The sequence below is a fragment of the Paralichthys olivaceus genome, chromosome 18, assembly GCF_024713975.1.
Source record: "Paralichthys olivaceus isolate ysfri-2021 chromosome 18, ASM2471397v2, whole genome shotgun sequence".
NCBI lineage: Eukaryota > Metazoa > Chordata > Actinopteri > Pleuronectiformes > Paralichthyidae > Paralichthys > Paralichthys olivaceus.
In genome coordinates this window covers 2,402,896-2,462,619 of record NC_091110.1, presented here as the reverse complement: position 1 = coordinate 2,462,619, position 59,724 = coordinate 2,402,896, and the positions used below count along the sequence as shown (strand labels likewise).

The 59,724-nt window shown below is 40.0% G+C and overlaps 3 protein-coding genes across 15 annotated transcripts; 2 read left to right on the top strand and 1 right to left on the bottom strand.

Moving 5' to 3' along the window:
• Window positions 1-694: 694 nt before the first annotated feature.
• Window positions 695-2,113, bottom strand: cldn5b (claudin 5b). The gene has a single exon (XM_020082259.2). The coding sequence runs from the start codon at window positions 1,845-1,847 to the stop codon at window positions 1,200-1,202; it is 648 nt and encodes a 215-aa protein (XP_019937818.1). The 5' UTR covers window positions 1,848-2,113; the 3' UTR covers window positions 695-1,199.
• Window positions 2,114-14,504: 12,391 nt separating this feature from the next.
• septin5b (septin 5b) lies at window positions 14,505-26,705 on the top strand. 2 transcript variants are annotated; one of them, XM_020081554.2, is made up of 12 exons: window positions 14,505-14,797; window positions 14,967-15,001; window positions 17,718-17,808; window positions 18,816-18,902; window positions 19,023-19,146; window positions 21,564-21,698; window positions 21,790-21,907; window positions 23,485-23,586; window positions 23,827-23,923; window positions 24,042-24,177; window positions 24,704-24,806; window positions 24,994-26,705. In XM_020081554.2, the coding sequence occupies exons 1-12, from the start codon at window positions 14,755-14,757 to the stop codon at window positions 25,054-25,056; spliced, it is 1,134 nt and encodes a 377-aa protein (XP_019937113.2). In that variant the 5' UTR covers window positions 14,505-14,754; the 3' UTR covers window positions 25,057-26,705. The 2 variants fall into 2 exon arrangements, with proteins under 2 accessions (XP_019937113.2, XP_019937114.2); XM_020081555.2 differs by having other exon boundaries at window positions 14,506-14,797; window positions 14,967-14,977.
• Window positions 26,706-28,935: 2,230 nt separating this feature from the next.
• mctp1b (multiple C2 domains, transmembrane 1b) lies at window positions 28,936-58,800 on the top strand. 12 transcript variants are annotated; one of them, XM_069513114.1, is made up of 22 exons: window positions 28,936-29,612; window positions 42,172-42,292; window positions 42,377-42,519; window positions 42,628-42,707; window positions 43,313-43,436; window positions 43,982-44,026; window positions 45,726-45,764; window positions 46,424-46,588; window positions 46,692-46,822; window positions 47,227-47,413; window positions 47,498-47,591; window positions 47,714-47,816; window positions 48,411-48,513; window positions 49,026-49,127; window positions 53,212-53,286; window positions 53,876-53,995; window positions 54,357-54,467; window positions 54,943-54,996; window positions 55,080-55,189; window positions 55,855-55,964; window positions 56,046-56,143; window positions 56,800-58,800. In XM_069513114.1, exons 1-22 carry the CDS (start codon window positions 29,064-29,066, stop codon window positions 56,869-56,871), a joined length of 2,736 nt encoding a protein of 911 aa, XP_069369215.1. In that variant the 5' UTR covers window positions 28,936-29,063; the 3' UTR covers window positions 56,872-58,800. The 12 variants fall into 12 exon arrangements, with proteins under 12 accessions (XP_069369215.1, XP_069369214.1, XP_069369216.1 ...); XM_069513113.1 differs by having other exon boundaries at window positions 46,421-46,588; XM_069513117.1 differs by lacking the exon at window positions 28,936-29,612 and adding an exon at window positions 33,486-33,856 and having other exon boundaries at window positions 46,421-46,588.
• Window positions 58,801-59,724: the final 924 nt, after the last annotated feature.

Sequence of the window (59,724 nt, the reverse complement as noted above, 5' to 3'; positions counted from 1 at the left end):
GTCCAACCAGCTCTGCTCCCAGTAAAACTACATGCACCACCACTATGGACTGTCACTTTAACACTTCTCAACTGTGCAATATTCACTGTACTATTCATTTGTCTGTGCAATATAAGTGGTTAATGTGCAATCCATTTACTGTACATATTCTGACACATTATCTATTTCTCTACACTGTATATACCAGTTTAATTACATTTATATTGTTTCTATGTTTCTATAGACTTCTTTATATTCCTTCACCCAAGTACTGCATGCTACTTATTTGATATCTTCTTGCTGCTGTAACATTGCAAATTTCCCCATTGTGGGACTAATAAAGGACTTCTTATTCTTATAATTTCAAGTGTCAGACTAGAAGTTAATTAATTACCAAAAAGTTCAAACCCAATCGGTTGCAACACAGAATAATATAAATAACCTAAATGTTATCTGTTAATCTCCTGATGTTTGGCTCTAATATCTTTTTTTTTTGATAAAAGACATAATCTGTCAAAATAGTGTCTTATGATGCTAAAAATATCAAATTTCAAAATTACTCCAAAGACTTTTAATCCCAGGCTTTTTGTGGGCCCTCACCACAAGAGGGGGAGGGGGGTTAAGTTAATGCAAATTATGACTGCATAAATCACTTCTATCTTTAAAATTTTAAAAAAACACACCGGCCTACATCTGATAATGAATAACAAGGAAAGACAGTTAAATGTTTTTATTATAAAATGTGTCTATTGAAAGACTTGAAAAAAGACATGAAGTTCAAAACACTGTACATGTATTCAAATGCAAATGTTCTCCTTCGATCACGACATGAGTGCACATTGGTCTGACGGGCTCCACTGTCTGCTGCACGTTCACTGTGGGAACTGAGCAAAACCAGTCCAGAGGAGTAACAGTGAAGCTGTGCAGATATTCAGCTGAGGCTCGACCCTCGACCCAACCTGCACCATGACCTGATTACAACACTTGTAGCATCAAAACAGTATAGAAGCCATTAGGAGCATAAATAGACTTCTGCTGCATGAAAAAAGCCCAAAGAAATGACATTCAGTTCATGCATGGTAAAAGAGTTACAGTCACAATGTGCTCTAATGTCTTCGGGGTCACCTCAGTGTGACCCTGCACATCACTTCAGACTTTAACAGCAGAAATCTCTCGGCTCAGCCCTAAAACAAAGTGTCCCCCAATGAAAAACTCTGACTTTACACATAATGCTTCTTGTCAAAGTCGCCATTGACTGTGATGGTCTTGGTGGGGGCGTATTTGATGGGATACGCGCCCCTCACCACCTGAGAGAAGGAGCAGCACAGCAGGGTCCCGCCGAGCAGCAGCAGCGCGGTGGCCGCCCAGCCGATGTAGATCGCCGCCCCGATCTCCCGCTTCTTGGACGGAGGCACCTGCGGGTTGTGGAAGTCCACTATGATGTTGTTGGCCATCCAGCAGAGAGGCACCAGCACGAACAGGCCGCTGATGATGTACAGGACCCCGCCGACGTTCACCACTTTCGCCTTCACCGTCTCTTCCTTGATGCAGTTGGTGCACTGCGCCCCGGCCACGGTCACCGTGAGGGCGACGACCCCCAGCACGGCGGAGACGATGGTCAGGGCCCGCGCCGTCTGCAGGTCCTGCGTCAGGGCCAGCACCGAGTCGTGGACTTTGCATTGCATCTGCCCGGTGCTCTGGACCACGCAGGACATCCACAGGCCGTCCCAGATGGTCTGTGCCACCACGATGTTGGAGTCGATGAAAGCGGTCACCTTCCACATCGGCAGCCCGCAGGCGACCATCACCAGCAGGGAGCCCGTGAGGCACAGCGCCAGGCCGAGGAACTCCAAGCACGCAGCAAGCATGGCTGTGCCTTTAACAACTCCCTGACACTCCTGCTGAGAGAGGCGAGGTTACGGGGTCGTGTCGGAGGTCTCTCCTCTCAGCTGGCTGGTCTTGGTGCCTCTGGTCGCTGGCTTTGCGCGCAGACTCTGGACCTTTTCATTTATGGGACCAACAGACTGCCGCTGCTGCACCTCCAGCAAAACACCGCTCACAAACTTTGGGCCAATCAGCAGCAACAGCGTCTGTGTCTCAGCCAATGGGGGCTCCACGTGCTGCACGCGCGCACACGCACGCGAACGCACTGGTTTGTGTGAGAGTATTTGTTTTACCGTTGGAGCAGCAGATGTGTGGGGTCTTCCTGTGATTCAGTGTGCGGGAGGGGCGGAAAGCAACGCAGCTGAAATGGAAGCAGAAATGTGGAGTTTATCAGGATTTCCAAGTTATTATTCGGGTTTATAATAATAAACCATACTGCTTAAAATACCACTTTACAGACACCTTGAAGGACAATGCAAAGAATCAATATGTTGGGAAAGATATGGGCATATCCTCCCAAAGCACATCCTTGGAGCAGTGAAGTGCAGCTTCTATATAGCAGCTAAAGAGCCAGATGTTTCCGTCTGGATGTGGAAGCCAAACACAGATAAAAGAGGGAATTCAGGGACATCACTCCAGAGGAAACGTCATATTACTCTAACTGCTGGATGTGGAAATATCAGACTGATTACACTTCAACTTTATTTAGTTAATAAGTCAAAGTTATGTTGTATTTGTTTACAGCTTGTTTCTCCAAACAGTGAATGCAGCTTTAAAGGTCCAGTGTGTAAGATTTAGGTGAATGATTTTTGGCAGAAATTGAATATAAAATAATCCTAGTGATGTTTTCACTTGTGTGTTTCATCTAAATTGTATGAATTGTTGTTTTCTTTACCATAGAAAACCATTTAAATACTTTATATTTACATGGAGGGGGGTCCTCTCTGTGGAGGCCGCCATGTTTTTTGCTGTCGTCCTAACTGGACAAACTAAAACCTTTTGAGTTTCCATGACAACTGAAGTTCACCACAGGTTCTCCCTCATGTTGAGAAGTGGAGGGTGAGATGAGGAGTATTCAGCTGTAATATGACACTTCACCTCTGTCACTAAATTCTACACACTGAACCTTTAACACATTTATCTCAACTGTCCAACTCAAAATTTTAAATTTAAATTGTATTTTATGTTTAATAATCATAATAATTATTCTTATTCTTCACACTGTTGTAATTACTATGATTATTTATATTATTAGTTTCTCCCAAAATGCAACTGGATGGATCAGTTCAGAGATCAGTTTAAAGCCATGCAGTCATCCCTTCACTTTTTTGGAAACTTCACTCAACGCGTTAGTTGAAGATTGTTCTACATTTAGAGTTAAGACAATCCTCATGAAACGGAGCCACTGATCCTTCAACCCTGAGACCACACAAGCGTCAATTTCTGATATTTCTGACCCAATTCTTTGGCATGTGAGAGACAGAGAGGGGCACACAGGATGCACTGTGTGTGGAGGACAGGGCGACCATGTTGAAATGCTCCATTGTGCTCTGACTGTGTTGATGGAAAGTGCCCTCAGCTCCCCTTTTGTTTTTGCGATTTAAGTGGACTCACACACAGATGTATGGCTGCAGTCGACCTAACATACACATCCTATGCATAATGCAGAGTCAACAGAGTGATGAGAGACGCCGAGGTGCCAGAAGCAAAGCATGCTGGGCTGTAACAGTTCAAACGTTGAATACAATCAAACCAAAACGTGACTCCTGGTTATCAGCTTTGTAGGAAAGTAAATCACGCATGTCTGTACAAGATGCTGTGAAAGTCCAGCAGGTAGATGTTGAGGTGTTTCACTGGATTCATGAAAACTGTGGCCTCATAGTGGTGCCAGAGGAAAAGTCAGAGGACTGGAGAAATCAGTGGTCTAGCCACAGACTAGAATCTAAGTAATGTTGTATTGAATTGGATGATTAGAGAACTTCAGACTGTGAGGACTTAATAAAAAGACAGAATGGTATGGTCGGTACACGTCAATTCCTCATGTCTGATTCGCTGTATTTGATAAATTTCAGTTGTGACATTTCTTTTCTGTAGATTGAGTTTCTTGACAAATGTGTCGTGTTCACAGTTTCACGCCCAGAAGAAGAGCGGGCAACAGTTTTTTAACTTTTCTAAATTGTTCTAAATTTAAATTCGATCATGCCCAGACTTCCTCTGGATTCCTCTTCATCACATACTTGATGTGAAATCTGGTCAGTTTGAGAGCAGCATCCTGCGCAGAGCTTAGCGTTGTGTGTTTTTGTGTTTACTGCAGACAAACTGGTGCGTGTAGATAAAAAGCTGGACCACACCTGCTATAATTACTCTGCTAATGGAAGTGGAAGATGCCCAATCTCAGTCTCTCAGCTTTAGTCATGAAGCCGCTCTGTAAAGAGAGTGAGGGGGCTGAATCAGACCACTGGTATCAGGCCCTGGAGGTGGGGGTGGGGGCTGCCTGCTGACTGACCCATTCGGATGCCACAGCAGATAAACACAAACAGGGTGGAGGAAGAGCTGGCTGCCGAGATAAAGTCTCAAATAACCACAACGGGAGCAAACGGGTGCTCAATAATAAATATTTGTTCTTGCACTTTTAATGACTGCACACTTTAAAATAACTCTGCACAGTGTGTATGGATTTTGTTTGGGCTTGGCTGCATGTAGTTTACTGCTGAATCGATAATATGACACCAAACCAATGATGGCATTTTCAGATTAAGGACAGAGGTAGCAGGTGTCGCTGCAGCATGGACGTCAACATGCTGACAAACAACATTCCTGCAACCAAACACAATCAGCTCTGAGTCTGGAAAGATCATTATTTCACAAACACACACACACACACAGACACACGTGTACATGAAGGGGAATACGTCATTATGTCACGTAGTAGGTGAGTGGGTCAAAAAAACAGTTTTCCTGTTGGCTTGATAACACGAATCCAACAGTCTTAATTACAGCCAAGATTGGTGGCTGCCAGCGCTGTGTGTGTGTGTGTATGTGTGTGTATGTGTGTGTGTGTGTGTGTGTGTATGTGTGTGTGTGTTCATGCTTCAGTGTGTGTCCTCAGTTGGCCAGATGCTTCCTCCTCTGTTTCTATGGCTGACTGTTTACTTCCAGCTCATTGTGAGACTGTCAGTGCTGAAACAGAAACACTTAGATTTACAGTCGCCAGAGTGAACTATCACTTTGTAAAGATAATATATATATTTTGTATAACATAGTTTAACATAATCGACCAGTTGTTCACCAGTAGTGAAATTAACTTAAACTTAACCTAAATTAACTTATTCAACCAAACCCCAGTTCCAGCCTCACTCAGCTCAACTAAGCTCAACTTCACGTTACTAAAATCAGCTCAAAGCAAACATGGATAATCCTGGAAAAGCAGGATCAGGGGAACACTGATAAAAATGCAACCTATACATCCCATCCCCTCCCATCAGCCCTCTCGTCAAAGCTCAGGGAGAGCACGGGCAGGGTGCACGGGCGCAGCCTCGTCGGCTAGTGACAGACAGGTTCCCCGAGCAAATCATTTCATTGAGTCAGCAAGGAATTAATCTGCGAGGGCTTTTTCCTTTTTTCCAGACGACTATTTATTGATGCATATAAGGACATGAAGAGGATTTCAATACATTTAACTGTTGAATTTTACAGACCTCCATCTCTTTTCACTTTACATTTTACATTGTACACTTTGCACTTTACACTTTACACTTTTCATTTCACATTTCACATTTCACATTTCACATTTCACATTTTACATTTTACATTTTACATTTTACATTTCACTTTGAAACGGTTTTGAAAGTGATGGAAATACATTTGTGACATTTTTGCAGAAGCAGAAGAGGCGTGGCTTCATACTGTTCAGTACTGGTATTTATTTAGTACACAGGACTACATACACTCTTATACAACATATTGTTGGACTGAGAAACTAAATATTGCGCGTGGAACAGATGCTGGAAATATGAATTGAAAATAGTTTTATGACACTTTACTTTTTCTCAGCTAATCTCCAACTCACCTCAGTTTGAGGTTCAGCTGAAGCTGGACTTCACTTCACTTCACTTTAGCTCAGCTGATAACCTTTACATTGACTGTACAACACATGCAGAACACAAAATCAGCATCGTTCATCATATATACACAGAGTTTGTTCTATGTAGTTAAAGGTGTAAAAGGAGCTCTGAAGCTTATTCCACCTATGAGGAACAAAATAGGTGAATTTATCAAATTCAGCTCAAAACGGCATCATTGACACCATGTTTTAAGCCTAAATCTACCTCTACCAGAAGTAGTGATGCTACACCTGCACATTTAGGCTGAAGACAGGATGTAAATGATGCCTTTTCGAGTCAAATTTGATTTCATTTTTCTGTCAACTATCCCTTTAAAAGTACTTTTGGGAGGTTTTCTCGTCTTTGTTGTCAGCCGTGGTTGTACGCTGACTGACAGCTGCTGCATGGCTCTCTGGTGACGTGTGGGAGGTCTGAGATGCAGCAGTGTTAGGATGTCCTGTCTCTTATCACTTCCCTTCCACTCCATTGTTTCTGCGAGCCACTGGGAACATTCTCCTCCTCCTTTTCCACATCAACTGTTTTTATTATCCACAATGAAATGTCACTTGCGTGGATGTTTGGCACTTTGAGAGGTGTGCGGCCTTGGCATGATGTTGTGTTTTGCAATGTCTAGCACTTGGAACAGCAGCAACTTCAACACTAGTTGGTAATCGATCATGGAAGCTGTCTTGTCAGTGACCAACAGGAGTTTAACCACACACTCTGTGTTTAACACAAATGATGGTTTGTGAGTCAACAGTTAGAGTATTCAAAGTGACTCAGCCCTTCTGTTTATCCTTTCACGGGAGGTGACAACATTACTTCAGTATAAACTGGTGTGTGTTGTTGCACTGCTGTGACTCACTGAGAAGGCCCTGCTTGTGTAACAGTTGTGCATCAGGGATCAGCAAAACCATAAACGTTTGGAACAGCAGCACAGGGATCACTGATATCATTACAGATATCGATACTTGTTATTCTGTTTCGACACATAGATCATTTTCACACAAACCTAAAATGAATGTAGCCTACCTAAAATGAAAAGATTCACGATCACAGCTATGAATCTGGCCTCCTCCAAAAGAAAAGAGATCATTTTACCACCAAAACATCACAATGAGTAGATGAGATACTGAACCAAAAGAACAGAGATTGTGGAAATGAAAATTATGTATTTTTATTTGGTATAAAAACTGAAATATTATGTAATCTGATCTTTTGTTAGAAAACACTTTGGAGCCACAGCCACATGTCTCAACCAGTTCTTTTCTAAATCCTAAAAAGCTTAATCCTTTTGCCTACAGTCCACTTAATTGAATTAAGCCTCATATCTAAGGCCATATTACTTCTCCATCTCAGGCTTCCAGCTCTATTTGTTATGTACAGTGACTGAAAAAATCCAACAACCTATAAAACCATATTTAAAGGTCTAGATTTGTATTTAGATCTGCACACAATCATAGATTTCAGTTCCCCAAACCTGCTAAATATGCAGATTTTTTTTAATCAAGATTTGTGAATTATTTCCTGGAAAATTAGTTAAAGAAAGAGAATAATAAATTGGTGATCTAGCCCTTTGTCCAGCTTTACCCAAACAAATCTGGTGGATTCTTTCTTGGTTCACGTCCTTCCACGAGTTCTGGAAATCCATCATATTTGTATAATCCTGCTTACAAACCAAAAAATGGACAGAAGTGAAAACACAACCTCCTGAGCAAGGATAACAACACATGTCTGTCATGTGCCATCTCTGAACATAAGGTTGTCACTACCCTGTGCATTGAGGAACAGTAAACCGTATACACACTAATGTGTACTTTACACTGCAGTGAATGGAGTTGGCACAGAATAAGCATTTCATGTTGAATAAAATATGCTGTACTGTAGTGTCACACAATTTTAATTCATCCACCACATTATATATAGGCTACATATATATATATATATATAATTATTATATGATAAAGTAGGTTTGATGGCAGCGACCGGAGAATCAGCTCCACTAATGTTCACAGGGAGCTGCAGCCGTGGTAACAGGAAAGATGAAGGACAATGCAGCACCATGCAGCCCCGTCGATCATTAAAGAGCTCATTGAGAATTATGACTTGACCGAGCTGTTGACTCAAGAGTGGAGGAAATCTCAGCACTAGAAAGTCATCATCCAGCCATGATGAAAGAAAATGGGCTGTGTTACTGCGCGGTGATGTCCGCTGAGCCTCCTCTTCCTCTGGTGACTAATTCCACCTGTTCTAACAAACAACGGACGTGATGCAGTCACTCGGCCCTCACAGCGTCATCGCAGCACAGTCATCCTGTGTCAATTCAGCTCCACACTCGAAAAGATTCTCTTCATCTTTCTGTTCAGTCATTATTTCTCAGTTAAACCTTGAATGAGGAAACCTCAGGAAAAAGTGACGGCAAAGACTCCTTTTAAGAAGCTGAAACCAGAGAATTATTATTGAGTTATAACATTTTCTTTACACTAATGGTAATTCATGTTAAAAACAATTGGCTTTTTTCACATTGGAACACAGAGTTAAACTTTACCAGTTCTCATGTGTTTGTGGGCAAACTGCCTCATGCAGCCGACAAATAAAGTCAATCTTTGATGTGGCTAATTTCTGAGTCCCTAGCATGTGATATAAGCAGATATACTTTGTATTTTCTTATGATGCCACTTTATACTTAAACTCAGAAGGAACTGTTTGACTTTTTCCAAATTCATATATTTATTCATATAAAAAAATATGAAATTATTATTTTTGAAAGGTGTTGTTTTGTTACATGTGGAGATTTGATGCTTCAGGCGTATTTAAATAAACACTTTGTCGATTGAGAGAAATATTAGTTGGCAACTATTTTGTTTGCGATTTTTCATGTAAAAAGAAAAACATTTCATGTTTCCAGATTCTCAATGTAAAGATTTACTGATTTTCTTTTTAATAATTTAAATAATCAAATTCTTTAAAAATGTTTGACTGGACAATGCTACTGACAAAACAGGCACTGGGGCATTTTTCTGCATGGAGAAGTTTAGCTTTATTTACATACTTTAAATAAAATACCATTCTGAATACATGTCTTTTCACAGTAGTTATAATGGAGCATTTTAATAGTGCTTTGTGGAAAGTAAATGATGTGAGTACTTCTTCAACCATGTCTCTGTCCAGTCAGAGTTTCAGCTGCGTCTGCATCAGCGTTAATAAACCCACACCACAGAGTGGGTTTTCATGTAAAGCATCTTTCCGGCAGGATGAAGGATGGTTGTGTGTTGATCCGGACCTGCTGCTGCAGTGAGATGTGCTGTCTCTGAGACACACTTTACATACATGTCACTGAACATGGAGGTCAATGGGCTCTCAACATGACCCCTCCAGGCGATGGTTCATCGATGTCGCCCCAACACACGGCCCAGCAGTCCTGTTCATATATGTGACCTCGAAATGTTGAAAGAATAATCAGGGTAATGTTCTGTGCTTCATTCAGCCTTCTGTATTTTTGACCTAAATATTTGAAAGTGAACAGTCACATTTTCACACTTTTGATTTTCAATTATATGTTTTAACTGGATGAAGGATTTTAGTCGTTACACATCTGGATCTGAATTATCAGAGAAACATTAGCAGCAGCAGTAGCTCGGCTCACAGCCCCTCAGACACGACCTGTGTCGGTGGAACACTGTCAGAATCAAACTCTAATTTTGAATATAAAGCTGCTGTATTCAGTTTTTATCGGATTTAATCATTGGCTCTGTTTACTTTGGAGAAGAGTCGACCTCTGAGGAGAATCCAGCTCCTGAAACATGAGTACTGAAGGAATCCTGGCCAGGAGAAGCTGACTGCAATGAAGACAACAACTCCCATGATCCCACACTGCTTCACAATGTGGCCAGCTCCACCTTTTTTTAAACTTTATTTTATTTAAAGATGCCTAATGGCAGAAAATTGCATGTTTACTGTGTTGATTAAAACCAAGATTATTGTATCTATGACACTAGATATCATTATATCTGTGACACTATCTATCCTTAAACAAAACCTTGATCATGGTGATCAAGGCTGTGTAATGTCGTTCAGACATAACATAACAAAATCCGATAATATAAATATTCACTGTGCTCAGAAAAGGTTATCATCCCTGGTCCGAATATGGACTCTGACATACAGGAGAGTGTGAACAAACATAATGTGAGAGGTAAATGAGAGTCAGAAAAAACGAAACCAGCCAAAGGAATAAAACGACACACTTTTCAGAAGCAGCGTTCACGCCTGTACGGAACATTTTCAAGAGACTATTCCTTTAATCCGCGTCCCACCTCCTCAGCAGTCCCGTCTGATGTCCCCCAGCTACATCGGCATGGATGGACTTGATTTCCGGAGTTGATTTTCCCGCCTTATCTGCGCCATCAGCTCATTTCCTGTGTGTAACAGCCACCATTTCCCGTCTCTGTGGAGCAGAATCAGAGCGATAACACAACGGCCACACTAAATCTCCAACTTTTCTCCTTGTTTCTCTTTCTATTCCTGGCCTCTGCACGTCTCTGTCCTCACGGACTGTTTCTCTCTGTCTCTTTGCTCCCTTCATTCATTCATAATTTTGAAATTGGTCATTACTGTTTAAGTAAACAACTGGAAGTCACCAAATGTTAAAAAATCAGCTCTAATCTCATTCACTGTGTGTTTTCTTAGCATTTTTACCTATATATATATTTTTAGATGGACCAGGAAACAACACAATTGACTCACAGTGGACCAGCATCAACCATAATTCTCTGATCTAGTATTTTCCTGGAATTCCTGCATTTTTACAAAGTATTGTTTTTAATACAAGTAAAAACAAAGTTTCCCTCCTGCTTGTATATCTGCCCTCACCCCTCTCTGCTTCCATTGTTCCTCTGCAGTGAAAAAGAGAGAAGGCTTGCTCGGAACAATGAGCACTTCCTCCTGTGCGGTGGCGAGCTCAACAGCGACCAAGGGATCAACGTTGGGCACATGTGATGGGCTATTGTCCGGCACTGAGATCCAGGCCTTCCTGTGGTAGCCTGTTTCCCAGCTGAAGTCACTGTGTGACCTTGAGCTGCATCTCTGTCTGTGGGCAGGAAACGCTCACACTGACGTTCTCACATGGGCACAGCACACACATGCATGTTTCTCCCACACATGCCCACCTCCTAGAAATTACATATTGTAGGTCACTTTCTCTAACCTTAATCCAGAGCTGTGAGAGTCATAACAGAACCATAAAACATTAATGATGTAATAATGATGGAGTCAGTACAGGTGGAGATTTTACATCAGTGCACATTTAATTACTGATTCATTCAGAATAAAGCATTTGAATACCTGTCACATATTAAAGTTTTACATTATTTTTAACAGAAAACCTGAGGAGACGACGTCCATTGTCCAGCAACAAACACAACAACCATCACAAAAAGGACTGAGGACAACATTTCAAGGTGCTTTGCATCACAAGTATCATCATTGTAAGATTTGACGATATAAAAATGAGAAAAAAAAGAATGCTATTGCTAAGGAAAATCATCATTACTTTGTTTATTGTGTGGGTTTTTTTTGGGGGGGAAACTACTACAACTACTACACAACACTAATACCTTCATGTTGGAGTGTAACTGGCAAAGGAAATTGAGAAGTGCTCAATATTTTACACATTATGATCTCTGTTATTAACATGATGTTAATAATTCATTCAGTATTTGGCAGCAGCCCTGATATGTAAGACCCTGACAAAACAAAGCAGTTGAAAGTGTGCAGTGTCATTGTTGATATTTTGATGAGCGTTCCTGGTGTTTGCTGTCAGCTGCCAGAGATTAAAACATTCAAATCTGGGTTATTACGTTGCATCTTTGACCTCGAGGCCAAACGGCTCATGTTAATCCCAGTTTATTACATTCAGGCCTGATCTCCGGCTCACGCCGCTGAAACTGAGCTGTGCCAAAAGTGGTGCCACTGGAGAAGCATGCAGAAATGATCCTAAATAAACAAGGAGTGAGACCAGTGTTAATCTTGTTTGTGCACAGAGGTCACTGTGATCCTCTGGCCCCTGCTCCCCCCACACACACACCCACCCACACACGCCCACCCACCACCACCCATGTGAGCAGCACAGGAAGCAGTCAGTTATAGCACCCTGCTCCTGCCTCCACTCCCACGCTCTCAACATTGTTTCCCTGCTGTCTCCCCCTCCCTCAGGTAGCTGTCAGTGCTGTGGGACAAGTCTCACCAAACCTCATGTCTGCGTTGACTGAATCACTCACTGTCACTGACCACCGGAGCACGTCCTCTGACACGGAGCTGCGACTGATTCATGAAGCAGGGAGATGACGGGCATGTCTCACTGTGCAGCAGCTGTTGGCTGCGTGTTCACTCTTTCATTAAATAGTCTACTTTGGTTTTTTTAAGACAAAGAAAATGGTCAAATGATTTACAGTTGGTTGTTTGGGAATGGACGAACATGTCTACTGGTATTTAAATGCAGGTGAAGTGGCAGAAAAAAAGCCTTTGGGGAGTATCAGGTGAGATGCTGGACACCCTGGACTGGTCTCTAGTCTATCACAGGGCTGAGATATAGAGACTATCATCCAGGGTCTCCAGTTAACCTAAGCAGCATATCAGTGAACTATGAGAGGAAGCTGGAGTATAGTCACAGGGAGAACATTTAATAGAAAGGCCCTGGTCGGCTGTCAGGTCCAAACCAGAAACTTTCTGCTGTGAGACAGCTGACCACTGCACCACGATGCTGCCCTGAATTTGATACATCTACATGTAGTACTGCAGATTTGCACCTTGTGAAGATCTTTGTACTCAATTAACTCCATGGCCTCTGACATGAGGCTGAGCCCTTGTGAAGCTCAGCAGCTGAGTTCTGAACCAGCTCGTTTCACAAAGCAGCCTGACTAATGAGCAGAACATCATTTGTCTCACTTCACACCACATGCAGTGTCTTTTAGAATACATTTTAGAATACAATCAATGCTTCTCATGAAGGACAACTGAGACGATCCACCCTCATTTTCCTAGGAGGCCTCTCTGACTCTTCAGTTTGGGTCTTTTAACTGTTTCGAGTGGGAAAATAAAAGATTTAAAAGCCTCCTGCTGTAATAAGAGAAAATCTCTGGTACAGCCTCAGACTGAGCATCTGGTCAGCTAATGGGACAGGTTCAGAATTGTACTAGTCTGTTCCAAAACAGTAGTCAGGTGTCCATCATGGTGTCCATATGAACACTGCATTTACTCATGTTCACACTGATGTTTGACACATCTCACTCTAAATGAAGAAGGCAGGATTTGACTACTGAACAGGAAAGAGACCTGTCACTGCTCCTGTAGCCACCTATACCTTAAAATTCATATGGTATGGCTTTTCTTAACTTGCAGACGATGTTACTATAGCCTCTGGTGCATTGTTAGGACAGCTGCTCTGCTAGAAGTAGGATATTTATATTGTAATGGTGAGAAAATGTGATTATCTGTGACTTCCACAGACCATCAGGTGTAGATGTTTCATTTAGAAACTGCAGATGATGCCACAGTCACAGTGAGGGCTGCTGGAGCAAAGAGCTGCACAGTCTGCAGATGTCAACCTCATGGAGCTGTTTCGACATATCTCCAGTCACCAAGGAGGTTACTTTCACTTCTTTCTGTTGCTATGTTTGTATGTAAGCAAGATCACACAAAAACAACTGAACCAATTTCCATGAAACTTGGTGGAATGAGCCATGTGTGTGTGTGTGTGTGTCAGGGAAAACCCCATTACATTTCGGTGTTGCTCTAGATCAGGGGCCAGATTTTTTATTTTATTTCCTTTGATAATTAGATTAGACATTTTAAACATTGAGAGACAATTGTGAACATATGAATACAAACTAGAAAAAAAGAATAAAATATGCATATTGGGAAGTATAGTAGACAAAATAGACTGAAAACCAATACAATGTACTGTTGCTCCTCTCTGTTAGGAGGACAATACACCCAAAAATGAAAATTCACTCATTATCTACTCACCACTGTGCCGATGGAGGGGTGGGTGAAAGTGTTTGGGTCCACAAAGCACTTGGAGTCTCAGGGGTAAGCATTGTCACAGCCAAATTCAATACGATTGAAGTAAATAGTGACCGATTCTTCAAACGTAAAAGATAAACAACAGAAAAAACTGAAAATGCTTCCATTCTGCTCCTGTGGTGTCATCCAAGTGTCCGTAAGCCCCCAAATTCAAATTCTATTCGAAATAGGGCAATTTACACCTTTCCTAAAACCTTGTAAAAAAAACAACATGGTTAAAACAACATGGTTGTTTTTTTTTACGTTTGAAGAATCGGTCCCTAGTTACTTCAATTGTATATATAAATACGTATATATACCTCTGACTCAAACACTTCACCCACCCCTCCATCGGCAGAGTGGTGAGTAGACAATGAGTGAATTTTCATTTTTGGGTGAACTATCCCGTTAAGCTCTTCAATGCTCTACATTTTTCTTGTTGGAACAAAGTCATACTGCCACCCCCTGGAGATTCACATGAACTGCAACCACTTTGTACGCTCACGACCAAGTGGACCAGTGAACGCGCACGACAACGCACAGTGTCAAACGATGGACGCGGTGATTTTTGTGTGCGTGTGATTCAGATGAACTCCTGCAGGTCTCATCGCTGCTGTTGGACGCACGTCTTGCTGCTGCAGTGGTGAGACACAGAGCAGACGTCATTACCGGGACCAGACCTCAGCCGCCCCTCGTCCAGATTCATCCTCCACCGAGCGTGTCCAAGATGACGGCCAACAGCCGCTACAGGAGCCGTGCGCCCCGGTCAGGTGAGCACCTGCAGGTCACCACTCACTTCCAGCCATTCGCGTTCATCAAGCATCGATGCGTGAGTCTCCCGAAACCCACACTGTGCTTTTATTCTCTCCGGACATTCTCCTGCATGTGGCTGGCACCTGCTGCCCAAACGCACCGACGCCTCTTGGAAACTGTCCTCAGATGATGGAGAGGTAAGAGAAACAGTGGGGACAAAGGTGTGTGGGCGTTTGTGACACAGTGTGTGTGTGTGTGTGTGTGTGTGTGTGTGTGCGTGCGTGTGTGTGTGTGTGTGTGTGTGTGTGCGTGTGTGTGTGTGTGTGTGTCTGTGTGTGTGTGTGTCTGTGTGTGTGTGCGTGGCTCTGGGGATATTTAGTCTGGTCCTCACACCCACAAAGCACTGGTTTTCAATTAGCTTTAGGTCACGGTGAGGTTTGGATCTAGGTATTTAGTTGTGATGGTTGAGGTTAGAATGAGGGGATATAGAGAATGCATTGTATCCTCAGAACTATAGAAAGACAAACGTGTGAGAATGCGTGTAAGTGTGTGTGGTCCACATATTGCTCATGTTGTGGGGACCTACATCTGTTTACATGCATGGTCACATTATGGGGAATGGAGACACACTTTGTGTTTGTGTGTGTGTATTTGTTTGTTAGCTGTGTCGCACTTTGTGAACAAATCCAAATGTTGCCTTTGTTTTGGTTCTTGCTGTTAACTGTGACTTACATGATGTAGTACTGTTCAATTTCACTATTTCAGTTTTCCTGGGCCAAATCAGAAGTTGGTCATATCTTGTCCTCATGCTCACTTACCAACGCCCATTTCCATCAGTGCAAAACATCTGTACAACATCTGTAAACATGAATCTGCAGCTGAGACAATGAGCAGAGGGACAGTCATGGAGTCTGTTAATCAATTCATCCTCTTAGTCACTTTTCAAGCAATAATGTAAACCAGAATTCTCAAATATTAAGGTATACTGCTTTTATTTGTCATGTATAAGGTGGTTAGACGTGCAACCATCTAATTATTCATTATCACAAATCAAAGATTGTTTAGGTGATTAAATGTCAGAAAATATGACAAATTCCCCTTTTTCATGTTTCATTCAACCTCAGCTTGAAAATATATCATGTGAGACAGCATGGAATACAATGATTCCTTCCAGCTGTCTAGTGTTGAAATTACATGTTGCAGCGGAACACCCCTCACCTCACCCTCTCCTTCCAAACATGAAAAAGAACCTGTGGTAGCTTCAGTTGTTATAAAAAATCAAAAGGTATTTAGTTTGTCCAGTCTGGACTAATGTAAAAAACATGGTGGCCTCCGTAGAGAGGACCCCCTCAATGTAAATATAAAGTATTTAAATATAAAGGGCCTTTTCTGGGGTAAAGAAAACTACAATTCATACAATTTAGATGAAACAAACTAGTGAAAACATCATGAGGATTATTCTACATACATTTCTGCCAATAGTTCCCTTTCACCTGAATCTTACACGCTGGAGCTTTAAGGGGATCATATGATCTCCTAGAGCATCAAACATCTCCTTCTTTACAAGCTCCAGTGTGAACATCTTTATTTTGAGATTTGCTGCACAGCTCCCAAAATCCCTCGAGCGGTTTCCTCTCATTATTCCTTTTACCATTGTCCTGCTTCACAGTTCAGTGTTTTCATGTCGTCTTGGACGGCAGCTCTGAGGCTGAGTCAGAGCAGCGAGGTGTTATCCAGCAGTCTGGATATGTGTATTTTTGTGAAATGCGTGTAGGTGTGAAATGCATCCAGAGACAAAATGTCAATTTTCAGACACACACCTCCATCTACACAGCTCCTCAGTTGCTCCCTAGAAAGTCAAGCTAATGCTCTCTACATTAGATTTGGTTTTAAAAGCTGGTTGTATCCTCAAGTGGAGAAATCGAATGCATGATGGGGGAGCTGTTCTTCTATCTGACCAGTCTGCTTAGTTCACACCACACACCATCTGCCTCGTTCAACGCTGTTGGTTCCTGTTCCAGTCATTCTCTCACCATTTCTACAGCATTCTTCAAATTAAAATCTATTTGATTGATATCATAGAGAGCACATTATTTAACTTTATATCAACTGAGTGTGTTTACATTATCTGGATCACTGAACAGGCAGGACACGAATGGCGCAGCAGCCAGAGGCAGGACGTACTGTAACACATTAATTCCCCCCGCAGAGATCATGGCACTGCTTTTTAATCTCTGTTGTGTTGTGTGTGTTAGATATCTTCCTGAGGAGGATCTCCTGCTGCGTCCTTCAGAAATTCTGTGGTTTTTCCATTAGTGGGCCAGCTCTCACTCGGACATTTGCATTCACACATACGTTCATCCATGCAGAATGGCCTGAGGGATCTCCAGAGTTCAGTGCATGTCTGAAAGATTGTCAAATGACCACAAAATGCTCTCACAAAGAAACACAATACCAGAGACACAAACCATTTCAACTAGAAGGTCACTCAGTAGTTTGTACCTCTGCAAAGGCCCAACCACACAACACAGTTGTAAATATACTTTTTCATATAGAATCACTTTTAAGATCTGCACATGCTCTGTTTAACCCTGTTCTTCCATCTCTCTCTATGTATTCAGATGCACACATACTGTATGGCTCTGCTGTGCTGTTCACCAGCCCCTCCTCTAGTGCCAGTGGCTGCCTGCCACTCTACATTATGAATACTTGGTGAACCCCAGGGCATGCTCCCAGTCCCTTTGCTCTTTGCAACTTCAATAAAACATGAAGAGAATCATGGGGATGTCCTACTAACACAGTTGCTGTACCACAGATCTGACCCAGCAGCCTGTGTGTCGGCCATGATGATCTGCATACATTTACTTACTGCTGCTGAGCCAGAGTCACTGCCGCTGCTTTAAAACGGCATTTCTGTCTCCGTGTGACTGTTTCTAGGAAAAGGATTATGTTGGTTTTGCGACGCTGCCCAACCAGGTGCACAGGAAGTCTGTGAAAAAGGGATTTGACTTCACCCTCATGGTGGCAGGTGAGAAGTGACGTCACACCTCCTGGGTTATTATCAAATCTAAACTGTGTACAGCAGCGTCATTTTAAAGTACTTTACACAAGACAGAAGCATTTTCAGACATCATCAGATCATGTTTCTGTTTACGGGACATCAACATCAGCATTGGCTCTTATCACCAAAAGCTCTCTTGACATCTTCATCTTCGGAGATATTTGTATTGTAGTCATTACCTGTGTCCAGTAGGTGAAGCTATCGTGACTGAATATTGCCATGAATATTACATTTCTCAGAATGTGTCTCGAGGTTTGGCTGCAGATGAGATTTCAAACCATCCTGGATGTGTCTGTGTAATGGGGAGTACAGTGATTCATGTGTTAGACTAAATTATTTTGCTTCGGCAAGTTTGCATTCGTTGTGCTGCCACTTGGCTGTGAGACACAGAATGTCCATTACGCTATTTAATATTTTTATTTGTTTGATCATGCATAAAAACAGTTCTTTCACATTTATTTGAATCCATACATTTTGCCATCTCTTAGCTGCTATCTCATTCAGTACATTCAGTACTCTTATACAATTATGATTAACTTTTTTTAAAGTTTTGCTTCAACTGCATGCTTGCTATCTTAAGTTTGCACCTATTGAAGGGAGCTTAAATTGACTTACTCAAGATAAGCATCAGTTTTAATCAGATTTGGCTGTTTATCCTCCTCCTTAAATATATGGTTTTATATATTATGTCAATCAAACTTTAAGTACAACAAAAAACACAATTTTTCCATGTTGGAGAGGGAAGCACATAGTTCTGCATCATGGTAGAAACATTTTGAAATAATATAAGAGATCTTTAATTGTTTACACAGTATTGTCATATGTGTATCACTGACATAATATCAATGTTTCATTTCTGAAAGTACAAACCAGCATCAAATGAAAAGTAGAAAGCAGACGCACCTCAAAACTGTTCTTAAGTACGGTATTTTAAATGTAATGACTTTCCACCTCTGTGTATATGTGTGTTGCAGGTGAGTCTGGCCTGGGTAAATCCACCCTGGTGAACAGCTTGTTCCTCACTGATCTGCATAAAGACAGAAAATTACTAAATGCTGAGGGTGAGTCACTGACCGATAAGACATCCCCATGTCTGCATTTTTGTTTCCAGCCCAGATAAGACGGAAGCGACGTGTGCAGGAGATAGACTGTTGAATGTCTCTGTGTGTTTGGCATTTCAGAGCGCATCAGTCAGACGGTTGAGATCATGAAGCACACGGTGGACATCGAAGAGAAGGGGGTGAAGTTGAAACTAACTATTGTGGACACCCCAGGTTTTGGAGACGCTGTCAACAACACAGAGTGGTGGGTGTTGACTGTGTATCTCTGGTCGGAGATCATATGGCTAACAATATTTGTAGCTGAGTTAAAGATTCAGAGTGTAGAATTTAGTGACATCTAGTGGTGATGTGTCATGTTGCAGCTGAACACCCCTGATCTCACCCTCCCCTTCCAAACATGAAAGAGAACCTGTGGTAGCTTCAGTTATCATAAAAACTCAAAAGGTTTTAGTTTCTCCAGTTAAGGCGACTGTGAAAACCTCAGCAGAGAGGTGTAAATATGTTTAGATATAAACGGCCCATTCTAGGGTTGAGAAAACCAAAATTCATACAATTTAGATGAAACACACCAGTGAAAAGATCACTAGGATTATTTTATATGAAACTTCTGCCAATAGATCCCTTTCACCTAAATCTTGCACACCGGACCATTATGTGAACTTGTTCCCCTACACACTGTCATCCTGCCTTTTCAGCCCTGTGTTGTCACCATAGACTGTGTGTAAAGATGGATGCATCTCCTCTATCCAGAAATCACACCAAAATGTCCTAGATATGAACGCTGCCATCTTGCACATATAAAGGCATTTGGAGCAAGAGTCTGTGCTGTAGGGAGCCATCAATCATGATGTTTCATCCTCTTTTATAACATATAATAACTAATCAAAGCCAAACCTACTGGAAGTGTATCAGAAAAAAAATCTACAATGACGTAAACCATCTCTGAGAAAAAAATATTTAACAAGTATTTTGCCTTATTAGTTGCTCCATGTGGTGGATGCTGGATATATGACCTATATTGCAGCCAGCCACCAGGGATGGCGTACAAAAAAGAAGGAGGAGACAGAAGAACGAACATAAGTTTAAAATGACATGTTACAGGTACTGTTGTTAAGATTCACAAAGCAGAGACTCCACTGTTTTTGACACTGAACTGATTAATCTTTAAACTTTAACTCAGTGCAACACTGTATTAAATCAAACCAATAGGAATTATTTCTTACAACATCAATTAATAGTAAAAATGGAGAAGATAAAAATATGGTTTAAATTTCAATTACTTAAAGTTTTAGGGTTTCCTCTCATTCTTTGGAGATTATTACCATGAAGAAGGAATTTTAAATTGTATTTTGTTTGGTGAACACTGCAGAAACCCTCAGCAGCCCCCACGTGTAATCATGTAGTTTAATTGTGCGTATCATCTGGTTAACCAATATGTGTAAGTATGAAGATTTTTCTTGATGCATTAGAAAGTCAAATTGAAGTTCAAACAGAGGTGTGTTCTGTTTATGTTCCGGTTGTGTTGCCAGCTGCTCTTTTAAAGGTACAGTGTGTAGGATTTAGTGATATCTAGTGTTGAAGTTGCATGTTTCAGCTGAACACCCCTCACCTCACCCTCTCCTTCCAAACATGAACTTGTGGTAGCTTCAGTTGTCATAAAAACTCTGAAGGTGCTTAGTTTGTCCAGTCTGGACTAATGTAGAGAGGACCCCCTCAATGTAAATATAAAGTATTTAAATATAAAGGGTCTTTTCTGGGGTAAAGAAAACTAAAATTCATACTATTTAGATGAAACAAACTAGTGAAAACATCAGGAGGATTATTCTACATTAAATTTCTGCCAATACTTTCCTTTCACCTAAATCTTACACACTGGACCTTTAAATATGAACAGGAATGTATCATCTAATTTATGGTAGATCTCTCTTTGTTCTGTTTCTGTTATGTTGTGCACGGCCTCTCTTCCTAAAGCTATTGTTATCATTGTGTGAGGGATTGTGCATTTTCTGTTCTATCTGCCATGTTTGCTCCATTTGTTGTTCCAAAGCTACACTATTGATTTGATTTGATTAGGTTGTGATTATATCTCACTGCCTCACTGTTGTATTGATCTCCTGTTGCTTGTGTTTAATATCCACACACCAACGACAGCTATCACTGGAAGCTTTGTGTTTTCAGGTTGGCCGTCCATCTGTCTCATTCTTGTGAACGCCTAGAAGGAATTTCTTTAAATTTGGCTCAAATGTTCACTTGGACACAAAGATTTTATTTTCATTGTCAAAAAGCCACTGTTACCTCATAAAACCTCATGTTTCTGGCCATGACTCAAGAATTAACACATTACTTTGTGTAAGGGGATAAAATTATGAATTGATGACATTTTATATTTTAAAGGTCAAAGGTCAACTTCCCTGTCTCATCAGAAAATACGCCTGTGAATTTTTCAGTCTGAATAAGTTTGTGGTTCTTTAGCTGCTTGTCCTTATATGTTGCCAAAAGCTACTAAAAACTACAAGCACCTCAGATCTGTGCTGCCGTACTTGAACCTACTTTCCTTCACTGTGTAGATGGATCTCCGTCTAAACTATTCCTTAAAAAGTCTGCTGAGTTTAAATTTAAAAAAACCACATGAACAAGCACAGACATGTTTGTCTTTGGTAGCTGGAGGCCCGTCACAGACTACATCAATCTGCAGTTTGAACAGTACTTCAGGGATGAGAGCGGACTCAACAGGAAAAACATCCAGGACAACAGGGTGCACTGCTGCCTGTATTTCATTCCACCTTTCGGACACGGGTAATATACACACTGGCATGTGCACACGCTGTATTTACTGTATATCCATGCATACATTTAAATACTCAGTAAAGATCATGTCGGCCTGCAGGCTTCGTCCAGTTGATGTAGAGTTCATGAAGGCCCTGCAGGACAAGGTTAACGTCGTTCCTCTCATCGCTAAGGCGGACTGTCTCACTCCCAGTGAGATAAAGAAACTCAAAGAGCAGGTCAGACCACACATGTTTCGTAACTCCCTCCATCATCATCCTTATCTGTTTTGTACAAATTAAACAATACAGATTAATTCATTTCAAAGGTGTATTTCTGAATTTTCTAGGCATAGCTAGTCTTATAGCCTCCAAACCCACGCTCTGTATTTAACTCAGACATGAGTTTGATCTCTATCATCTCATCTAATTCTCAGAAAAAACAACAAAAGTGTTTTCCCACAGTGGTGAATGGGGCAGCTGTAGCTCAGAAGCCAGAGCACGTTGTCCTCTAATCAGAAAGTTGATGGTTTGATCCCAGTCTTCCCCATTCTGCTTGGTGAAGTGTCCTTGGGCAAGACACTGAACCCCAAAATGCCCCTGACGGCTGCTTCCTCAAGTGTGACAAAAGTGCTGCCAGTAATTGCACTATATGAATTTGTGTTGATGGGTAAATGACAAGAAAAACTGTACTGTAAGCTCTGAGTGGTCATCAAGACTAGAAAATCTTTATATAAATACCATTTATCAATATAAAATTATTTTGGATTTAATTCAGGGCAGAAATTTAAATTTAAACAATAAACAGCCATTAGCAAAAAGAAATGCTGCACAAACCGCTTTAATTGTCCGTCAGTGGTAGAGAGGGCACAACATGTGGCTCCATATTGGTACTAGAATGGCGCCCGAAGAGAGCATACCTTGTGCCAAAGCTACTGCACTGAAAATAGGTGAAACAAAATTCCTGGATCAGTTATTTGGATCGTCACCAAAATTAAATGGGTTCTTTCTGGACCCATACAATGTCCTTCCAACAAGTTTCTTTATTTCATCCAGTGAATTCTGCGTAATCCTGACCAGACAAACAAAAACCCCTTGATGGAGGTTTTATTTTCTTTTATTTTTTTTATAAATAAAAGTTTCTATAGTACTTCTTCACTGTGGAGACACAATGTGCTGATTGGTTAGCATTAGAGGCAGACGCTCCCTCCTCCAATGCTAAGGTAGACTCATTGTTTACCTGGGCTACCTCTATACCAAAATTACATATTTATACATTTTTTCCCAATTAAAAGCCCATGGCCTTAACATGGCTTGGATATAATTCCCAATACTGCCTTGTTTAGGATGTGCAGATCAACGAAAACACTCACCATATACAGTAGCTCTTCTCATGTTTGTCATGAGTTTTAGAGTATCCATTCTCATCTTGCTCTGAGAAAGAAGTGAGAATAATCATATAACCCATCATGTCGAACTACTCCTACATGATGCTGCATGTATTGCTATGCCAAACCTTTTCTTTAAATGTGAATAAAACGTTGAATAAGAATAAATGATGAATGCATCGTTGTTAATATAAGATGAGTTCATATATATTTATCTTTTGAGCTGCTTTGGTTAAATATATGGAAACTAGATGGGAGATCTGTTTTCAGCTTATTTTAGTGATGAAAGATTTTATCTGGAGTTTTCAAGCTTTTAAATAGGGCAGCCACTTCCTGCAATACTAGCACCCAGTGGGAGGATCTTTGTGCGTGTGTGTGTGTGTGTTATTGTCCAACATATCTTTAACATGTGTGTCTGCTTTGTCCTAGTTGAGAGAGGAGATAGGTAAGTATGGGATAAAGATCTACCAGTTCCCTGACTGTGACTCTGATGAAGATGAGGGATTCAAGCAGCAAGATAAAGAGCTGAAGGTGAGTCTGCTCTGGTTATTACTGTGAGGTGCCTGTGCAGGATACTAAAAGACAATACCCAGAATATCCATTTCATCATCTAATGCCCTGTTTCTGTTCCTTCTCCTTTCTAAGATTTGATTTAGTGCCCGTATTGAACAATTTCAATCTTGATGCTGGGTAAATGTATTGGCCTATTGCCAGTTTACTTTGAGTAAAGGCTCCAGTACCATGTCTACCTGTGGTGTTTTTGTGGGGCAGGAGAGCACTCCGTTTGCAGTGATCGGCAGCAACACTGTGGTAGAAGCCCGAGGTCAGAGGGTGAGAGGGAGGCTCTACCCCTGGGGCATCGTGGAGGGTAAGAATCTCTCAACTGGACCTCAGTGTCTGTCTGTCCCAGCCCTCTGCAGAAGTCCTGAGGTCTCAGTTACCATGACAACACTCGTTTGCATAAGTCAATCTTTTCCTGTACGCAGTGGAGAACCCGTCCCACTGCGACTTTGTGAAGCTCAGGACCATGCTGATCAGAACCCACATGCACGACCTGAAGGACATCACCAATGACTGCCACTATGAAAACTACAGAGCTCAGTGCATCCAGACCATGACCAGGTGGGTGTTTATCCATTGACAGATGTTTGTCTAAAAAGCCCAGGGACAGTGCACAATTCAAAGTAATTAGCTGGTAGACAAAAAGAGTCCTAGTTGGAAGAATTCATTAATTTGACAACCAGAATAGCACTCAACTGAGCGCTTACCCTCTTCAAGGCCCAACTGTGCCCTTAAATTCACATCGAGTCAAGTTAAATTACACACACTCGTAGATATCCGTCTCTAAGATCTCTCCATTATTTCATGAGAAATTCACAAGTAAAAAAATGTTAAAGGAAGTGAAAAAAAATCCCTGAATCTGCTCTATTGAGGTTAATGACTTCTTCCTTTGCCCACTATGAAGTAGCCACCAGAGCAATTGTTGGAGTTTTTCCTCATATTGAACAATCCAGACAGAGAAAAAAAAGATTAAGATTGACTCTTGTCCACACTGACCTACTGAAGTAGAATCTTTTCTGTTTTAATCAAGAACAGATGTAAAGTGTCGTGCTGCTGCCATGCCTCATGTTAATCTGTCATTTTACAGTAAAATGAATGCAGACAAGCGAGTGGAGAGCCCCATCCCAATCCTGCCGCTGCCCACGCCAGATGTGGAGACAGAGAAAATCATCAAAATGAAAGATGAAGAAGTGAGTGGAAAACAAATAGCCTGTATGACGCCTTTATAAACCTCAAACAATGAATATTACATGGCAGCAGGTATAACATAACCAAGATGCTGATGTGAATTGATGACCCATGTGTGTTATTATGTAAGCTGTCTCTCATCCATTCCTGTTCCCTTGTCTCTTGTCACCATGTCATCGGCCTCTGCAGCTGAAGAGGATGCAGCAGATGCTCCAGAAGATGCAGCAGCAGATGCATGAGCAGGACCTGTGACCTCTGACCTTTTATTCAGGGGACAAACCCAGAGGGTCAAACACAGCAATGATTGAAACTGTCACTAATGCCATCTCTTCAGAGGACGGAAGAAATCTTTATATGATTACATTTAATATTTATTTCACCTGATATTCAAAGCACTAGTCACAAAGAAACTGTAGACGAATGACAGCATGCTGGCAGATGTATTTTAATTTAATTAAAATGTTTTGGCATGATAGAACCTTATAGAATTTAGTTTATTATTTATTGCAGTCTTTAGCCAAGTGAGTCAAGTTAGGCAATAGAGGCGATTGCACTTTGTTATCACAGTAGATTCCCAAGTGCAATGCAGCGCACCCTCAATGCTGCTCCTCCATATACTGTATAAAATCTTTAATCATGAATCTGATCAAACCAAATTGTATTGCAACGTACAATCAGACATCAAAGATGGAAAACTAATGTAAAATCAATCCCACATGCAAAGCGCTAATTCAATTTTGAGAGCACTTTTGTTGAGTCTGTCTGCATAATATACAGAATTACATCATCATCACTAATTCTAAATCTGCCATAGAAGTTACAGATATTATCCCATTTATTTCATATCATAGACTGTATGTAAAGATGGACGACACATCACTTCCTGAAATGATCTTGAATACTGCAGCCATGGTGCACATTTGGAGCCAGAGTCTGTAAAGGAGTGATCGTGGGATGAAGCCGTGGTAGCGATGTCCCACTGATTCGCTGACTTCACCGATGTGTGAGTCTCAGCTGTATCATGACGTTTCATCCCGCTTTCATGGCATCAAATAACTCGAATGGTGCTCAGTAGAGCACATACCTCCGCCAAGGCCCAACAATCCCAATCAAGCTGCACCTAATATCACACACTCGTAGAATTGTATCATTCATTGATAATAATTCATGAATTATTAAATTAAAATTTAAAACAATTAAATGATTAAATTATCCGCCTCCTGATCTGGATCCTTCCCTGACCCGTACCGCATCCTTCCACCAAGTTTAGTGATGGTTTGTGTTTCATCTTTCTTACAAACAAACAAAATAACCAACAAACACACAGGGGTGAAAACACAACCTCTCTGGCGGAGATCATTTAAAAACCAAACCAAACCGGTAATACATAAATACTACACCTTAATAAGAATTGCCTAAAATGACATAAACCATCTTTGAGAAAAATGTATTTGATGTGTACTTTGTCCTTGTCCGATCCACTTACATGATTTATCACCTCTAGGCAGTGCAATGGACATTTTTTAGATCTAACTGTTTAACCTAAATGCTCTCGGTGAGCTCAGTTCAAATGGCCGGAATTAGCATTGAGCTCTACTAGGAATGATTGCTTGGGTGTGATACTGGGGAATGTTTGTGATCTGTGAGTTGGGGAAACCAGTGAACTGTTTGATCAAATATGCAGAGTTTGTACATTTAGGAAAGAGAGATCAATGTTCACCTTCTCCACCGTGCAGCAGGTTGCAGGTTGGCGATCATGAATCGATGGTGACGGGACTGAGGACAGCTGTGTGTTCCTAGCTTTGTGGATAAAAGCCGGCCCGTCAGAAGAGACATTTGTCAGATTCTTGATGCCTGCTGTGGCTTTGAGAAATAGTAAAAAGTAACAACTTTAAAGCAAATTGACTGATTGTTTTACTTTATTTTAATAGTAATGATAACTTTTGTTTATAAAGCACTTTTCAAAAACTTGACGTTATAGCTACAGGGTTAAAAAAGTCTACAGCCATGCTAATTGCTCTGTGACACTGTAACTAAGCAAAGTCGTAAAGCTAAATGCTTATGTCAACATGCTAATGGATGATAATACAAAAATCCAGCTGCATGTTTAAAGCTGCATTTGTGCACAATTTTGGCAGAATGGGAAAAACAACTGCAACATGGTTAGCAATAATGCTAATCTTTTAGTCACGCCAGATAAACAGCTACATTTTTACTAGACATCAAAGTTTTACCAGTCAACATAAACCAAATCTGGTGGCTGGTGAAATGTATTGTTGAATACTGTACACACATATTTAACTGTACACATCTTGTAGGGTTTATGTCATTAAGTAAGTAAGTAACTATCATTTCTAACATTTTACTGTACATGTATTCTCTTTTGAAAATCAACACTTCTTTACATTGGCATAACAAGTACTACAACATTTTCTCATTAAGTATTAACCAGAACATGAGAATTATTTCATGAGACATGTGTGTAGACAGGTGACAACAGGATTACAAATAGCCAACAAAAATCCTGCACACTTTCTGACTTGCAATGGCAAATACTTTTTTTCTCCTTTCCTGGACATCAGGCAAATGACAGTAAATGTTAAATAGGAGTGGCTGTAAGCCTGTGACCAATCAAATAATCACACATACAAAAAACAAAACAAGGGTTCTTTCACTATATATTGAAGTGTTACAAGCTCTATTTAACAACAATAATAGATGCATTTATAGGGTGTATCATGGCTCCTCGCAGGTTACTCAGAGCAGCACAATTTTTCACAACCTGTGAGAGAAGAAAACAGGTGCTCAGACGTTCGTGAAGATTGACATCAGGTTGTCTTGTTCTGCTACAACCTCAGGGCGCTGTTTCACCCAAATATTTCATAAAAGAATAAAACCTGAGAACGTCTCGACTTTTATTTGTGTCAATGTGAAACCGGAGTGCCACACGTTCATAGCTGTAATCTCATGAGATTTATAAACGGCTCATCGTTTGATACGGTTCTCAGTCATGGTATCAGCTCAGACTGTGACTCACAGTGCACTGACTCTGTGGCTTCATGTTGAGCTCAGACAAATGCAGACACACACCTGGACCCACACACTCTCACACTTAATACAGACAGACTATACCGTACTGTGTGCTGTGCACCGACAGTTACAGTGAAGTTTCCTGTTCAAAACAGACCCATCCTCACAAAAGATGTTTTCAGTTTAAATAGAGGAAACATTTAACCATCACTTACTCACAGAAAGAAACAACAAAATGAAAATAAAACAAGCAGTACTGAAATGTTGAAATAAAATAAGGGGGGTATACATAGAGGAAGGCTTATACGAGTAGAGAAAAAAGGGAAACTACTTTTGTATTAACATCTATATATATTTAGTTGTGATGATGATATTTAGTTGTGTTGATGATATTTATGTTAAGTTGTGATGATGATGTTTAGTTGTGATGATGATATTTAGTTGTGTTGATGATATTTATGTTTAGTTGTGATTATATTTATGTTTAGTTGTGTTGATGATATTTATGTTTAGTTGTGTTGATGATATTTATGTTTAGTTGTGATGATATTTATGTTTAGTTGTGATGATGATATTTATGTTTAGTTGTGTTGAAGATGTTTAGTTGTGATGATGATATTTAGTTGTGTTGAAGATGTTTAGTTGTGATGATGATATTTAGTTGTGTTGATGATATTTATGTTTAGTTGTGATTATATTTATGTTTAGTTGTGATTATATTTATGTTTAGTTGTGATGATGATATTTAGTTGTGTTGATGATATTTATGTTTAGTTGTGATTATATTTATGTTTAGTTGTGATTATATTTATGTTTAGTTGTGATGATGATATTTAGTTGTGTTGATGATATTTATGTTTAGTTGTGATTATATTTATGTTTAGTTGTGATTATATTTATGTTTAGTTGTGATGATATATATGTTTAGTTGTGATGATGATATTTAGTTGTGATGATGATATTTAGTTGTGTTGAAGATGTTTAGTTGTGGTGATGATGTTGTGAACTATAAGTTCAGCTTGTTGTTCACTGGACAGATGTGACAGAGGAGAAATCCAATAGTCTGTCGCTGCCTGGAGTTGTAAATATAAAAGTGGGCTGGACCCCGACCACCAGCGCTCTGCTCCAGTTGTAACGAGGTGTGATGCAGCCGAACAGGGAAATAGACAGCTTACATAAGTTTGTCGTTGGATCAATAGCCTCCACATCGGCGTGACAGCACGAGCAGAATGGAGCGGGGAGACGGCGACGAGAATGAGAGGAGCTCGTCCCAGCAGAACTCACTGTGGAGACAGTTTCAGGCCAAAGCCAAGCCGCTGCTCAGCCCCAAGCTGTGCGCCAGAGACCCGGAGAACAAGAAGGAGCCAGGCATGTGGATGTTAAAGATAATGAAACGGAGGGAAAACGTCGTCCTCGACCGGGTGATCTCCTCCTCACAGCCCGACCTGCTCTTCTCCCCCCGGGGGGACGTGGACGCCACAGAGGCTCAGCTCTGCGGAAAAGCGGCGGCGAGCGGCTCCGGACTCGTGCGGGAGAGGCTGCCGTCGTCCTCCCAGCACATGTCCGCCTCCCCGGACAAGCCCACGGTGGCTCAGCTGGTGCAGTCCCACCACAAGAGCTCCTCTCTGGGGTCTGCATGTCTGGAGAAGCTGTCCAAGCCACCGGCCAGCGGCGGCGGCGGCAGCGGGGGCGGCGGCAGCGGGGGCAGCAGCGGGGGCGAGGCGACTGAAGCTGCTGCAGCCACGGAGGCAGAGCCGGAGAGCAAGGATGAGCAGCCGGTGAGTCAGTATGGTGGTCTGGCCTTTAATTACAAAATCTATTAGCACCAAAATGTTTGGACTACTGTTAAATTGATGTTTGCACATTTATTTAGGCATTGTGTTTCTGCGGGGAGTGTAGCTACATGTAGACATGGCCTGTGTTTATATCCTGGCTATAACACGTGTTACATAAATTGATGGATGGATATACAGTTATTAATAACCAATGACATGAAGCAACATGTTTATATGCAAACGTTTGTGAGCAAATACTATTACTTTTGGTTTTGCTAATATTTTTGTTAAGCATTTTGTTGAGTTTTAATTCAAAGGTAAAAGTCCACTCCTGCAGCAAACACATACAAAACTAGACTTTCTTCACGCCTGTTACTATAATTTCATCAACTCAGAATATATATAAAACACATAATTGTGGTTTATGCAACAATGTTGGCACCCTGCAAAATCAGTATTTAGCAATCTGCCCCCTCAAGCACAAGGCTATATGTTTGTTGTATATAATCAATAATACAAAATCCAAAGATTTTCAATGTACATCGAAATAAAATAGAAAAGCAGAGGCATTTCCAGTGAGATGCTCCAACCTGAAAAAAAACTAAACTAAAGTAGTCCAATTCCAAAATTCCACTAATTCAGATATTTGAATGTTAATTCAAAAAGTAATAAAATGTAAAATAAAAAGGTCAGAGCATCATAATCTTCGTGTAGGAGGATTTGTTGCAGGACTACAAGACTGAATTCAGAAATTGTGTTAACTATAAATGCACAGTATATAAATGGGATGTGGAGGTGGGGTCCTGTGCATTTCAGCAGGAACTTAATCTGAGTTTGAAGGATATGCAAAACAAGTTAATAAAAGTCGAGCCTGTGATGGTAACATCAAGTTGAGGAGAAAAACCATCACACTAAACTAACAACTCACTAAAGTAAACAGCCTTAATACTCATTTGAGTTTGAGCTGCACCAACGCCTTCCAGCACTGGAAACTGTTTACTCCCAAAAGTTCAGTTCAATCGTTTATTGCAGCATTAGGACATAGTTTGTGTTTGGCTGTGACTCAATCACTCCCCCGATGTGATTACACAGATATGATGGGAGTGACGAGCAAATACTTGTAACCCCCCCTGGAGCCTGCAGGTGGATGCTGGGGTGGTGGAGGGGCTGAAGCAACTGCTAGCAATACTGCAGCAGCAGTGCAAGCAAAGGGGTTGATGGGAAATTTCTCTCTGCTTAAATAGGCTGTCTAATAAGGTGGGTGTGTATAATGGATGATTGTGGAGAATGAGGTGTGTCACATGATTGGAGCAGCACAGCACGAGTTGGCTGCCTGAACTAGCTTGCAGGGTTCACTCCATTTATGCATGTAGTTGTAGAACATAAGAAGTCCTGGTATCTGGGAGGTTATTCAACAGGAATGCCTTTTATTTTGGAATAACATATTTAGGCGCAATCTGCATGGTGGAGCAGTGGTTAGCACCGTCGCCTCATAGCAGTCCAAAGACATGCAGATTGGTATAAGGTAATTGACTCTAAGAAAGGTGAGGCAGTTTTAGTTACAAAGCACATTTTATACAGAGGTAGATTCAAGGTGCTCTACAGGGACATTAAAAACAACGCAAAGACAAAATTAAAAGAAATCAATTGAAAATCAGAAAACAAAACAAAAATTTTAGTCTCAAGATTTTGCATTTGAACATGGAGTCTGTTTTGTGATCCAATAATTTAACAAAATTCAGTGTGAATTAAACTGACCTGGTAACAGGGTATGAGTCATTATCTTACACACTGAACAGAGGTTATTGAATAGTGTGAAGGGCTGTTTCTCAGGCCTTTGTGCCTCTGATTGGCTATTGAAGATTAGACACTTTTATTGAGTTTTCACTGTGAAGTGTGGTTGTCTAAGGGAAAACAAACCACTCATGTGCTTTCCAGCTGATAGAAAATGTTTTTTTTTGCACAAAATAGGCTGAGGCTATAGGTTATACTGTCAGAAACTCTTTTTCTCTGTGTGTGTACAGTCAAATGAACAAGGATGTGTTTTGCATATCAGTAAAATTATTGACATACATGTTAAATTTACAAAATGTATATGTATATAGCTGTTAATTTATCCAATTATCATAACTGAAAAAGCTGTTTTACGACTTGACCTGAGGGTAAAGTCCAGAGAATTGGGTCTTCAGAAAGTGCACAGATAATCGGAGCGTCTCACATTGACATTTGCATTCACACATGCACCTCCTCCGATGAAAATTCGGAAGATCTACGTAGTTCAGCGCATGTCTGAAAGCAGCTAGAGACACAATACCAAATAAGGATCATATAGGTTTATGTTTATCTGTCATCTTGGCATGGTGAATGGGTCTAAATACTACAACACCCATGAACCTCAGCTGCAGTAACTATGGAATAAAAGGCCAGTCCGAGTTCAGAATCCGAGCAATAGCTAATTTAAAATGCTACATTATCACTGTTGATGACCGTGTTAGTTCGTCATTTGATCAGTGCTATAGTATATCACTTCAGATCCAATGAGCACACAGCAGTCCCCGGGTTCCAGGGTTGATGTTGTTAACTATTTTCTGCACCTGAGAGCCATTACTGTTGCGTTTCAAGATTACAAAGCTAACACCTGCTGTCAGATTTGATAGTTGCATGAGAGAGCCAGCTAACATCAGCTGGGACTAGCTAGCTTCTAGTGCTATGAGAATGAGTCCATCAATGAAGTCTACTCTTTTGATTATAGTCAATTGGTTATTTTGATTGGGTTTTACTAAGATGCCTCTGTGTCTAACACGAGCTTTTATTGTACAGTATAAAATATAACTGTAAATACCCCACTCATTGCATTGTTACCATATCAATAGTACATGAAGATGAACAATGTTTAATTTCCCACTGTTGCCTGGACTGAGACGCACTCAGCAGACGATGAGTTGCACATCATTGGCTGACCTTTGCCAGCTCCCGGGTTGTGTGTTAGAACTACGACATGTATATTTTTTGAGTGCAGTATGATCGCGGACGGCAAGGTGGCAGTGGAATCAAAACATTCCGGTACATTTAACCGGTTAAAACAACTACAATACAATAATCTGATTGAATATGTATTAAATGAGTCCAAATACACTGCAGAGGAACTACAGTGGATGGCAGAGGTAGAGACAACCAAATCTGACGCCACATCAAATAACAAGTTTGAAGCTGATGGCGATGTTGAAATTGTGCAACCATGTCGTTTGTGTAGTAGCCTAACATTAGCTCTTTACCTCTGGAAACTGTAATTAGACTTCAGAAATCATAAAGTGTTGTTAATTTGTATAGTTGATCTTGCTTTTAACAAAAGTATTATAAGCTTTAGTGTGTACAGATTATACAAACAAGATGTAACTAGAGGTGCTGGATGGTGGATTTTGTTACATATGGACAGACTAGTTGTTTCCCCCTTTTCCAGTCCTTATGCGAAGCCAACTTCTCATTTAATTCACAGCAAGAAACAATGCATATGTATTGTTTTCAACCTTTGCACATATTTTCTAAATATATGTCTAAAACTATTGTATTTTCTAAATTGAAAAATAAGTATTTGATATATGATATATGGTATCATTATTGTATAGTTTTCTTTAAATTTCTTTACACAAAAGTAAAGTCACTTGAAATGTATATTTGACTTAAGTTATGTTTATTAGGACACTAGACTGCATGGCCTTAAATCCTGTCTGTGACCTACTGTCATTTCCTCCTAGTTTTCTCTTTAGTATAGCCAGGCTTGCTCCATTGGTTAAGGATAAAAGTTAAGCCAACCAGCTAAGTTCCTCCTCTTCCTCCCTCCTTCTCACTGTTTCCTCCTTCTTTCATTCAGCGTTAACACTGACAGTACAACACCTTCGCCTCCTCTGCTGTGTCTGCTTTCTTTGGAGATACCTCCCAAGATTAAGAGGGATTATTTTGCGGTTGACCTGGACTTGCTGTGGTGTATTCTCAGTATCCTTTCCTCTGCCATGTCTCCCACATAGTTGCATTATTGAAATAGTTAAAATAGTACCCACTTACCGCTCTCCTCCTCACACCACCTCACCCTGACTGTATTATCCCCTGCTGCAACCTGCTTGACCCTGGATCTCCTTCTAAGTCAGGCCCCGGTGGCAGAGTCCCGTCTAGCAATTCGAGGGTTACTTCGTCATGGCTCTTGTAACGACTCATTTTCCCTCGCCTCCACATGTGGACGACTTCTGTCGGTGAGCTCATCATCATCTCCCTGTGTTTTATTTCTGACCTTGTATTACAGAAGTCAGGAATTTTAAAGGCTTGCTGCTACTACCAAGCAATTTGGATTCCAGACAATTAGATCAATATTTTTATTGTTGCCTTCTTGCAGTTAAAGGTCCAGTGTGTAACCGTCATGGTGAGCAACCGACTGGTTCATCTGTACTTCTTGTACTAAGTTTATGGTATGGGCTGTGTGGTGTTTCTGATGATGGTGTCATTGCAGTCTCCTATAGCTGATCATGGAGTTTAACGGAGTTCTCACAAAATTGTTGTAAACCCAATCAGCCTTTAATGGGGGCCTCCCCTCAGCTGCAGGGCCCCAGGCAATTTCCTGCTTTGCCTACCCAGTTGCAACGCCCCTGACTAGATGCCACAATATATAACAGATGTTATACTATACTTAACATTTTGCTATCCAGTATTGACAATTGTAAGTAAAGGATGTAAATACTGATAATGATAATAATGATAATTTAAAAATAATATTCTGTGATATTTTCACATAGGATAATCAACCCTATTTCGTTTGTCTACGTGAATGAAGGTTGGTAAGATATCTTTGAAGCCCAAATATTTATCATAAATCCCAACAATTCTGAATAGAGAATTGCTCACATTAGCATTGACTTCCACTGTGTGGACGTCTGCTGAGTCTTCTGTATATTCTGTACAGTCTGTGCAGTGTTAATGTTGGATTATAGGAAGGAGATCGGGTTAGCTAACAAATCCCCAGTTGTATCCTTTAACTCTGGCACTATCATTCCCAAAGTGCTGAATGAACAGAACTTGCAGCACATCTACACTACAGGAGACAATGTGATCAGATAGCAGCACCAAACTTGAGTCTGCATTTGTGGTCATTGACGCACCATCAGCTCTAGTCTGTATAAGTGAATGTGTGTGCGACCTGCACAGACATCTTTGATCTGCAGTGTTGAAATCTTTCCCTCAGCTGTTTTTTTTTACCACACGTGTTCTTTGTGCGCTCTTTTTACTCAACCAGACTGTTAATAAAAGTAGTGCCACTCACACTGTCACACTCGTGCAGTTGATCACAACTCACATGTTTCTGCAGTATATTTGTAGGTGTTGTGAATGTGATGACAATGTGTTAGATTGTACTTTTGAAAAATGCATGTTACACTTATGCTTGGAATTAGCCTGTTGGGAGCTTCCTGGCTTTCATTTACTGTATTGATCGCTGCTGTCTATTGGCAGCAGTATTGATGTTAATGGGCCCCTGAGGTTTGACCATCATGTCATGGAGATAAATGTTACTTTCAGCTCTCCTTAGTGCATTTACTTTTTTTCCCTCCATCTCCAGGGTAATTTTCACATGTTTCTGTTTATGTGCTTCTTTAGAGACAGAGTGCTAGTTTGTCATTTAGAGCAAGAAGGATCACAGAACAGGTACACAAGGAGTAAGGGGGGCTCTGGATCAGGATGATATTTCTTATTCAAAATTTGATCAAAGGACTAGAAAAAGACATAAAACAATCCCAAACACATGGGGATCTACTAGAAAAAAAGTGACTTAAGATCACAAATTAGCACAAAGTGATTGTAAAATGACACGAAAAATGACGATGAAAAGACACCAAATGAAGATGAAATTCAATTCAATTCAATTTGATTTGGATAGTGTGAAATCATAATATACATTATCTCAAGGCACTTTTCATAGAAGGTCAAGACCTTAAAATTTATAGGGAAACCAAACAGTTCCTGCAATGAGCAGCACTTTGGTGACTGTGGACAGAAACCAGGCTCAATGTGGGCGGTCATCTGCATCGACCGGTTGGGGTGAGCAAAGAAAAAGGGGAGGAGAGGAGAGATGGGTGGTAAAGAGGGGAGAGAATACACAAAGCAACCACAAAGACACTTGAAAACATGAATCGAGATAAATGACTACAAGACAAACAACTACTACAAAGAGATTCAAAACAACTGCAAGATTAGCAAAATGAAGTGAGATTTTAAAAAGTGACAAAAAATCATTATGAAAGGGCATAAATCAACTGCAGAGAGACACAAACTGTCCATGTAGACACATAACAACTACAAGAGACAATGAACCTAACCACTAAAGCTGCTTTCAGACATGCACTAAACTCTGGACAATCTCCTGAAATTATCCAAAGGGGCTCCGGAGTTACTCCTGCCAGCTTTCTAGTAAAAACCATGATCGAACGTTAGACACAGCGGGAGATTATCTGGAGGATGTACTTCGAGGGAGTAGGCATGTTGGTGACATTTCTAAAAAATAATAAAGAAAACAAAAAGGAATTCTAATGTATCAGGATGTAAATACAGTGCCATCCACATAGAAGACAGCAACAAAGATGTCAACTTGGAGAGGGTTTGGGTGAGGGTTAGAGATTCGACAATTAGTTAGTGATATGGCCTGACATCGGTGTTGATGAACTGTTAACAAACACATGATCTCCACACCAGAATGCATACATTGCTTCCTGCCTCCCTGACCTGATTTTTCTGTTGTGAATGTGTCCGACCGGAGAATCTCCAGCTGTGTTGTTCATATGTGAAATGCAATCTCTGGAGAAAAGTTCCGTCTCAATTGTGCAAACATTCTCCTGAAAATAGCAAAACAGACACAAAACAACAACAAAGAGACACTTGTGCATCTGTAATGTGTTTGAAGTGTCATCAACACCCCACTAGGTCTTAGTGAATCAAGCGGGGGATCCTCTGCTGTGTTCACAACTTATATTCTGCAGACTTTCTCATGACTTCACACTGGGGGGCCAGGCAGAAAAGTCCACAGAAAGTCTGAAGGCTCTCACCCAGACATTTGCATTCACACATATACCTCCTGTGGAGAAAATGCTTCACGTGCTTAAACAAAAAACATAGTACCATCTGCCATCTGTCTTTTGTGGGTGGTCTCACTAGATTAAAACAAGTGATTAATGATTTTTAAATGTTTTTGATAAATTATTTTATCTTTTCAGATTTTTTTGCCACACTAGTGCTCTGGAATATCATAAGAACTTGGCTGGAGACCCTTTATATTGAAATACTTAATATTTACATGGAGGGGACCGTCTCTATGGAGGCCACCATGTTTTTTTACATTAGTCCAGACTGGACAAACTAAACACCTTTTGAGTTTTTATGACAACTGAAGCTACCACAGGTTCTTGTTCATGTTTGGTGGGGTGAGGGGTGTTCAGCTGCAACATGCAACTTCAACACTAGATATCACAAAATTCTACACACTGTACCTTTAAAAGTCAGACTAAAAAGATAGAGTTCTTGAGTTTGCATTTCAGATATTTAGCATTCCCTGCTGCCCTATCTTGATTAAATATGTATCTAACATTACAGCTGGAGCTACTGCCTCTCACACACTTTATTTTTCATGAGCTTTGTGCTCCAAAATAAAATGAAGCTTAGATCCTCCAGATTTGGACTCCTGATCAGGTAGAGAGAAGGTGTGAGACTTTTGTTGGAACTGCATGAACTCATTTCACTCATGGTTGTTGAGTGGTGCCACAGAGTGGAAATAAGGATTAGTTGTGGCCTGAATCCTGATACACCTAAGACTAAAGCCTGACCTGCATACACAGAGTGTGTAGACATAAATACATACACAGTCCTAAAATAGGTGTGCATCAGTATAGCTGGTGGGATTGTAGGTGATCTGATGCTCTTCCCTGCTTTGTGCTGTGCTTTCTGAAGGACAGTTAATCCTCTCTAAGCAGTGTGTTAATTCCGTTAACCTGGTTACTCCCTGAGTCATCTTGGCACCAGGTTTGTGGCTGCTGCACACTTGTTTCCCTTATCCACACTCACCAATGTGACTGGATTTAACTGTGAGCTAAGACATGTTGGTGCTGCGCCACGATGATGCGGCAAAACCTGTCAGCCGTTGTGAGATGCAAAATGGAAACCTCTGGGGGAACCTGAGACCGGATCCTGTGATGTAAACACGCAATGCTGCTGTCTGTGTTACTGAGGTTGATGACAGAGAAAATATTTGCAGACAACACCCTGTATTATGGCTAACCCTAATGTTGTTACCACCGGGAGAGATGCTGAACAGAAGCACCTGAACACTGTGAGTCTGAAGAGAAGTTCATGCCACATCATTTTCTCAATCTATCTTTCTAGTGGCATATGAATCTGTCAAATTCCAAATGACTCACACATGCTATCACCATGAGAGTAACAGATGATAAAGTAAGGATATGATAAGTTTGAGCACAGATAAAGAAACTAAAAGTCTTTTCAACTACTCATCTGCATGTTTGTGTTGACATGACGTCAGCCTGGCGTCTGCAGACTGTTAGCTGGTGTTAGGGGCTCTGATCACTCCGCTGCCACAGCCTCACAACATGTGGCCAAAATAATATCTCTTCAACAAACACAAACTGAGCTCAGATGTGCATGTTTACTGAGAAAAGGTGGACATTTAATACTCGATCCCGAGTATGGAGTTGTTGGTTCAGTGTGTAGAATTTAGTGACATCTAAATATAAAGAGCTCATTCTATGGTAAAGAAAACAACAATTCATACAATTTAGATGAAACACACACGTAAAAACATCATTAGGATTATTTTATATTCAATTTCTGCCAAAAATTCCTTTCACCTAAATCTTACACACTGGACCTTTAAAGTAAAAAATCCACAGAGAGTTGTCATCTCTGCAGCTCCGCTCAGGGCTAAAGAGATTTGTAACCTCTTGTGGCTCATTGTTTTTTAACATCTGCCCATATCATATGTCCCTGACCTGCTCAGCAGCAAAAAGCAAACAGACACAGTCAGAGAGCAACTGGTGAATTTGGGATTATTTGGCTAAAAAGTCAGTATGAACATGAGGAGGAGGTGGAAACACAGAGATCGAAGAGAGGGAACACTGGATTTAAAAGGAATGATCATGTTGCTGTGTCTGTCAGATGGTTCAAATAATCCAAACTGGTTCATAAGGTGATAATATGCCTGTGTTTTCATCTATGTAATGTTGACCCGGTACACCTCATCCTCATTTTTACAGCTGCAGCCTGTTATCTCCTTATTTAACATCATCTCGTCTGAACTGGACTTACCCCACTTGCTACAGCCTTCCTCCCGTGGTACAATCTCCACCCAGTCAGTCAGCCTCTCCTCATGTTTCACAGGATGGTCTCACTTATTTTATTATGCTGTTTTCAGTTACTGCCTAGTGGAATTTCCGCAGCTTGCTTAATGCCAGCACTTGGCACACTTCAAAAGCCTCAGGAAACAAGTTAGTGTTTCATAATGTGAGTAGTTCTGTGGGTGCTCACACAGCAGCCCTACACCAGGTATTTGTTAAGCTTGACAGGGAGATTAAATGTAATATTTAGAAGTTTTATAGCGACAGATGGAGGTGAAAGAACACATTGGCTTTCAGACATGATTTTTACAAACATAATAGAAACACATTCTGATTGAAGGGAGAGAAAGAAAATACACTCTGTCAGATCAGATATTTTGATTATTTGCTTGATTTGTATATTTCTTTGTTCCGCTTCAAACCAAGCAGATGCTGCATGAAAACTGGTTTTATTTTGGCACCAAAAAACTATAACATCAGTTAGTTACACAGTGTTACCTTATTCTCCACCACATATTAGGGAGAATTGTTCTATTTACTCCACTGCATTCATTAGAGAGTTGAAGATACTAGTACTTTGAAAAACAAGATTTGACACTTAAAAAAGTATTTGATCTTAAAATCCAACACACCATATTTTTAAGATTAAACCAGTGGCTTCTTTTGTCCCCGACATCACATTTTTCTTTGAAACTTTCTACTTGGTAATCGTGGAAATTCTGAGTTGATCTCAGAACAACACTCCTCTTGCCTGGGATGTTTCAGTTGCACACCATTACAGATTTATTTGGTGACTCCAAACCCTTTGGCTTTTGTATTTTGTGGTATTATAATAAATGGAGAAAAACTCAAAAAGTATTCAGGTATGATTTTGTATCAGACCTGAAACATATTGTAATTGTATAGTAGTAGAATTACGCTGAGCCCTAGGAGTTGTTGTTCTTTATGTTAGAGTTGCTTTGAGGTAATTCAATATAACTGATTATCGAATAAATCCATGTCTTCTTGTTTTGTATTTCAAGCATTTTCTAGAAATCCGTTGCACCACTAGTTGAAGTCAGACAGAACAGCATGAACCACAACACAATGAATATGTAATGACAAGTTGGATGAGAAGGTGATTTGTTTTGGAAACAACTGACTATTCTCAATCTTTTGACCGGTTTTCTTTGTGTAAACATTTACGACATCAGGTGTGTAGAAACTAAATTATTTCTTGAACCAATCAATCAAACTCAATTTTTATAGCACCTTTCATGCAGGTTAGTGCAGCTCAAATGCTTCACATATGATTGATTATATGATGATAAGACAAAAAAACAGCAGGAGCAAAGAAAAGAAACAATTAAAATTGAGAGTAATCCACACAGTAAATTGGAGCTAAAATAAATAAATGACTTAAGAGTGGTAAAAGAGTGTGGAATGAAAACTGAAATTAATAACTAAAAGAAAAGAAAATATGAAGAATGAAAATAATAACATAGAGTTAAATTAAAGTGGAGGTAAAATAATTATAGTAAGAATAAGTAAAAGTAGTTCATAATGATAATAAAGAGTCAATAAAAAAGGTTTATAAGACCATTGTTGGTCAAATGTAAGACTGAAGACCGAATGAAGTAATGAAGTTATCCTTCAAGTTATCAATCATCTGTTGCCAATGTATGAAGTTTCACAGAGGAAGTTCCACAACCGTTCATCAAGTGGTTTAAGTGCTTTAACTCATGAACTCATTAATAATCAGACAAAATGATGAATGCATTTGAATGGCAACTTTCAAATAATGTAAAGATGAAAGTATTTTACCACCTAGTGATCACTACATTCATTTCTATGTTGGCAGTGCAGTGATCCAGAGGAAGGTTAGTGCAGAGAGTCAAATCATGTTTTAAATCATGTATCAACTGTAATACACACAGTCAGCTGAGACCTCTTTTCATATCCCACAGCCACATAGTGTGGTCCTAATGTATTATCACATTATAGAAGTATGGATCAGAGCATCTCTCTAAGTGGATGAGTGCTGACAGGATGCTACATCCCCAGCAGAGTAGTTCTCTGAAAATTGATGTATATGCTGAGATTAATGTTTGATTAACATTGTTGTTTACATAAGTGCGGAAACTTTTTTTTATATAAATTGGAAAGCCACTGATAAATGAAGAATCAATTTTTGTAAACTGCATCATGAAATACGTAAAGCGTCCTTGGGTCCCTTGAAAGGCACTATAAAAAATCAAGTTATTATGATTAAGATGATGATAATAATCATCATAATCATATCCTTCAGATTGTTTTGTTATTCTTAAATAACAACAGACTTACTTACAGTAAGTTAGTTATGGGATCGAGCTACATGTGGACATTTTCATGTCTCTGTAAGTGTTTCGCCAGTCGTTGTTTTGTATCTGTGTCTCTGCGTCTCTTCGTAAAATAGATTTCATTGTTGTCTTGTGTCTTTGTATTATCTTGTGTCTCTTTATGAGGTTTTGTCTCTTTTTTGGTCGATTTACTTTTCCTTGTATTGTTTTGAATCTCATTGTAGCCCTTTTTTTATCTCTTTGATCGTCATGTGTCACTATCATCTTGCATCTGACAGTTTTTTCTCTGTTTCATGTTTTTGTGTGTCTTTGTTGTTGTTCTGCAACTAATTGTAGTAATTTTGTGTTTCTTTCTGGTTGTTTCTGGTTGTTCTATAGTCATTGTCGTTATCATGGGTCTGTTTGTCTTATATCTCTGTTAGTTGTTTTACATCTCTTTGTGGTAATTCGAGTCTGTGAAAAATCCGTTTACATCTCTTAGTCATCTGTTTGAATCACTTGCTATTCTATATTCTCTGTTGAGTTTCTGCATTGCAACCACTGAAACGCTGCAGTGAGAGTGACGGTTGTAGTGTGGAAAAAATATGAGCTGTGGACGAATGGGAGGAAGCTACTCTCGTGTAATTTCCTGTTAGTGATCACCCCTGGGACAAGTTACTGAGTTGAATTAGACACTTCAGTCAGTGTTAGCTGTGGGCAAACGTGGAAGCAACAATACAGCTGAGGAAGTGAGGGCTCCGCTTCAGACGGCTTAAAACGAACTTTCTTTTTTTCTCACAAATCTCAGTGAGTTCACTTTGTGGCTGTTGGAGAGATCGGTTACTGGTTGCATTGTGTGTGATTAATGCATCCCTTTTTTAATAGGGTATGGCTGCTCCGTGCTCCGCAGGGGCCAATCCTGAGCGAATCGCCACCAGCTCAGGGATGTACAAGCTGGACATTGACCTCAAGAGAGGCCACAACCTGGCCATACGCGACAGAGGAGGTAAACCAAAATCTGTGTCTATTTATTACTTTTCTTCTACATCTTGCTTTCATTGCTCTTTCACAGCTTTGTTTGTCTTCTTAGGCAGCAGTGATCCATATGTCAAGATCAAACTCGGTAATAAAGAGGTGTTCAAGAGCAAAACCATCCACAAAAACCTCAACCCAGTGTGGGATGAGAAGAAGACTATAATAATGGATAATCTGAGTGAACCTTTGCATTTCAAGGTAAAGGCTTGGATGATGCATACACACACACACACACACAAAGCTTATCCTTATGCATTGTTAATGAACATAAGAGTAAGTGGAGAATTTTGTTTTGCTTCTCTGCAGGTGTTTGACTATGACTTTGCCTTTCAAGATGACTTCATGGGTTCAGCTTACCTCTATGTGGAGTCTCTGGAGCAGCAGAGGTAGAGTTTGTTGCCCTGATGACATTAATGCTAACATTTGGTACCATCATTGCGTCTCTTTCTAGTTGGATTTCCCATTTCAAACAGAAGTATCCTTTTTAGTTCTGTTCTGTTGCTGTGTCAGTCAAAGGGGATTTTCACACCTCAATAGTCTGGACCAAGGTCTGAACCAAGGTTCATAGGATTGTTACCTTGTTTATATTTGATCTGGTTAGTTTTGCTTTCATATTGCTATTTAGGGAGCAAGACTTTTGTATGACATTCATACATCCTATCATTAACACCTACATCTACCTTTACTTGACATCGATTGGTTGTAGATGGGCGTGGGTCTGACATCTGTTGTTGTCAATGTGGTTTTTGTATTTGCTAACTTTTATGAATGAATTGAATAGAGAAAAAGCAGTCTTTCTGTTCTTTTCAGAACTTACCTGATGATCTACTGTTTCTCTTACTTTTCTCCTTTGTGCAGTTTCTATAAAGTTATATTTTCCAACTCCTGGTGTTCGCATATGGCGACAATGTGTGTTGTTCTTCATTTGTGATTCTTCTGATGTAACATGCAGGGAGTAGAGTTGATCATTATTCATACCTGTGTGCCACAGGTCAATACCTGTAACTCTGGTGCTGAAGGACCCACAGTATCCCGATCAGGATCTGGGCACCCTGGAGCTGGCCGTCACCCTGACACCTAAAGAAAGTCCCATAGAGGAGCGACGAGACGCGACGGTAGGAATACCTCCCCACTCTCTCTCTGTGTTTTTCTTTCTTATAAAATTTCTAACAAATTTGATCCTCTTTATTAGTAATGAATACACAAATATATCTATTGTATTATGCGTTTGTCTGGGTATTAACACACAGCAACCCCACTCTGGTGTGGAATTAAACAACCCCACTCAAGACCCTTTAGAGGAGACTGTCCAAGGTGCTGTCTACAGTGTATTACAGTACATTCCATCTTACAACTAATTTAACATTGAAAGATGCAACTGATGAAGCTCCACAACCTGCGTTTGGTTTCACAAAAAATGATACTTCATGAAGATGTCACATTTTACATCTTCTGTAGTAAAGTACCTAGTATATATCTCAAACAAATGCAGTGGAGTAAAAAAGGACAGCATTTCCGTTAAAACATTTTTTAAACTTAAAAAGAAGTGTAATCAGTACAGTACTTGAGTAATTGCACTAGTTGCATTCTACCCACATGTTGTATGAAAACAAACAGTATCCCATTTAGTCAGTAAGGATGTTCATTGTGTTTCCTGCAGCAGAGGGAGGTTAAGACGTATCGGTGGAGGCCTTATGTGAATAAAGTGAGTCTAGTGGTGATTAGGTTCTTAGTAACTCCATATAGCTGCGTCCTGACTGACCTCTCCCTGCTTAACCTTTCAGCCTAGTGAGGAGCTTTTTTTCTAATTGAAAAATTAAGTTCAGTCTTTAATCTTAATCTTTATATCTTCAAATGTTTAGTAGTGGTTACTTTTCAGCCCTTGGTTTTCATATTCTTCCAGTAACTCTTGTAAATAAAATGAAGACAAACATCTCCCCTCAGCACCGATCTCAGTGTAACACTCTTTAAAAGATAAGAACTAAAAACAAAATGCAAGCTGTTCTTTAATCTTTGTTTTCAATTTTACAGTAGTAGAAGTTATTTGGACTCAAATATAGAACATAATATGCCAATTCTGTAGCCTTCATCAAGCTGCTGAGCAATGCTAAGCCTGCCGCAAAAATGTAACCTCATTGTGTCTAAGTGACTGTGGTAACTTTCATGCCATTTTCATTTTTCAGTGAGATGTTTTAGGTCTTGAACCCCCCCACCTTGTTGTCCACAGTACCTCCATGCAGACACCTTGAAACAGGGGAATCAATAAAAGACTTTACTGACACCACATCCAGTTAGCCAACTCTGTTTCTCATAGCAAGAGTGGGAGAAGCCCCTGGGTGTAAGCTCGTCCTCGATCACTTGACGGCTGCTGAATCTGTTAATCGAGTCGGTCCGGACCGAGCTCCCTTTTTTCTTCAAGCGAACACCTTGGGAAAGGGTGTCCTTCAAGGGTCGACCAATCACGTTAAATAAAAAAAACTTAAATCAATACCTACTCACTGTAAATAAAAGTGATAGTGTCTCTCTGGAAAATCTGCAACAACTAATGAAAGAGCAGCCTCAGGTCCCGTGGTTGCCATAAGCTTAAGGAGCTACATTCACTTCCACCTTGGCAGCGCCCCACACCGGGAAGTATATGTATTTAGACAGAAATTAACCAAATACAATTTGAACACAATGTCTGTTGAATGCTCACAGGTTCTTACAGTACACCAGGTGCATTGTCAGTAAAACTATTGTTATCTAGTAAAATAATTTTTAACTAATGCTAAAATAGGCTTTTGTTTGAGGGTGCGGAGCCATTGACAAGCCCCCACTGATACATATTTTAATACCAGGATTATTAATCATAGCAGTTTAAACTTAATCTATTAAGGAGTGATTACATTTCACAGTTTGTGTTTTGACGTTCCACATCTTTTGTCCTGAATAAGTATCAGAGAAAGATGGTTTCAAAATGTGTCCTCAGCACTAAGATTAAACACAGCCTGTCCCACTCATGTTTTATTCAGTATATAAATTAATCATGTGACCAAGTGTTGTCTGTGCTGTACCTCCAGCCAGAGAGGAGAGAGATGAAGAGCAATGTCAAAGAAAGACAGAAGGATGAAGGCGAGGTAGCATCAGAAAAAGGAGAGCTTGTTCTCTTTAATGTCCCATTAATGCTAATGAGCCACTAGTGAGGCCATAATGATGAATGTGCTGGTAGAGAAAAATGTTGTTACTATCACCTGATGTTTTATTTATGGAGTGTGACTCCTCTTCATCACTTGTTTTAGCTCCTTATATTGTACTACAGCACCCCACCCACCCACCCACCCACCCCGCCGTCTTGCTGTACCATTAGTACTTTCCCACCCTACAGGACTCAGTTGAAATAATATATGTTAATGTAATGTATCCAGACTATGCTGCTCAGGAGGTCCTGGAAACGATCCGCTAAGGTAAGTCGTCATCGTCATCATGCTTGTGCGCAGTCGTAGCTTTTCATCCCCTGTCTTGAAGTGTTCATGCTATTCTTGTTTTTTGTGTGCAGAATTCTACAGCCTCATTTGACTTTTTCGTTTTTTTTCCCCCCATGTTGCACTTACAAATCATCAAACGTGTATTGATCCTTAAGTGTTGATTGCTTTTGCTGTTACCATTTCTATCCACTGCCCAGAACCAGGGCCCTGTTCTTAAAGTTTGCAAAAACTTTTATCGCGCTAAAATAATACTACAAGCTCCTTCAAATGCAGCTAGAGGATTGATCTATAGCCCATAAACACAAATCCAACAAGTATTGTGTGTGCATACAAAGCCTGATTAGTCAAGAAATATTGATGTTTGTATCAAAATCCTTTAATTGGAGTCATGTGACAATCTGACAACAGTTCCAGATCCATTTAAAGCCACAACTGCAGATCTTTCAAATCAAGCTGACATATGAAGAGCAGGGTCTCCAGCATGCCGACCTTTTCCCTGTCATGTCATAAATAAAATGAATTGTCTGTGTGTGTGTGTGTGTGTGTGTGTGTGTGTGTGTGTGTGTGTGTGTGTGTGTGTGTGTGTGTGTGTGTGTGTGTGTGTGTGCGTGTGTGTGTGTGTGGGGGGGGACCAGCAGCAGCAGTCAACGCGTCTTTCAGAGATGCATCGGAAATCACAACTCTGGCGAGGGATTGTCAGCATTGCATTAATTGAAGGTCGAAACCTGACTCCCATGGACCCTAACGGCCTAAGTGACCCATACGTCAAGTTCAGACTGGGGCAACAGAAGTACAGGAGCAAGGTTTGTCCGCTGCGATCTCTGTGGTGGCGCTTTTTTAGTTTTTACATTTGAGCATATCCTCACCCATTGTTTCTGTTGCTTCATGTTGTGCGTGTATGTTCAGACTGTGGCAAAGACCCTGAGTCCACAGTGGAGGGAGAAGTTTGACATGCATCTGTTTGACGAGACAGGAGGAGAGTTGGAGATCACAGTGTGGGACAGAGACACCGGCAGGAGAGATGACTTCATTGGACGGTCAGTCTGGCTTTCTGTATCAGTGCTCTGCTCCACTATGAGTCTGCCGGTCGAAGGAGCACCATGTTTTTCATATCCATTAGATCATTTTTGTGGGCAATTAACTTATATGTATCAATCTTCTGTAGGATTTTTCCTGTAATTATTATTGAATTATAATATTCTTTAATCCTACAAAAACTTTTGATGCATGGCTATCATCACCTGCTCACTTGTTTTCTCTGGTAAATGACATTAGTTATTAGATTGTATGATAACACAGAGTATCAGTAGGTGCATTAGCTGTTTTCCTTCCTGGTTAGTTAAATGCATTCTGAGGTAATCTTCAACTCCCTGCTACATCCTTGCTCTGTTATTTTATCCCTATTTAAATCTGAAATGGCGACATTGTGTTCGTTGCCCAGCTGCCAGCTGGACCTCTCTGCTCTGGCTAAAGAGCAAACCCATCACCTGAAGCTGCCACTGGAAGAATCCCAGGGGTATGTGGTGCTGCTGGTCACGCTCACCGCCTCTGCCCACGTCTCCATCGCTGACTTGTCTCTCACACCGCTGGACGATCCACAGGAACACAGGGAGATACTCCAACGATACGTAGGCAGCACTCAAGTGTCTTATTACTAAAACATCATGAAAGATAACAGAGTGTGACACTTTGTGCCCTCTTTCCCTCTCCAGAGTTTGCTGCAGTCATTCTCTAACTTTAAAGATGTGGGCATAGTGCAGGTCAAGGTGATGAGAGCAGAAGGTCTCATGGCTGCAGATGTGACTGGTAATCAAGTTGCCTCCTCTCATTCATCATGCATTCATGGCCATAGTTTTGGTTGCTCCTAATGTACTTTAAAGTGCTACAATACTGCCACACATAATATTATACACTCATTGTTTCCTCAGGTAAGAGTGACCCTTTCTGTGTGCTGGAGCTGAATAACGACAGACTTCAGACACACACTGTTTACAAGAACCTAAATCCAGAGTGGTACAAAGTCTTCACCTTGTGAGTGACCATCAATTTTCTGTTTTATTAACCTGTTACCAGACAATCCTGTGTTTGTGCACAAGCCCTGAAGGGACATACTTGAAATAAAAGCAGATTTGGAGTGTAAGAGACACTGAACCAAGGTACAGAAGCACAAAAATGGCCGAAATTGACTTTTTTGTCTCCCCAGTTTGAGTGATATAGGGATGATAAAATGTAGAATAAAAAAGGAAGGGAGACATAGAGCTATAGGCCAAAGTGTCCCGCAGGTGGGGAAATGCATATTAAAACATTAAAAAAGATGGATTGTCTTTGTGTCTTAACTCGAGTTTAACTTACTTTTCTAGTTGGCAGCTCTTTACGGGGCATCTATCAGGATATGAGAAGAACTTCTCAACCTGTGAAAACAGTTGTATAATGTCATTGAGGTAGGAAAGAGAAAGAACTTGGAGATGACAGGGATACAGCATTAGTAAGAAAGGTAGGACAGATTTAAAAAACCAAAGAATGAACAGAAAGTAGAGACAGTTTTAATGGATGTTAACGATATCTAGTTTAGTCTGATGCATCATTATCTGCTTTTTCTTCATTCTGTCTCTGTTTTTTCCTCAGTAATGTGAAAGACATTCACTCATTGTTGGAGGTGACAGTGTTTGATGAAGACAGAGACAGGAGCGCTGACTTCCTGGGAAAAGTTGCCATTCCCTTATTGAATGTGAGTGCAAGAGACACCGAAATCACAGGACATCTCGAGCTGTGTTATATACCTTGTACTGTATGTTGTTGAGTTGTGTGTTCTTACAATATTTTTTTCAAAGCTAAAGAAATATGCAATTTTAATCGAGGTATAATTTAGTTGCCTGGCAGTGGTGTCATATCTCTTTAGTGCATGTGTAAGAGTAAAAAAACAGTCAAAACCCAAAATATAATATATTAAAATATAAATAAATATATATATAGTTTTATGTCTAATTGATTCACTTTTATTATAGAGCTTTGATCTTTTAACTTCCTATTATCACTATAACATATGATATATTATTGTTATATGGTTTTACTTAATGTTTTTTATGATAACTGTTATATTCAGGCACATCATGTCTAACAGCAATACAGTTATTCAAAATCGAACACTAATCACAATTCTCCCTAAACTTAGTTTGAAAGTGTGAAGTGAGTGGGTTCAAACTGTTAAACACTTTTAAACTTCAAGTTCATTTCTGTCAGATACGAAATGGTGAGCAGAAGAGCTACACACTAAAGAATAAGGAGCTGACGGGTCCAACCAAAGGAGTCATCTACCTAGAGATCGATGTCATCTACAACACTGTGAGTGTCAGTCTGTTCTGTGCATGAGGGACTGTTACCTGGTGTTTACTTGTGATCGGTGATCCTATCACTGTGCAGCTCTAAGTTCAGTTTTTCTTTAGAGCATTTTAGATTTTAGATTTGATCACTCAAAACACATTCAGAGGTGGGCTGGATGCATGCGTCCTAATTCTTTTAGCTGTGTGTGTTTCCACGGCCACATTTAAGGACCACCTCGTCAGCTGAACTCGGACCCACTACAGCCTCATGCTGAAACAAAAATATTTGTATTTATTTGTGACTACTGCCACATTATTAACACTGTATGCCACTAAATTATTTGTGGAGCTGCACACAGCACATTTATTCACTCTTTGCATAAATTGAGGAAATAAATCTGATCACTGGTGGTCCACTTACCTGAAGATCAGCTGCTCAATCCCTGTCTCCCGATTCATGAGACGAAGTGTCATCTTGGGCAAGATACTGAATACTGAAATGCTGACAGCTGTGCCAGAAGTGTATGAATGATGTATGATAGAGCGCTTCTCATAGATGCACTGTGTGAATAGGTGGATGGCAATACTGTACTGTAAAGTGCTTTGAGTGGCCATCAAGACGTTATATGATTGTATGATCCATATACAGACCATTTACAGACCATAAGTGGTCACTGGAGACACATGCAGAGACACATTCTAATGTCGGGCGTGAACTGACAAACTCAGAGCTGTCCACTTGTGACCAGGGCACCAGAGACACATGTTAATACCAGGTCTGAACAGGTGGGGGAAAGAACATTGTACCTAAATACAAACCACATTGGTAGTGTGGTAATGGAAGGACTTTACTCAAGTAAAGTCTTGTCCACTACTTTCAATTGCTGCACACTTATACTCCACTACAGCAGACAAATCTTGTGCTTTTTATTCCATCACATATATATTTGATAGGGGAATTTACTTTGCAGATTAAGATTTGACATAAAAAACATACAATAACCCCAAAAAATACAAAGCCGTAGCATAGGGATGAACCTTTTTGGCTTGTAAAACAGTGAATGGTTGGGGTCAATGACTGTTTATAAAGATAGATGACATGACAGATCCCAAAAGTAAAATGTGATGCTATGAAAAAAGGATGAGATGTTATGGTTGGGGCTACAACAGTTACTTGAGTTATTCTAATGACTTGAATAAAAACATCCTTGATTCAAATTGTTTGCGTCAAAGCTTTGTTTAGTTCATGTAACTATCAATCAATCAATCAAATGTATTCATATAGCACAGTATCACAACAAACAGTTGTCTCAGGGTGCTGCACAAAAGTCCAAGATCTTAAGAAACACAAAATCTAACTTGTTCCACACCGAGCAAGCATGAGCAACAGCGGGGAGGAAAAACTCCCAAGTGGATGAAACCTCCGGCAGAACCAGGCTCGGTGTGGACGGCCTCTGCCAGGACCGGATGGGGTGATGGAGAAAGAACAAGTAATAGAGGGGGACAAAAGGAAATAAAGCCAGGACGGGCTCCGGAGAGCCGCACAGTATGGACCAAGGAGGGGAGGAGAAGACCCAAGGAGTTAGAGATATGTAATAAGATATAACAAATTAAACCAGGCAGAGAGTGGAGAAGAGAGAAGGTGCTGGTTTCTGGTGCCTGATGGGTGATCCCCCAGCAGTGTAGGCCTATAGCAGCATAGCTATGGATGACTATGGTTCAGGGTTGAGCTAAAAGCTTTATCAAAAAGGAAGGTTTTAAGTCTAGCCTTAAATGTAGAGACTGTGTCTGCCTCCCTCACTGAGAGTGGGAGCTGGTTCCAAAGGAGAGGAGCTTGGTGACTAAAAGTTCTACCACCCATTCTACTCTTAGTACTACAGGAGGCACTACAAGGAGTCCCGAGTTTAGGGGGCAAAGTGGTCTTTGGGGTAGTAAGGGGTTAAGAGCTCTTTAATATATGATGGGGCCTGATTGTTGAGGGCCTTATAAGTCAGTAGGAGGATTTTGAACTCTATCCTCTGTTGAACAGGGGAGCCAGTGAAGTGAAGCTAGGACAGGAGTAATGTGATGCCATCTTCTGGTTCCTGTCAGTACTCGTGCAGCAGCGTTCTGCACCAGCTGAAGGGTTTTTAAGGATCTGCTGGGACACCCTGATAATAGGGAGCTGCAGTAGTCTAGCCTAGACGTAATAAAGGCATGAATCCATTTTTCAGAATCCTGTTTTGACAGGATGTGTCTGATTCTCTTTATATTACGCAGATGAAAGAAAGCTATTCTGGAGGTTTGACTAATGTGGAGTTCGGAACCAGGCGGATATCATCTAGGTTAACCGACTGGTTAGACAGAGTTTCTCTGAGATGCCTAGGACCCAGGATTACGACCTCAGTTTTGTCTGTGTTTAACAATAAGGAATTCTGGGTCATCCAGGCCTTGATGTCTTTAAGATATTTTTGAAATCGAATTAAACTATGTACTGTTCAGTTTAATCACCGTGTTTCGCAGGAGGACCTGCTGTGGGCAGCCTCACTCTTGTGTCATTGGTGGCCTAAGACACAGTTTCATGATTAGAAATTGTCGATCACTTCTTGTCATAACATATAACTGTGTTTGTTACAATTGTGTAATGTGCAGTTCGCTCTCTCTCTCTCAGACACTTCGACATGTCTGTGTTGAGTTAGTCTTTGTATAGTTTACAACATGTGGTGGAAATGTATCTCCAGATGTGAAATAAAGAGTTTCTCAGACCATAGGTGGAGAAACATTTCGTAAACCAATGTTCCATGATCATAGCTAACATCTCCCCTTTTGACACATGGTCTTTACCATGAGTCAACATAGCATAATGAAATATTTACCATACCACACACCAGTTCGAAACGTAGCACCGGAAGCCTTTCACAGGGAGATCTCAGGAGGACTGGCAGTGGACTGAACTGCAGAAAGAGAGGAGGACATGTCAGATGTGACTGCAACAGCCTGTGTACTTGAACAGTGGGTTTGTTCGACCTGCCGATTTAGTTAAACGGTTAAAGGATTTACATTTATATATAAAGCTTTCCTAGTCTTGATGACCAGTCAAAGTGCTTTACAGTACAGTTTTCCATTCACCCACTCATTCATACAGTGCATCTATTAGCAGCACTTTTTGTTCTATTCAATTCGAGGTTCAGCATCTTGCCCAAGGAGTGGGGATTGAACTGCTGACCTTCTGGTTTAGAGGACTTCCGCACTACCCCTCAGCCACAGCCACACAGTTGCTTGGTGTTTGAATTGTGTTCAGTGTTGTGTTTAGCTGAGCTCCATGACTATGCTCTTATGATATGTGAGTTATAGATTCTGCTCTGACATAAGAAGTTAAATAAGACAAAATTAATATTTAAATGAAAACTTGAATAATCAGTAGAATACTTGAGAAGTAAAATAATGAATAGCTGCAGCCTTTGTCATGATTGACAGCTGGTATTACGAACACTAATGTGCAAACAGGTGGAGACATGTCCATCTTTATACAGTCACCGATTGAGGACCCTTCCCTTTTCACAAGAAAACCAAGACAAGGAACGATTAGGAGATTATTTGTGCAACAGAAAGGTGTTTTTTCTTCATTCTCGTTAATCACCTTAGGACCCTACGGGTCATGTAGTGTAATCATGTAATGGTGTGTATCTGGAGATTATTGTAGAACCAATACAGTTACTTTTGATCCTTGACACAATAACTTGTGCATGTTTACTCAATAAATCAGGATTGTGACATTCTTGACTTGTACTAAGATCTTAGTATTTTTGCATTTTACTGATTAGATGTTGGTGATCAGAGGCCAAAGTCACTGTGACTTTACTAAACAAGCTTTTGGCCTCAGGGTGGATTCAAGGAAATCCCTGCAAAGTCACAAATGTTCTCTCTGACCCAAATATAAACATTTGGCCAAGATTTCAAACAAATGTGTAAAAGCAAAAAACAATGATGTGATGACATTTTTTATCCCAAAAGTAAAAAGGTTCAACTTAACTGTGACATCATGTTTCAGGGTCATCATTGTGTACAACTGTGATGCCTGAACCCAGTCACCCCCTGCTCTAAGATCCTTTTTTGTTTGTCCTCAGGTCAAAGCTGCTTTGAGGACTGTGGTCCCTGCAGAACAGAAATATATCGAGGAAGAACCAAAAGTCTCCAAACAGGTACATTCATACTGCATGTATTATTATGATAAAATGAGTGATGATGGGACTCTCTTTACAAATGGCTGACAAGCTAATAATGAGACAAATATAAAAGATGAAATAATTGGAGATAAAAGGTAAAATAGTGAATGCAATAAAAACATATAATTGCGATATACTTTATATATTTAAAAGCAGATCTAGCGATTTCCCTCATGAGTCAGTTGAGACCAAACCAGAGTTTAAAGTCAAGTCAACATCTGATTCATCACATCAAAGATAAACAACTTTTTTTGTTACAAGGCTGTAACATGTTGAATGTACGTTATCTGTAGCTTGTTATCAAGCTCTGCCTCTAAGGGTTTAAAAGCTTTCATAGAAAACAAATGGCTTTAATTCACAAGTCCATGTGATTTTTTTTAGATTGGATTTTATATGGTCTATCAACACTGTTATTGTTGTAATCAGCAGACATTCACTGTTTGGATGTTTATTGTGAGATTACTTGACAGTAGGAGAAGTATAGAACATTTTCAGAATTATATTGGAGGCACTGCTAAATATAACAGTCTAAAAGTATTGAAATAAGTACTTTGTCTCTTTTCAGTTGCTCCAGCAGAATTTTAATCGTGTGAAGCGGTGCATCATGGTCCTGATCAACTATGGGACGTACATCAACAGCTGCTTTCAGTGGGAGTCTGCACAAAGGAGCATCATCTCCTTTGTGGTATGAAAACACACTGATACACTCACAGTTGTTGGGTTCTTCTAATGACCTTGATTTGTGTCTCCTCATTTTACCTTGTCAGGATACTGAAGTACATTGTCATTACATAAGAGAACATTTAAAAAAAAAAAGACTTCTTCCACCATTGTTACCCATGTATGTTATACTAATGATTCAATATAACTAAATGTTAATTATGTAAAAAAGATTTGGAGTTTTATGACAAAACATCTCAATCATGATAATTAATGTTAAATGTCTCCTTGAATTATCTCACCTCGCATTTTTTCCTGCAACTTTGGGAAAGTCAAGACAAATGAGAAACACCCAATGTGACATTTTCAGTTTTTTCTTCTCCCAGCTATTTGTGGTGGTTGTGTGGAACTTTGAGCTCTACATGTTGCCACTCGCCTTGCTGCTGCTGCTGCTCTGGAACTACATCTTCTCTTCAAGCAGGGTAACAGGCGACATGGTGAGAAATCACAGAAAATAGATCTGACTTCTGTGCCTTTCTTCTTTTTGTGATTTTTGAATTAGAGAAGAAAATATATGATCATCAATGGAAAACCAGTATTCATATTTGTGACTTCTCGACTTCTTGGATAACGAAAGAGAGAATAGTATAAAATACAGAGTAAATAGTTATGAAAGAGTGGCATCATTTTATATTACACAATAAAATAAAATCCCAAAGAGGTGTGAGAGTGTTGTCCAACAGAGGGCAGTGTAGCCTACTCACAACAATACTAATATACTAAGGTGAGAGGAAACTTTTTTTTTTCATCCCTGATGCCCACATGAAAAACAATCAACTGTCTGAGAAAACATACCATTTACATTGAAATTGTTTATTTCAAGATATTATGCAGATGTTATATCACAATTATGTATCATTAAATCAAAAAGTGGCATCAATAGTAATGTATTTATTTATTATTCTGTTGCAGTCAATGGAGGCCATGTTTGAATGGGAGGATGTAGAGGAGGATAAAGAAGATAAGGTAGAGTCATTATAAAGCAGATGTACACTCATGTCAGACTTTATTCAATGGAAAACGACTGATGTTTACCTTGTTCCTGTCAGGACTCAGAGCCCAAGGGCTTCATAGATAAACTATATGCCATCCAGGAAGTGTTCATCAGTGTGCAGAGTGCTCTGGATGAGGCTGCGTCTTATGGAGAGAGGATAAAGAAGTGGGTAACACAGCAGTCATTGACAGTGTATCCAGTTCTGTAGTGTTTGTAACATGCTGGAGGTGACCAAGCCATTGCCAAAACTCTGTGGTCACTGTTTAAGTTCATTGCTTTTTGGTCTGTGTTCATAATACCTTATAATATACAGAGTACGACCACCAGGAGACCCCTATATGGATAGAAACACTGCCACAGGAACGAAGCTACTGTCTTTTGTCTTAAATTAGCCCCATGCTTTCACTGAAGTGCAAATCCCAACAAAAAAGGGGAAAACACACAGCAAATCACAAAACACAACAAAAGTAAAAGAAAACATAAATGCGAAAGCACAATGGAAAGTTAAAAAAAAACACATGACTCCTAAAATCACAATGGCAAATTAGAAATCAACAGCAAATCATAAAACACAGAAATTTTAAAAGTACAACGGTAAATAAGTACACAATGGCAAATCACAAAAACACAACAAAAAAATTATAAACACAACACATAAAATACACACCTAAAAAGCTCAACAACAAAGAAAACACATCAATGCAGCAGCAACACAACAACAAATAAAAAAACACGGCAACTAAAAGTAAAAACAGAAAAGACAACACAAAATTGAACCTTGTTTGCACATGCTGTCGTACGACACCCTGTGTTTTGTTCTTCCACTGCAGCACCTTTAACTGGACAGTGCCTTTTCTAAGCTGGTTGGCGATCACCGCCTTTTGTTTGGCCACAGTTCTGCTCTACCTCATACCTCTTCGATACATTGTGCTCGTATGGGGTGAGTCCTGATTTCACACCAGTAGCATTTACCAGTGTATATGTAACATGTACTCAAAAAGAGTTTTTGGATTTCCTGCAGGTGTGAATAAATTCACCAAGAAGCTTCGGAATCCGTACTTGATTGACAACAATGAGCTTCTTGACTTTCTATCCAGAGTCCCCTCGGATGTTCAAGTGGTGAGTAGCTTGTGGAAAATATAGATAAAACACTTTGTGTGAACCACTCCACTGGTGACATTTAGTCACAATTACTTCTACTTAACTTGAATATTTCTAGTTAAACTTTTGCTTCACTCCACAGAAGGAAATATTAAAATTTTATTTATTTCACTAGTTATTTATAAATTGAATATTTTATACACTGGATGATAACAAGCTTTGAAACCAGTGTTTTGGTGCCTTTGTCCTCCTGACGTCCCAACAGACAAAACATCTCACATGGTTTCATTCCTATAAATGTTTAAATCATTTAAAATCACAGCAAAAATGACAATTCCAAAAACACAAAACTGATACGTCAAGTTTTTCTTCTGTCCTCTGCGGTGAATCATATTTATTTGGTTTCCCAGTCTATATAAAAAACTGTAAATCAAACCAGCTCCACCTTTACCTGAAGCAAGTTGCTCTCAAACTGATTCTTAAGTATTAACCATCTTATAATGTCATATATAATACATATAGAGTGACCAAACTACTACTTCATCATTAACATTGATGAGACTTCAGGCAGTTTTACTTCTAAGTACTTTTTTCACCAGCTCATAACTGTGTGTGTGTGTGTGTGTGTGTGTGTGTGTGTGTGTGTGTGTGTGTGTGTGTGTGTTGATGGACAGATGCAGTATCGTGAGCTGAAGCTCGACCCTGGACAAAGCCCCAACAAACGTAGGAGACCAAACCTGAGCTAACCGTCACATCTACGTATCATCAGCCCTCCTCTCTGCTGGAAAACTTCCCTGTAAATATTTGAACTGTAAACGATGTAAACTATGTTACTTACATATCTCTTATATATTTTGATGATGAAAAGTGATGAGCTGTTTTCTGTTTTGTTATTGTGGAAAGACACTGATTTCTTGTCGAAGTTTTGAAAATATTTCTTCGGAGAAAACCAGGCATGTTTTTTTACTCCTTAAATTTCTTGTAACAATTAAAACCTGAGGTTTGTGGTAATAATGTATGTTATGAATATCCATGTGCATGTATGAAGGCGTGCTGCTGTTGCATGGAATCATTGCATCTCTGGTTTAAGTTGTTTTCGTTTTTTCTACCTTTTGTCTTTTTAACGTGTATGTATTGTCCAATGTTATTTTAAATACAGAGCTGCATGGCATTACTGTCACCGTTATTCCATTTATGACAGTATATACACATAAACACATACAACTCCGTAAATAACACCACATATGAAACACAAGTTTCCGGGCTGGTAAAATCCACACAACAACTTTGTATGTTAAACTTGCAAACTGTAAAACATGGGGATGATGGGGATCAGCAGGATTTCAGTCTGGTAAATAAGTGCTAACTTTGCCCATTTAACCCAAACATGGGATCATTTTCTTGAAGGTGATTTTGCTAAAGGAGTGCTACTCTTAATTGTTTGGGTCAGGCAGCTCCATTGACAGCTGTGAGATCACATGTCGCAAAATAACTCAAAGTTACTCAAGTGCTGTACCTTAGTACAGTCTTAAAGTACTTTTACTAAGTATCTCCATCAGACCACCATTTAGATGTCTACTATAGTGCATCTTAGTGGCCGATTCACATTAATAAAACAAAATATACATGTATATAAAAACAGAGACATTGTGGTGTATTTTTTTATTATGGTGGGTTAAGATGAAGCTTTATTGATCCCCCTGTAATGAACATTTTATCCACCTTCACAAGTAGCAACATTAAAGTAAATTTTATACAATAGTCAGAATACATTATTCTGAAATGACATTTTGCCATTTACCCATTCATACCCACATTCATACAGTGCAGCACTTTCTCTATTACACATCACTCACACACTGCCAGCGCAGCGGTCATGGTCCAGTGTCTTGCCCAAGAACACTCCTGAGCCAAAGTTGCCTCAACATAAAATAACAAAATATCAGCAAACGTCTTCCATTCCAGCCCAACCAGATTACTATGCACACACAAAGCACAAAGTGTCTAAAAAGGATTAGAGCTCATGCAGGACATATGTCATACACATGTTTGACTTTTATGTTATATTGCCTATATTTTGCATGTATAAGCATGTAATAATCAACAGTACGCAACAATGTACTATTAACAGATCTAGAGCTGTGTTTCCACTGTGGAGAAATCTTTTCTTTTTTGCATAACTCTCACATCTCCCACTTTATTTTCACTTTCCTATGTTTCGTATTTTGCTTTGGGCCAAATGTTGGTTTGAATTGTTCAGGACAATCACAACAGTTTGTGTCAGTTGAGTTCACATGTGGAAGGTTTTGGGAAGTGATCTCCTGCATGTCTGTGATATCGTGTATCATTTGTGTGCGTCAAAGTGTTTATGCATGACCAAACAGAAACTATATGCAAGTGCATTTATGGATGCTGATGCTAAGTGCATCTAATATGTGTGTTGCTTTTATGTGACGTCCAGGTCCACCTGAGTTTCCAGGTGATGAGAGAGGAAGTGTTGTTAAATCGTATGTGCTGTTTCCTCTCTGCAACAAATCATCACTCCTGCCATGTTGCACATACTATGTTTACAATAGGTATCTGCGGCTGTTGATTAATTACTGCGATTGTAATGAAGGACCAGCTGTAAGAACTGTGTAGCATTTATCTGAAAGAAAATATATTTCTACACATCCTCACTGCTCCATGTTTGATTTTATTATTATGAATTAATATGTGTGAGTAAAAACATGTTCTTTCAACTTTCTCTTCCATCAGCTTGTTACTTTCAAATTTAATTCTCAAAATCATTCTTGTAAAACCACAGCCGGATTGACTTCCAAGGTCAAAGATGTGTTGTTGGGCCTTTTTTGAAAACATTACAGCTTCATTATTTCACATCCAGAAACCACCAGTGGTTCATAACTGAAATGATTTGTGGATAATAGGTTTAGGGGGACGCCTGGGTCGAGAAATGATAGAAGCAATCAAAAGAAACAAACAACAACAAGCCTCCTTACTCAATGTGAATTCTCCAGACAATGACCTACTCCATTCACACATTGGCTCAGCCGAACATTGCACAGAGATGGAGTCTGGCAGAATAGAGTCTGATTAAAAGTCCAGTTTAACTGAGTTGGACACTTTTGTCCACACATACTGCAAATGTCTAGAAAAAGACAGGGTTACAGTGCATGTGTGAGAGCAGGTTTTTAAAACGGAAAACAACAAACAAGAGCAGTTAAAAAGTTTGTATACGGTCCAGGAACTGGCCTGTGAAATCAATGAATCAGCATTTGTTCTGTTTTTATTCCTCTTTGCCAACAGGAGCCTGTGGAAGGAGGCTTTCAGGTTATCAGTCTAATTCTTCTATTTCCACATCACCTGGTGGGATTCCTTTTACATGTGTTAAAAACATTCACTCAAGGGTTAACAAATATTATGTTTGTATCCAAAGGTCCCAGTAGCCTCGCAAATTATGTTTGTTTTTCTTGAACATGATATTTTAAGATCACCTGTCTTAAATTTTTGGACAAACATTCACTTGGACTCAAAGATGAACTGATTAGATTTTGTTGGTCTAAGTTCAAAAGTTCAAAGTCACATTGTTGTGAATGTGA

Bases quoted from the DNA above. Each gene is read 5' to 3' on its own strand.
- septin5b (XM_020081554.2), top strand. From the start codon at position 14,755: ATGACGGCCAACAGCCGCTACAGGAGCCGTGCGCCCCGGTCAG. The intron at 15,002-17,717 runs GTGTGTGGGCGT...GACTGTTTCTAG, and splicing joins GAGAAACAGTGGGGACAAAG to GAAAAGGATTATGTTGGTTT. The intron at 21,699-21,789 runs GTAATATACACA...GTCGGCCTGCAG, and splicing joins ATTCCACCTTTCGGACACGG to GCTTCGTCCAGTTGATGTAG.
- cldn5b (XM_020082259.2), bottom strand. From the start codon at position 1,847: ATGCTTGCTGCGTGCTTGGAGTTCCTCGGCCTGGCGCTGTGCCTCACG.
- mctp1b (XM_069513113.1), top strand. From the start codon at position 29,064: ATGGAGCGGGGAGACGGCGACGAGAATGAGAGGAGCTCGTCCCAGCAG. The intron at 42,520-42,627 runs GTAAAGGCTTGG...GCTTCTCTGCAG, and splicing joins GTGAACCTTTGCATTTCAAG to GTGTTTGACTATGACTTTGC. The intron at 49,128-53,211 runs GTGAGTGTCAGT...GTTTGTCCTCAG, and splicing joins TCGATGTCATCTACAACACT to GTCAAAGCTGCTTTGAGGAC.